Source organism: Hylobates moloch, unplaced genomic scaffold (assembly GCF_009828535.3).
Source record: "Hylobates moloch isolate HMO894 unplaced genomic scaffold, HMol_V3 SCAFFOLD_13, whole genome shotgun sequence".
Classification (NCBI taxonomy): Eukaryota; Metazoa; Chordata; class Mammalia; order Primates; family Hylobatidae; genus Hylobates; species Hylobates moloch.
In genome coordinates this window covers 76,689,049-76,761,137 of record NW_026652288.1, presented here as the reverse complement: position 1 = coordinate 76,761,137, position 72,089 = coordinate 76,689,049, and positions in this window count along the sequence as shown.

Here is a 72,089-nt window from a genome sequence, read left to right as displayed (position 1 = left end):
TATTCAACATATCTAAGAAAAAGAAGAGCTAATAAACTATTTGTTTCCTTTGGTGACTTTAAAAAGTACTTGCATAATAGCCTTCATTCATACTTACTACAAAGAAAAGGTTCCAATACAGAGTAAGAGTTCTCTTGGGATGATTTATATAATCTTTAAAATTTAATTTATCATTTAAAAATGTCAGCATAATATTTGGTTTATTCAAGATTAGAATTAAATATCTCATGATTTAGGGTTAAGCTACCTGCATTTCCAGCATTGTGTTTGTGAATTAAGAAAATTAATAGGTGTTGTTAATAGGTGTTTATATATATATAATTAATAGTTGCATATATACATATATACACATACTAAATAGAATGGCAATGTCTGATATCTCTTTATAGAGTTCATTTTATACAAAATGATTATGTTCACAGTTACATAATCTTTAGATGGTAGGACAATTTTTAAGTGGAAATAGAAGCAAAACAATGGTCAGCAATCGTAATTCATCTTATGTATTTGAATGGCTAAAGTTAAGAAAACATGGCTGGGCACGGTGGCTTACGCCTGTAATCCCAGCACTTTGGGAGGCCGAGGCGGGTAGATTACCTGAGATCAGGAGTTTGAGAGCAGCGTGACCAACATAGTGAAATCCCGTCTCTACTAAAAAAAAAAAAAAATTAGCCGGGCATGGTGGTGGGCACCTGTAATCTCAGCTACTTGAGAGGCTGAGGCAGGAGGATCACTTGAACCCGGGAAGCGGAAGATACAGTGAGACAAGATTGTGCCACTACACTCCAGCCTGGGCGCAACAGAGTGAGACTCCTTCAAAAAAAAAAAAAAAAAAAAAGAAAGGAGAAAACATGCAAATGCCTTTGCTAATATTATATGTATACACTTATTATTTTTCATTTCAAAATTGTTAAAATAAGTTCTCATTAAGAAAAAATAGCTAAACAGTTTTCACTGTTTATTGATTTTTATTTGAAGGTTATTATTGGTATTTTTTTCCTCATGTCTGAAAAAATATTAATTAATTACAATAGTCCCCATTACTGAAGGGGATACATTCCAAGACAGTGTATGACTGAATTATTGACAGTACCGAACTGTATATGCACTATGTTTTTCTGTTATACATACTCATGATAAAGTTTAATTTATCAGTGACGTCAGTAAGAAATTTACAACAATAAGATAAAGTAGAACAATTACAACAGTATACTGTAATAAAAGTTATGGTAAATGTGGTCTAGCTTTCTTTCTTTCTCTGTTTCTTAAGATAGCAATACTTTCAGATCATGGTTAACCACAGATAAGAAGAAACCATTATGTTTGATAAAATTAATTTAAGTAACCATTATTGGGTTTAAATCACTATTTTAAAATTGATGATTAATATAATGTACAACCAGAATAAGTATAATAATTATGGGAAGTATACATATGTGTAGAAGATAATGGCTATGATTTTCTTTTTGTTTATTAAAAACATTCTTATGGTTTAGCAAAATAAACAATGTAATAGCACATTGTTTTATTTAATACAATGACACGATTTAATAATTTGTTATGAAAATTAATAAGTTATCTTTTAATACTTTTGTTAAAATCTTTACATTTATTTTCTTTTTAAATTTTAATATTTTTAAAAAAATTTTTTGAAGACAGGGTCTGGCTCTGTCTCACAGGCTGGAGGGCAATGGCCTGATCTCAGCTCACTGCAACCTCCACCTCCAGGCTCAAGCAATCCTCTCACCTTGGCCTCCCAAGTATCTGGGACTACAGGCATGTGCCACCACACCTGGCTATATTTTTGTATTTTTAGTAGAGACAGGATTTTGCCATGCTGCCCAGGCTGATCTCAAACTCCTGAGCTCAGGCAATCCACCCACCTCGGCCCCCCAAACTGCTGGGATTACAGACTTAAGCCAGTGTGCCCAGCCCATTTATTGCCTATTTGTGCATTTTTATACATTTATGCCTAAATACAGATATATACATGTGTATTAATAATTAACTTAATGCAGGGGTTTGGAGAAAGACGGCCAAATAGAAGGGTCCACTGATTATCTCCTCTGCAAGGAAACCAAGTTAACAACTATCTACTCATAGACAAAAATAACCTCATCAGAACCAACAATCAGGTAAGCACTCACAGTACCTAGTTTTAACTTCATATTACTGAAAAAGGCACTGGAAGAGGGTAGGAAAGAAAATCTCAAATCACCAACACCACCCCTCCCCAGGCTCCTGTCTGCAGCCACATGGGAGAGGGAAGGCACAGGGATTGTGAGACATTGCATTGTACTCATTGCTGCCCTGTCACAGTAGAAAGCAAAACCAGGCTGAAGTCAGCTTATGCTCAACTATGGAGGGAGTATTTAAACTAGCCCTAGCCAGAGGGGAATGACCCATCTCAGCAGTCAGAACCTGAGTTCTGGAAAGCCTCACAATTGTGGGCTAAAGTGCTCTGGGGCCTTAAATTTGCAAGGCAGTGTAGGAAATCAGGACTACAACCCTGGGTGAGAACTAGTGCTGATATCCTTTAAGAGTCAGTGGTTTGGGGGCACATGACTTACTGAGACACCACAGGGTAGTTAAAGGGAGTGCTTGCACCACCGTTCCCCCAAACCCAGGCTACACAGCTCGCAGTTTCAAAAGAGACTCCTCCTTTCCACTTGAGGAAAAGAGAGGGCAAAGTAAAGAGGACTTTGTCCTACCCCTTGGATACTAGCTAAGCCACAGCACGTTAGGCCACCAGTCAGAGTTGTGAAGCCCCCTTTCCACAACCTAGCTCCTAGACATCATTTCTAGACACATGGTGGTACAGAAGAGAACTCACTGCCTTGAAGGAAAGGATCCAGTCCTGGCAGGACCAAACACCTGCTTTCCCATCACCTTGGGCTCTGGATAACCAGCAGTGATACACAGATAGTATGCAAAGGGCCTTGGGTGAGACTTTTGAGACTTGCTGGCTTCGAGTGAGACGCAGCCCATTCCCAGCTCTAGTGGGCATGGGGAAAGACTCCCACTGCTTGAGAAAAGTGAATAGAAAAGTAACAGGAACTTCACCTTGCACCTGAGGTGTCAGTGCTAAATCACAGGGGGATAGAGCACCAAGTGGGCTCTTGGGATCCCTGATTTCAGGCCTTGGCTCTTGGATGACATTCCTGGACCTAGCCTGGGCCACAAGGAGCCCAGTGCCTTGAAAGGTGAGTCCCAGACCAGGAAGCACTCACAACTTGACTGAAGAAATCTTGGGTCTTAAGGGAACATCAGTGATACTTCCTATGGGCTTGTGGTGGTGGTGACCACAGAGGGACGATCTTCTGCCTGTGGAAAGGGGAGGCAGGAATGAGGACTGTGTTTTGTGGTTTGAGTGCCAGCTCAGCAGGAATACAATAGAGCAACAGGTAGAATGCTAAGGCTTTTGACTCCAGCCCCTGGATCCTAGCTAGCACCTCTGAACCTGCCTGGGGCCTGGGAGAACCCACTGCTCTGAAGGGAAGGACAAAAGCCTAGCTGGTTTTGCCACTTGTTGATTACATAGCCCTAGGGCCTTGAGGGAATGTAGATAGTAGCCAGGTAGCAGTTACAGTGGGCCTTGGGTGAGACCCAGTGTTCTGCCAGCTTCGGGGCTGACCTGCCAGAGTCCCAGTAGTAGTGACCACAGTAGTGCTTGTGTCACCCCACCTCCAGCTCCAGGGGGGTCAGAACAGAGAGAGACATTTTATTTGTCTAGAAGAAAGTATGGGAAGAAAACAAGAGCCTCCACCTGGTAATCCAGAGAATTCTACCAGATCTTGTCTAAGACCATCAAGGCATTACCTCTATGACTCTGCAAGAACCAAAGTACTACTGGACTTGGGGTACCCATTAAAGCAGAAACAGCTTAGATCACACCATCCAAGTCATTTCAAATAGCTGTAAAGCCTTCCCAAGAAGGACAGCTATAAATAAGCTCAGGCAGTCAAAACAACAATACCAAGCTCTTCAATGTCCAGACACCAAAGAACATCTACTCGCATCAACACTATCCAAGAAAACATGACCTCACCAAGTGAACTGGGCTCTAGGGACCAATCCTATAGACATAGATATATGCGACCTTTCACAGAGAAAATTCAAAATGTTGAGGAAACTCAAAAAATTTCAAGATAATACAGAGAAGCAATTTAAAATTCTATCAGATAAATTTAACAGAGAGATTAAAATAATTAGAAAGAATTAACCGAAATTCTGTACCTTAAAATGCTATTTGCTTATGGATAAATGCGTCAGAGTCCTTTAAGCAAATAAAATAAAATAAAAAGAATTAGTGAGCTTGAATACAGGCTATTCGTAGATACACAGTCAGAGGAGACAAAAAAAGAATAAGACAATAAAGCATGTCTACAAGAGCTAGAAAATAATTTCAAAAGGGAAATTCTAGGCATTGTTGGATTTAAAGAGGAGGTAGAGAAAGAGATAGGGGTAGAATGTTTATTCAAAGAGATAATAATAGAGAACTTTCCTAATCTAGAGAAAGACATCAATATCCAAGTACAAGGTTATAGAACACCAAGCAGATTCAACTCAAAGAAAAAACCTCAAGGCATTTAATGATTAAACTCTCAAAGCACAAGGATAAAGAAATAATTCTAAAACCAGCAAGAGAAAAGAAACAAATAAAATACAATGGAGCTCCAATATGTCTGGCAGCAGACTTTTCAGTGGAAATTTCACAGGCCAGGAGAGAGTGGCATATTTAAAGTGCTGAAGGAAAAATAACTGTTACCCTGGAGTAGTGAGTGTATCTGGTCGAAATGTTCTTCAAATACGAAGGAGAAGTAAAGACTTTCCCAGACAAACAAAAGCTGAGAGATTTCATCAATACCAGAATTTTCCTACAAGAAATGCTGAAGGCAATAATTCACTCAGAAAGAAAAGGACATTAATGAGCAATAATCATCAGAATGCACAAAACTTACTGATAATAGTAGGTACATAGAAAAACAGACTATTTTACCACTGTAACTGTGGTGTGTAGTCTTATCCTAATTATAAATACTAAACGATGAACCAGTCAAAAATAATAGCTACAAGAACTTTGCAAGACATAGTCAATACAGTAAGAAATAAAGAGAAAAAACAAAAACTTAAAAACTGGGAACACAAGGTTAAGGTGAGTATCTATTACATTTCTTCTGCTTGTTTTCTTGAGTTTGTGTGGGCAAATAATGTTAGGTTGTGATCAAGTTAAAATAATGGGTTACAAGGGTTATTTGAAAGCCTCATGGTAATCTCAAACTGGAAAACACAGAGTGGATGCAAAAAAAAATCAAAAAGCAAGGAACTAAATTATAGCACCAGAGAAAATTACCTTCCCTAATGGAAGACAAGAAGGAAAGAAAGAAGGAATAGAAAACCAAAAATCAACCAGAAAACAAATAGCAAAATAGCAAGAGTTAAGTCCTTACTTACTTATAATTACATTAAAGGTAAAATAACTAAACTCTCCTATCAAAAGACGTAAACTGACCGAATGGATTGGAAATAAGACCCATTGATCTATTGCCTACAAGAAATGTATTTCAACTATAAAAACATACATAGGCTAAAAATAATGGGATGGGAAAAGATATCCCATGCTAATGGAAACTAAAACAGAGCAGAATTCGCTGTACATATAACAGACAAAATATATTTTGAGACAAAAACTGTAAGAAAAGACCATCACTATTTAATGATAAAGGGGTCAATTCAACAAGAGGATATAACAGTGTTAAATATATATGCACACAACAGGGGAGAATCCAGACATATAAAGAAAATATTATTAGGGCTGAAGAGAAAAATAGGTCCCAATACAGTATTAGCTAGAGACTTCAATAGCCCACTTTCAGCACTGGGCAGATCTTTCAGGCAGAAAAACAACAAAAAAAGTCAGACTTAACCTACACTATAGACCAAAATGGATCTAATAGATATTTACAGAATTTTTCATCCAAGAGCTGCAGAATACACATTTTTTATTCATTCAAGAGCTGCAGAATAGACATTAAACAATATCATCCCGAATGACCAGTGTATCAATGAAGAAATTAAAAATGAAACTGAAAAATATTTTGAAAGAAATGATAATAGAAACACAACATACCAAAACTTACCGGATACAGCAAAAGCAGTACTAAGAGGGAAGTTTATAGCTGTAAGTGTCTACATCAAAAAAGAGAAAAAACTTCAAATAAACAACCTTACGATGCATCTTAAAGAAATAGGAAAGCAAGAGCAAAGCAGACCCAAAATTAGTACAAGAAATTATAAAAATCAGAGCAGAAATAAGTAAAGTTGAAAGGAAAAAAGCAATACAAAAGATCAATGAAACAAAAAGTTATTTTTTGAAAATATAAGAAAATTGACAAACCTTTAGCCAGACTAGGTAAAAAGAGAGATCTACATAAATATAATCAGAAATGAAAAAGGAGACAGTGCAACTGATACTACAGAACTTCAAAGAATCATTAGTGGCTACTATGAGGAACTACATATCAATAAATTGGAAAATCTAGAAGAAATGAACAAATTCCTAGATGGATACAACCTCTAAAAGATTTACCCAGGAAGAAATCCAAAACCTGAACAGACCACTAACAAGTAAGAAGAAACGAGATCAAAGCCATGATAAAAACTTTCCCAGTAATGTAAAGTCCAGGACATGATGGCCCACTGCTGAATTCCCACAAACATTTAAAGAAGAACTAATACCAATCCTACTTAAACTATTCTAAAAAAATAGAGGAGGGAATACTTCCAAACTCATTCTATGTGGCCAGTATTACCGTAATACCAAAACCAGACAAAGACACATACCAAAAAACTACAGGCCAATATCTCTGATGAATATTGATGGTCATCGACAAAATACTAGAAAACCAAATTCAACAATACATTAGAAGGATCGTTCATCATGACCAAGTAGGATGTATCCCTGGGATATAAGCATGGTTCAACATACACAAATCAATTAATTTGATACATCATTACAACATAATGAAAGATAAAGTCCATATGTTTGTTTCAATTGATGCTGAAAAAGCATAATAAAATTCACTAGCCCGTCATTATAAAATCCTTCAATAAACTGGTAAGAGAAGGACCATACTTCAAAATAAGAAAAGCCATATGCAACAGAACCACAACTAGTATTATATTGGATAGGGAAAAATTGAAGGCCTTTTCTCCAAGATCTGGAACACAATAACAATGCGCACCTTCACCACTGTTATTCAACATAGTACTGGAAGAACCACACGGAACAATCAGAAAAGAGAAAGATATAAATGGCATCCAAATTGGAAAAGAAGTCAAATTATCCTTGTTTAGAGATGATATGATCTTATATTTGGAAAAACCTAAAGACTCCACAAGAAAACTATTATAACTGATAAAAAAATCAGTAAATTTGCAGGATACAAAATCAACATATAAAAACTAGTAGCATTTTTCTATTCCAACAGTGAACAATGTGAAAAAGAAACAAAAAGTAATACCATTTACAATAGCTACACAAAATAAATTAAATTATTTAAAGGAGTAAAAGATCTCTATAATGAAAACTCTAAAACACTGATGAAAGAAATTGAAGAGGAGACCAAAAAATGAAAATATATCCCATGTCCATGGAGTGGAAAAATCAATATTGTTAAAATGTCCATATTGCCCAAAGCAATCTACAGATTCAATGCAATCCCTATTAATATACTGACATTCTTCAAAGAAATAGAAAAAAATATATAAAATATATATGGAAGCACAAAAGACCCAGAATGGCCAAAGTTTTCCCAAACAAAAAGAACAAAATTGGAGGAATCACCTTACCTGACTTTAAATTATACTGCAGAATTATAATATCCAAACAGTATGGTACTGGTATAAAAATAGACACATAATCCAGTGAAGCAGAAAAAAAGGAACCGACAAATGAATCCACAGACCTACAGTGAACTCATTTTCACAAAATGTGCCAAGAATATACACTGGAGAAAAGATGATCTTTTCAATAACTGATCCTGGGAAAACTAGATATCCATATGCAGAAAAATGAAACTAGACCCCTATCTCTAGTCATATACAAAAATCAAATCAAGATGAATTCAAGACTTAAATCCAATACCTCAAACCATGAAACTACTACAAGAAAACATTAGTGAAAATCTCCAGGACATTGGTTGGTCTGTTCAAAAATTTCTTGAAAAATTTCTCCACAAGCACAGGCAACCAAAGCAAAAATAGACAAATGATTACGTCAAGTTAAAAAGCTTCTGCCCAGCAAAGGATACAATTGAAAAAGTAAAGAGACAACCCACAGAATGGGAGAAAATATTTGCAAACTACCCCTCTGACAAGGGATTAATAACCAGAATATAAAAGGAGTTCAAATATCTCTGTAAGAAAACGTCTAACAATCCAGTCAAAGAACATGCAAGATATATGAATAGACAGTTCTCAAAAGAAGACATACAAATGGCAAACAGACATATGAAAAGGTGCTCAACATCATTGATCATCAGAGAAATGCAAATCAAAACTACGATGAAATATATTCTAAGCACAGTTAAAATGTTTTCTATACAAAAGATAGGAAATAACAAATGCTGGGGAGCATGTGGAGAAAAGTGAACCTCCTTGTACACTGTTGGTGGTAATGTAAAATAGTAAAACCACTATGGAGAACAATTTGGAGTTTCCTCAAAATACTAAAAATTGAGCTACCAAATAATGCAGCAATACCACTATGGGGTATACACCCCAAAAAAAGAACATCAGTACATTGAAGATATATTTGCACTCCTATGTTTGTTGCAGCACGTTTACAATAGCTAAAATTTGGAAGCAACCTAAGTGTCCATTAGCAGATGAATGGATAGAGAAAATGTGGTACATATGCACAATGGAGTAAATTCAGTTATAAAAAAGAATGAGATCCAGTCATTTGCAACAACAACGTGCATGGAACTGCAGATCATTTTTTATGTTAAGTGAAATAAGCCAGATCAAGAAAGACAAACATCCTATGTTCTCACTTATTTGTGAGATCTAAAAATCAAAGCAATTGAAGTCATAGACATAGAGAGTGGAGGGATGGTTACTATAGGCTGGGTGAAGCAGTGGGGGCCTGGAGAGCAGGGAGTTAAAATTGGTTAATTGGCACAAAAAAAGTTAGAAAGGATGAATAATTCCTACCATTTGATAACACATCAAGGTCACCATAGTCAATAATAACTGAACATTTTTTAAAAAGTTAAATAATGTAATTGGATTGTTTGCAACTCAATAGATAAATGCTTGAGTGGATGGATACCCCAAGTCTTTATGATGCACCTCATTTCACATTACATATCTGAATCAAAACATCTCTTGTATCCCAGGAATATATATATACACACATACACACACACACACACACACACACACATATATATATACATATGTATGTACTATGTACCCATGAAAATTAAAAATTTTTTAAATTCAAAATAAAATAACTAGAAAGTCCACTGTCCTCATCACCACAAAGCTCAGGAACTGTAAAGGTAAATAATGGAATTCTACCATTATAAATATCAAGGATCTTATAAGCCTAACCCTTACATGCCCCAAATTATTGCCTGTATCCTTGATGGTGCTAAGATAACATGCCTAGGCCCCACAAGTCATCTCCTGAGTTAGTAACGGTCTGTTCCAAGCATTTGGAAGTTTTGAGATTTTACTCTATTACTGCTTAATGTGACTAAATAGTGCCAGAGACCCATATAAAATCTTCAGCTTTACTACAAACACATTCAAATTGCGTATTCAAAATTATCACCTGAAAGGCTCCTGCATGATTTGAAACAGGAAAATTTGGTCTTCTGGAAAAGGTATCAAGAAAATATGTTCTTGAATACAATGAAAAAAACTCTACCATTATTGTTAATAACTGACACAAAACCACACAATGCTTATCCTTTGACTTATGATTTCCAACTAAAAATACAAATATAAGATTTTCCTGACTACTGACTAAGTCTATACAGAAATGTCAAACTTAGGATTTTTAGAAATTCACCAGGAAAACACTGTGAAGTAGACTTTCACCATAGACATCAAAGCAAGCTAAAGATTGCAAAAGCAGACAGATTCTGAGCAAGATGAGAAAACAACATTAATTATCTGATTCATCAATACCCTCTTTCTTCTTTTTGTTTGATCAGTAATCTTGCATATCATTATATTTTGACATGATCTTTTGATTAACAAAGCATTTTCTCAGCATGTTCATTCTTACCATAATCTTGTTACTTTTAAACACTAAGATCTTTTCCCATTGCCCTCAATTTAACCAATTGATGGGTCTCTCATCTTTTACCTAACCCTCCTGGAAAAATATCTAAAAGCCATTTCATAAAACATTTATTTTATTTTAACTTATTTTATTTTATTTATTTTTTTGAGACAGAATTTCACCACTCACTGCAAACTCTGCCTCTTGGTTTCAATTGATTCTCTGGCCTCAGCCTCCAAAGTAGCTGAGATTACAGGCATCCACACCACACCTGGCTAATTTTGTATTTTTAGTAGAGATGGAGTTTTACCATGTTGCTCAGGCTGGTCTCAAACTCCTGACCTCAAGTGATGCACCCGCCTCAGCCTCCCAAAGTGCTGGGATTACAGGTGTGAGCCACTGCACCCAGTTCATTAAATATTTTAGAAGATAAAAATCTTTTAAAGTTCTCTTAAGTTTTTAATCACAAAATTGATGCTAAAATTCAGTCTTGTTACATATTGAATTTTTACCCATATCAACAAAATATTTGTGTGGAAGAATTACAACCCTACCAGAAAAATTTAGCTCACCCAGAATGGGAAGTGATGTTGGGTTTATCTTTGGTTCAAGAGTTAGCCTCTATTATTGAGAGACATTCCAGTCTGCTTTGCAGAGACTGTCTCCATTCAAAGAATATGACCTTTGAATATTCTTAAGGGATCAATAACTAATTCACTTCTGATAAGCGGTCAATAACTAATTCACTTCTGATAAGTAATATTACATTCCCAATAGCTACTATGTCCTTCTTATTAGGACACACTTTTTGCTCTGGAACCCAAATGAACCAGTTTAAACTTGAATTTATTAGCCAAAATTGTCATGGATAAAAGCATAGCCTTTTATTTTATCTACCCAAGAAGGAAATAATGCTATAGCAAACACTTCTCATTGCACGTGTATAAATACTGTAGGTCACATAGAATAGCAGTTGTCTTTTGCTGGAGGACATCAACAGGCATTTAGCAGGAAAGACAATAGAAACTTTAATGATGTGACTGACATACTTAATTGCTAAAGTAAACGTGTTTATATTTTGGTTTATAAAAGTATAACATGCCCACTGTGTCAAATCTGAGAAAATTAAAATTCCTTAATCCTACTATAATTCTAAAAAAAAACATTTAACATGCCCAGCTGTATCCATACAGAACATGCCATTATCTACAACAACTGCTACCATTCTTAGAAAAGTCCAAAAGACTGCCTAAATAAAAGGAATTTTTACATTATCCCTTCTTATTTTAATAATAGTTAAATTACATAAAACTTATATATATAAAAATGCATAGTATATATTTTGATATTTAAGAAAACAACTATAGCATTTGTAGAAGGTTGTTCATCAAAATGGGACTCCATTTGATAACAAAATAGTTATATACTCAGTCAATTGCTGAAGGCTCACATACGGCATTATCATATAGCATATGTTTAAAATATTAATAAAATTGTTTTAAAAATAAATACACTACAAATAAATAAACATACAAATAAATATGGTTTGGATCTGTATCCCCACCAAATCTCATGTCGAATTGTAATCTCTAATGTTGGAGGTTGGGCTGGTGGAAGGTGGTTGGATCTTGGGGGCAAATTTCTCATGAATGATTTAGCAACATCTCTCTTGACACTGTACTCGCAATCCTGAGTGAGTTTCCGTGAAATCTGGTAGTTAAAAGTGTGTGGCATCTCTCCCCTCTCTCTCTCTTGCTCCTACTAGTGCCATGTGAGACGTCTTGCTCTCGCTTTGTCTTCCACCATGATTGGAAGCTTCCTGAGGCCTCCCCAGAAGCAGAAGCCCCGTGCTTTCTGTATACCCTGCAGAACCATGCACCAATGAAAACTCTTTTTTTTTCTTTGTGGTGCAGTCTTGCTCTGTCACCCAAGCTGAGTGCAGTGGCGCGATCGCACCTCACTGCCTCATATCTAGTAGCTGGGATTACAGGTGTGCACCACCAGTCCAGGCTTTTTTTTTTTTTAGTAGAGATGGGGTTTTACCATGTTGGCCTGGCTGATCTTCAACTACAAATGATCCACCCACTTTGGCCTCCCAAAGTGCTAGGATTACAGGCATGAGTTATCACGTCCAAACCTCTTCTATTTTTAAATTACTCATTCTCAGGTATTTCTTTATAGCAATGCAAGAACGGACTAATACATAAAATATTCGGAAAAATACAGCTATTTAATGGCAAAGCAAAGGTATGTTATTAAACTATGTCTGACATTATTAATGAACAGAAGTAAAAATCAACATATCTTTGTGTATCTATTATGTGCAAGATATTACTAAGCAATATCTGGAAATTAGTTGAAGATAATGGCAAAAAATATTTAATAGATAAAAATGATCTAAATTTCTTCTTTTTGTAAAAAATTTCCTACTACGGAAATAAAATGCTTTTGTCAATAGTTCTCTGAATTGTAACACAGAAAATACATTTTTCTTGAATTTGTATATTAGTAAATATAAAATACATTATTAAATGAGATAATTATTTTATATAAAACTAGGAAAATGCTTCATTTGAAGAGAAGTGAGATCACATTAATAAATGTAAGAAATCTTCAGAAGCAAATAGTTTGGTTGGTCAAAGTGCTTTAGAGCAGACAAAATTAATAAAAACTCCCATAGCATCTCAGCTGACATAAGTCTGTGGGAATTCTTTTCTTGGATTTATTAAGCTGCTACAGATGGATAAATAGCAACATATATTTGCTAAAATCATTCTTCAAAGCCTTTAATCTCCAGAGTGAGGATGTGATATAAATTGTTGAATTTTCTTGAAAACGACAAGTCATTTTCATCCATTTAGAAAACAGATTCTTAAAAATAAGATAAAGAAGAAACAGGTAATATTAGTTGTCAGGCCTCTGAGCCCAAGCTAAGCCATCATATCCCCTGTGACCTGCACGTACACATCCAGATGGCCGGTTCCTGCCTTAACTGATGACATTCCACCACAAAAGAAGTGAAAATGTCCTGTTCCTGCCTTAACTGATGACATTGTCTTGTGAAATTCCTTCTCCTGACTCACACTGGCTCAAAAAGCTCCCCCACTGAGCACCTTGTGACCCCCACTCTGCCTGCCAGAGAACAACCCTCCTTTGACTGTAATTTTCCTTTACCTACCCAAATCTTATAAAACGGCCCCACCCCTATCTCTCTTGGCTGACTATCTTTTCGGACTCAGCCCACCTGCACACAGGTGAAATAAACAGCTTTATTGCTCACACAAAGCCTGTTTGGTGGTCTCTTCACACGAACACGCATGAAACCAGTAATAAAATCCTTGAAACGTGCTAATTTAAAAGTAGATAAGCATATTGGGCTTTGCTTCTTGGAGATAAGGTAGGCATACTTTTTCCTATTCCTTCCATTAAGCACAATTAGTAACTTTGTACATTACACATAAAGCAAGCATAACAAAACTCTAAAAGGTAAAGAGAAAAAGAGAGACAGGCTAGTAACTTCAGGACCCAAAGAGCAACAAGGTGGTGAGTCCCAAGGGCTTTTCTTTGCCTTCTTATATTTCAAACAGGGAAACAGGCACAGATAAACTAAGACCCCAAAAAAGCATGGTCTCACTAGCTTTTAATGCCAGGAAAAAAGAGAGCCTACCAAGAAATAAACCTTTTAGGCAATAAACACTATTTGTCCAAACACACACACACACACACACACACACACACACACACACACGGTGCCACTGTAGCTCCACCTCTCTCCATGCCAGTAAAGGCCAATTGACGATTCCCGACTTTCTCACCCGCCGGGCTGTAACCAGGCTTCACCAAATCCTCTCCAAGATGGAATCAAAAAATCATAGAGGAAGTTAGGACCTTCACCCCCCACTAGGTGATAAGAAGATTTCTCTTTTCCCTCTGCATTATCATTGGAGACCACTGGGGAGCCTGGTCTTACACAACACCCAGCAGTAAGGTGGTGCTGCGTCCTCTCTTCCTTGGCGATTCAGAAAAGACATAGTGGAGTGTAAGGACATTCGCTACCACTCAGTCTTCATGGGATCACCTCACCTCTTGCTCTGGTTATGTCTGAGAAACGGTCACAGTCAAAAGTCTAAGGAGGTGAAATATAATGTGGTATCCTGGATAAAATAGTGGAACAGACACAAGACATTCTAATGTGATCTATATAAACTATAGGCTGTAGTTACTAATAACTGTCAATATCGGTACATAATTATAATAATGTACACACCAATGTAATATATTAATGATTGGGGAAACTGAGTGCAGAGTATATGTTAAATCTCTGTACTGGCTTCTCAATTTTTCTATAAACCTAAAACTGTTCTAAAAAATAACATCTATAAAACACATACAGGTGGACTTGCATATTAATATGTACACAATCACCTTAAAGTGAAATGGGAAAATTCTGAGTAGAAGATATTTGTAATACACACATTGAATATACGTCCCATATGCAAACATATGAAGAAGTCTTACAAATCAGTAAGAAACAGAGAAATTATGTAATTTATTAAATGGTCCAGAGATATGTCCAAACACTTTTTAAAAACAAGAATAACCAAATGGCGATAAACACGGGAAATAGTACTTAACCTTATTTATCACCAGTAAATGCAAAATAAATCCACAATATGATATTATGATGCTCCAACAAAAATGACAATCAATGATACAGAAGAAATAAAGTGTCGGAAAATGTAACAACTAGTATTTTTATGCACTGCTAGTGCAATGATTAAGTTGTATAAACATTTCGAAAAACAGTTTGACATTATCTACTACAGCTGAACAAATGAATATCCCAAGTCCTCATACGTCTACTCCAACAGAAATGTAAATGTGTGTTGACTGGTGAGGTGACTTATGCCTGTAGGCCTAGCACTTTGGGAGGCCGAGGCTGGCAGATTGCTTGAGGCCAGGAGTTAGAGACCAGCCTGGCAAACATTGTGAAACCCCATTTCTACAAAATATACAAAAATTAGTCAGGGGTTGTGGTGTGTGCCTATAGTCCCATCTACTCAGGAGGCTGAGTTGGGAGGATGGCTTTAGACCAAGAGTTTGAGGTTGCTGTGAACCAAGATCACAGCCACTGGACTCCAGCTTGGGTGACAGAGTGAGACCTTGCCCCAAAAAAAGAAAAAAAGAAGAAAGAAATATAAATGTGTGTATGTATGTATGTATATATGTATACATGCGTATACATACTTATGTGTGTATATATGATATGCATATACTGACATACACAAATGTGTTCATAGTAGCATAGTGTTATTACCAAACAGGAAACTACCCAAATAGCCATTAAAAGTAGATCACATAAATAAATTATGCCACAATCACACAAAAGAGTACTAAACTGTAATCAGAATGTCTACAGTGACACACGATAATGGTAATGAATTACACAAACATAAAATTGAACAAAAGAAGCCTAATGCATAATAATATAAATTTCAAAAGAAGGGGTTTTGCCTGTAGGGCCCAGACTATAAAGAAGCTTGGGCAAGTGAGATTACTGAAGCATTGCTAACTTCCGGAATCACCGCTAACTTTCTGTTTCTTGATCATGGTTCCAGAACTTGCTTTGTGGACATTCATCTAGCTGTGCATCTATATGTTCATGTTTCTATAAACTTTTAGAAACATAAAATGTTTTAGAAACTTTCTGTAAACTTTTAGAAACATAAAATGAGTTAGTTCCGTATATTCTGACACAAGCTTCCATAATACATTATGAACGGAAAAAGTACGTTGTGATATAGTATATTACATGATAAACCATACAGAAGGGAAAATAATACTTTGCTATTGTGTTAGCATTCTCTTAATGAACACACATTTTTGTCGTTAAAAATACTTTTTATTTAATTGTTTTTTTACTTATCTGTGCTCACACGTGTCTACTTTATTATTGCAATATTATATAACTCTGTAAAGCTTTTTGAGGAGGAACCAGAATTACAAGTAAATAATGCATGCATTGTGGAAGAGGAAAACATTCCAGAGAATGCTTACTTTCTACTCAATCAAGCATTTTATCCTGGTGTTATGATGCCTAAAATACACTTTTGAGACTTTGACAACTACTGCTTTTTTGTATTATTCTTTTGGCCAAGTCAAACTGGCTGACTGATTCCTTCCCTACTTTCCTGTCCTACATATTTTCTCTCTCTACTTACTTGGGGAAAAAAATTCCTTCCTTCATCACTTCTACATCCACCTGTTTATATTCTTTCAGTTTAAACTGAAATTGCTTCAGTTTAAAAATTATGAATAACATTCTCTCTGATTGTACTCTTTTCTTATGTAGTATGGGGAAAATAATAATCTTCATTGAAGATATCTTCCAAATAAAGAATAGACAGCCACCTCAAGTTTTAACATAATTCTTGCCTGGGAATGTGATCTTCTCAAGGGAATATATTTGTTCACTGTTGTGATAATTTAATTCAGATAATAGAATTATTGTATTCTTTATGAGTATTTTACTTTTCACTCTTAAAAATGGTTTTATGTACTTTAGAATTTCATTTTCTTGTGGCTTTATTTGATCTATTTATTAGTTTTTTTCTTTTTCTTGTTTTGGCTTATTTTTTGAAAGCTAAACTGGAATTGCGTGTATTTGAGTCAGAGCTTTATGCAATGGTTTTTTATAACCACTGTGAATTCATTATAATTTTCTTGAGAATTTTCTACTTGAATAAAAACATATTGTTCCCCACATACCTTGGATTTTTCCACTGTTTCCTAAGCCTAAAATATCCTTCTAACATGTCTTTTCTGCCTAACAAAACTCTGCAAGTTTCAATTCAGAGGTCATTTCTCCATTAAATTTTGATCTTTCAATCAAAATTGATGACTTCTAGAATGAAGGAATTCTACATGCTCCCCCATAGCAATCTGTCAACTGCTTTTATACAATAGATTGTCAGTCATTGGAAAGTCTCCTGTATGTTCTACCTTAACCCTACCCCCATTCACCACATATATATACATACACAGTTACATACACACACATATACTACAATATTACCGTAATGCTTGGTAAGTCATAACATTCACTCCGTGTTTTTTTATTGTATTTTAGTTGTTCAGATCATCTCATGTACTAAAAATTAAGTACATAAAAATAATGCTCAGCAAAATTTTTCTTGATATACCTATCAAGATAAAATGTTTTTCATAGCATTTCCAGAACAACATGAAATAAGAAATCATTAAGAATTTAAATTAATTTATATTGATTAAAATAGTCTTTTTAAAGGCACAATTAGATATCTACATTTCTTCTGACCCAATTCTATTATTGCCTATTACAATATTTATTGTTATGTAGGAAATCGTTAAGAAAAACTTGAATATTTCCGAATTCATTTTTATTAGACCTCAATTGATGTATAAAATAATAGTGCACAAAAATATTAAATCAATTCAATATGAATCTAAGATTGGTTTATGTTATCCACGATATTACTAATTACATAATTAGGAAAAATCAGTTATAATGTCTCAAAGAAATTCAATCCCACTTTTATCTTCAATCCAATTTTTATTTGGTACAATACCAACTCATAATTATTTTAAATGAATATTATAAGTTCATAGATAAGGGAATATCAAATAACTTCCCTGGAGTGGTAAGTTTAAAAGAAGGCTCATCTGGACTTCTTTTAAACTTTTGTAAGTGACTGTATATATAAAGTGATTTAACAAATAATTTAAAGGTATAACAAATTAAAAGCAAACTTTTCTTATGTACATGCATTATTGGGCAGTTTGAGTAATTTTTATGTATAGCAACACTTTCTATCAAGTCTTCTATGTAATATTGTCAATATTAATGAAAATATGTCCTAAAAAAAAAAAATGCAATATGAAAAAGCAAACCCATGGATAGAAAATAGCACATTTTAACAATATTAGCCATATATATATGTAGCTAGGTATTTGAACAAAACAAGAGAGATTTTGTATATTAATTATGTGCTGAATTACTCTATCATCTGATTTCTAAAGGAAAGTAACTTTCTGTATTTTAGAATTTGTTGCGTCGAAATTAATAACTATACAAAAAATTTGTACTTTGCTTTTTAAGTAAACCATCGCTGACCAATACATGGCAAAATAGAGAATACAAAAGAAAGAATGAATGGTAATCCCCCTGAGTAGAAATTATTATTTTTGCAATGTGGTTAATGATCTGTATAGAAGAAAAAAGATTTACCTTTTCATCCAAATGGAAATTTTAATGGCTTATAGCTGCAATTACATGTATAGTGTATGATACTTTTATATTCTTGGGTCACCATACCAAATGTTAAATAAATAAAAGTTTCTGAACTTTCACTAAATGCAGAAAATTTTTTGCCTGAGTTAGTGAGCTCCTTCTGATTTCTAGTAAACTATTTTTCTTCAGTTTCACAAGTTTATTCAATGTATCATTTTCAAGCAAATTCACCTCCATTGGAATAGAGTATCTTCTCTTTTATCAAAATCCTTCTTTCAAAGTTTTCCATGTTTTCAGATTTTGGGGGGAACAGAAAATTATCTCATTAATAAATAAGTGATAATGTTTATAATTGTATAATAGATATATATCTAAACTCAAATATTATATTAAGTGGCTATCTCTGTATCTTAACCCTTAGAAATGACTAATAATGGAAATTTAGTGAGAGAATGAAGATGAAAAGATTTGGTAGAGTGCCTATTCAAACCTAGGCTTAATTAATATAGCTAGGCAAATGACTCGCCTTATCACTCCAAGGAAGTTATTTGACTGTTTCCTTATCTATTAAACTGTAATAGTCATTTAAAAATAATTGTTAATTGGTATTGTACTAAACAAAAATTGGGTTTATTTAAATGTAAAAGTGCCAGTGAAAAATCTCAGATTTAGATTTGAAGTGAAATAATTGAGTTGAAGATAAAGACTTGCAAATATATTTTTTTCTTTTTGTCCTTTCCATCATTTGTGATCAATGCTCTGCTAAGCTGAGTTAATCTCTGTTTTGCACTTTGCATTTTATGTGTAAACAGTAACAGCTGATGCCCAGACTAACTCACATGAGGGTATTTGACCTATTCACAAATAACACAACAACATTTTAGTACACATAAAACACTCTCCCATCGCATTTATAAAATGGTATAGAAAAGTTGAGATTGCATGACAAACACATATATACAGGCACACCTCAGTTCCAGAAAGCCAAGATTATAAAGCAAGTTACAAAAATTATTTGTTTTCCCAGTACATATAAAAGTTATGTTTATACTGTACTGTAATCCATTAAGTGTACAGTAGCATTATGTCTAATAAAAGTGCATACCTTAATTAATTAATACTTTGTTGCTAAAAAATGCTAATGATCATCTGGGCCTTCAGTAAAACACAGCATTTGTTTTGGTGGGGGCATCTTGCCTTAATGTTGATGGCTGGTTTTTTGACTGATTAGGGTAGTAGTTACTGAAGGCTGTGGTGGCTATGGCAGTTTCTTAAAATAAGACAATAGTGATGTTTGCTCCATTGAGTGATTCTTTTTCACAAAAGGTTTTCTGTAAAATGCTCTTTGATAGCATTTTACTCACAGTAGAACTTCTTTCTAAATTGTAGTCAACCCTCTGAAACCTTGGCACTTCTTCATTAACTAAGTTTATGTAATGCTCTAAATCATTTCCACAATGTATGCAGTCTCTTCACAAAGAATAGATTCCATTTCAAGAAACTGCTCTATTTGTTATATTTCTTAAACTATGAGAAACCACTCTTTATCCTCTTTATCTGTTAGATCATGATATTGCAGCAATTCGGTCACATCTTCAGGCTCCACTTCCAATTTGAGTTCTCTTGCTATTTTTGCCACACCTACAATTACTTCCTCCATTGAATTCTTGAAGCATTCAGTCATCCAGGAGGGCTAATATTAATTTCTTTCAAACTCCTGCTATGTTGATGCTATCTGCTAGGAATCACAGTTTTTTAAATGGCATCTAGAATGATAAATCCTTCCAGGTTTTCTATTTACTTTACTCAGATCCATCAGTGGGATTACTATCTATGGCAGCTATAGCCTTACAAAATGTATTTCTTAAAAAACAAGACTTAAAAGTCAACATGACTCCCTGATCCATGGACAGAATAGATGCTGTGTTATCAGGCATGAAAACAAATTAATTACCTTGTACATCTTCATCAATATTCTTCAGTCACCAGATGCATTTCCAATGAATGGTAGTATTTTGAGAGAAATATTTTTGTTTGAGTCTCAATAGTGGGCTTAAAATATTCGGTAAACAATGCTGTAAACAGAGGTGCTGTCATCCAGGCTTTGTTCTTCCATTTATAGAGTACAGACAGGACAGATACTTTTATACTCTTGAGTCACCACACCAAATATGAAATGAATAAAATAATTAGCATAATTCTTAATCATGCTAGAATTTTTAAATACTAAATGAGCATTGGCTTCAACTCAAACTCACCAGTCCATTAGACCCTAAAAAGAGAGTCAGCCTGAAATTTCATGCTTTGAAACAAGGCATTGATTTCATCTCTAGAGCTCTGAAAGTTCTAAATGGCATCTTCTAATATAAAGCAGTTTAGTCTACATTGAAAATCTGAGATTTTTTTAGTGTAGTAGCTGCCTTCTTTCATTATCTTAGCTAGATCTTCTGCATAACTTGTTACAGCTTCTCCTTCAGTACCTGCTGCTTTATCTTGCACTTTTATGTAATGTAGGTAGGTAGCTGCTTTCCTTTAGCCTCATGAACCAACCTTTGTTAGATCCATACGTTTCTTCTGCAGCTTCCTCACCTTTCTCTGCCTTCATAGAAGTGATGAGAGTTAGAACCTTGCTCTAGATTCGTCTTTGGCCAAAGGGAATGTCATGGCTAGTTTGATCTTTTATCCAGAACACTCAAATTTTCTCCATATCAGCAATTTCAGTGTTTTGCTTCCTTATCATTTGGGTGTTCACGGGAGCAGCACTTTTAATTTCCTCCAAGAACTTTTCCTTTGTATTCACAGTTGGCTAATTGTTTGGTGTAAGAGGCTTACCTTTTGGCTATCTCAGCTTTCAACATGTCTTCCTCATTAACCTTAATATTTCAAACTTCTGAATTAAAGTGAGAGACATACAAGTCTTCTCTTCACTTGGACACTTAGAGGGCATCGTGGGTTTATTAATTTGCCTAATTGTAACATTGTTGTGTCTCAGGGAATACAGAGGCCCAAGAAGAGCATGAGAGGCTGAGAAATGCTTGTTGGTAGAGCAATCAGGGCATATACAACATTTGTATTAAGTTTTCCCTCTTACATGAGCACACTTCTTGCAGCCCCAAAACAATTATAATAGTAATGTCACAAATCACTGATCACAGATCATAACAGATATAATAATAACTTAAACATTTGAAATATTGCAAAAACCACCAAAACATGACAGAGACACAAAGTGAGCATACGCTGTTGGAAAAGTAGCACCAATAGAATTGGTTGACACAAGGTTATTACAAACCTCCATTTTATATAAAGTGCAATAGCTGTGAAATGCAATAAAGCAAAGCACAATAAAACAAGACACATCTGTACTTTTAAACAATGTTTCAGAAAACAGTATGGAAATTCTATAAAATGGTGTATGTTTGCATGCCTGTGTCAAAACATCTCATGTACCACACAAATACACCTACTATGTACCCACAAAAAAAAAATTAAAAATCGATAAACATTTAAACCATAAAGGAGGACAAAAATTTTGCAATAGTTTTATCATTAAAGTGTTTGTTATATGAGTCTAAAAATAAAATTCAAACTGTGATGGAACTATATTCATAAATGTATTACAAAAAGAAATTTTCTATTATTTTTTCATTATTTATGCTTTTTATAAAAGAATATCTATGAAAACATTGAAACAGTTATGTAATATTTAATCTTTCAATCCCATTTATATTCTCTATAACTCTTCGTGATATTATTCAACTACCGTTAACTATGAGAATTTAAATAATCCTTTAGAGGTAGCTTAGGTAACAGAAAGTATCTATAATAAACTCTAAGAAGTAATATATTGGATTTCTAAATTATAACTTTAAGGAATCTAGTGGTGCACTAAGAATAAAATAATTATAGATTATACATTATCTACTAAATTTGTTATAAAAATGTTATGTGCCTTGGAGAATGGCGTGAACCCGGGAGGTGGAGCTTGCAGTGAGCCAAGATCGTGCCACTGCACTCCAGCCTGGGCGACAGAGCAAGACTCCATCTCAAAAAAAAAAAAAAAAAAAAAAAATGTTATGTGCCTTTATCTGTCATTTGCCACTGGCTCTTCTTTTGTCACTTACAATATTTCAAGGAAATTTATCACTAATTCTGTATGATCTAAGCACAGTACTTTATTTACATAAAATACTTATCACAAAACTATAAACTAAAACATATATTTTAATGTGAAAAATGAAAAACTGACTTCCAAATTTTCGAAGTAAAAAAAATGTATTTTACTTTACAGAAAAATGAATTTGCTTTAACGTGCTTATAAAACTAAAACAATAGTGACAGAGAGAAAGAGAGAGAGACAGATGAAAAAGAAAAACCAAAACCAAAGTAAAAAATTCTGCTGGTTATTTACATTTCATTACACTAACTATAAAATTGAGAAGTGTGTGAGCATGACCACCAAAATCAAACTTTGTTATCATTCCCAATAAATCCCTGTGCATCTTTATAGACATCCCTATCTCCTGGTAACTACAGATGTTTTGTGACCTTATTTTATTACCTTTTCTAGAATGTTATAGGAATGAAATCATACTATATGTAGCCTTTCAAATATGGCTGCTTTCATTTAATATAAGGCATTTGATAGTAACTGATGTTATTGCATTCATTAGTAGCTTATTCGTTTTCATTCCATTATATGAATGCAATTATTTGCTTATCCATTTGTCAACTAAAAGACATTTGAGTAGTTTATAGTTTTGTAAATTTTAAATAAAACCATTACAAACACTTGCATAAAGTTATTTTTTTGTTTTCATATCACTTGCATACTTTACTAAAAATAAAATTGTTAAATGGTATGTGAATGTTTATAAGAACCTTCCAGACTGTTTTAAAATGTTGTTCTATTTTTATAATTACTATTTATAATAAGCAATACTTGATATTGTCAGTACTTCTATCTTGTTTTTTTGTATTACTATTTTAATGAGGGCTTTAGTGGTAACTCCTAGTGGTTTTAATTTGAATCCGTAAGTCTTGTATGCTATAGTGTCTGTTCAAATAATTCTGCCATCTTTTAAGGGGATTGCTGTTACCTTTAAGTCATTTTTTTTTACGTTCAGAATAAAAGTTCTGGATGAGATTTTTAATTTGTAATCATTTTTCTCATTTTCTCACTTGTATTAATAGTACATTTAACTAACAGAAGCCTTTAAATCTGAGAAATTCCAATTTGTCATTTTCTAATTTTATGGAATGTGCTTTGGGTTATACCTGAGGAATTTTTGTCTTGCCCATGGAAAAAATCGGTTTTCTTCTTTTTTTTTTTGCTTTCTAAAAATTTTATAGTATCATATTTTACATTTAGGTCGGTAATACACGTTCAGTTAATTTTTGTAAATGATGACATGTATAAAATGATATTATTTTTGTATGTGTATATTAAACTGATTTATTACAATTTGTGGAAAAGACTATCTTTTTTTCATTGAATTACATTTGAATATTTGTTGAAAATCAATTTCAACTTGTTGAAAAATCATACACTTGTAAGTTTAATGCTGTACTCTTAATTCTGCTTCTTTAATGCCGTAGTTTCATCACTATAGTTTTAGAACAAATATTTGAATTGAGTCATCTGAGTCAAATAACTTTGCTCTTTTCCAATAACCTTTTGTTATTATGTTTTCTTTGTCTATCAATATAAATTTTAGTGTCAGCTTATCAGTTTCTATAAAATGGCTGCTAGAATTTTGGTTGAAATTGCATTGAATCTGTAAGTCTTTCGAAGAACTTTGAGTTTCTCAAACCATGAACTTGGTATCACTCTTCATTTATTTAGATCTTGGACTTTTTCATCAGTGTTTTAAAATCTTAGTTTACACAATCTGCATGTATTTTATTATTATTATTGTTATTTATACCCAGGTGTGGTGGCTCATGCCTGTAATCCCAACACTTTGGGAGGCCAAGGTGGGCAGACTGCTTGAGCTCAGGAGTTGAAGACAAGTGGGCAACACAGGGAAACTCCATCTCTAACTAAAAAGACAAAATGTAGCTATGCATGGTGGCACACACCCGTGGTACCAGCTACTAGGGAGGCTGAGATGGGAGGATCCCTTGAGCCCTGGTGGCACAGGTTTCAGTGAGCCAAGATGAAGCCACTACACAGCAGTCTGGGTAACAGAGTGAGACCCTGTCTCAAAATAAATAAATAAATAATACAATTTAAAAATTGAAAATTAAAAGATAAAGACCCTGGCCGCTTGCTTGAGTCTCTCAATATGTGATATTCCTGCTGTCCCTTTGCCTTCCGTCATGAGTGAAAGCTTCCTGAGACCTCATCAGAAGCCACGCGGGTATAAGTGCCATGCTTGAGAAACCTGCAGGACTATGAGTCATATAAACCTCTTTTCTTTATAAAGTATTCAGTCTCAGGAATTCCTTTATAGTAACACAAAACAGACTAACACGAGGTATAAACAGTGCAGCTATATTGGAAGCTAGAAAAATGCAACTCCTTCATTTCTTTTCCTGTGATTTTTTTAATGGACATATAAAGACTTTTTTTTTCAACTTTCTTTTAAATGCAGGGGTATATGTGCATGTTTGTTATCTAGGTAAATTGTGTTATGGGGTTTGGTGTACAGATTATTTTGCCACCCACGTAATAACCATAGTACTTGATAGGTAGATTTTAGATCGTCATCCTCCTTCTATTATTAATTTTGATGCAACTATAAATGTTCCTTTTTGGTAAATTTTATTTCCAATTGGTCACAGATATTTAGAAATGTGATGAACTTTCAAATATTGACCTGGTATGTTTCTACCTTCCTAAGTCATTTATTAGTTCTGATATCCTTGGTTATTTAGAATTCTCTGTGTAGCAAACATGTTGTCTGCAAATAGTTATAGTTTATTTCTTTTTTTTTTCTCATTTTGTGCTAGCTTGGCTTTTGGCACAATGTAGAATAAGAGTGGTAAGAAAGGCTATCTTTCTTTGTTTCTGATAGTAGAGGGTAAATATTTAGACTTTCAGCATGGCTAAATATAGGATTTTGTATACACCTTTATCTGGTAAAGGAAGTTCCCCTATTGCCCTAGTATTTTGAATGTAGTTATTATAAATAACTATTGAATTTTATTAAATGTTTTGCTTCTTCCGTTGAGATGATAATGAGTCTTCATCTTTAATTTGTTGATGTTGTGAATTGCATTGATTGAATTTGAATGCTGAACCATTCCTAAGATAATGATATTCCTAGGATAATTTCCATTTGCATTATATTTTGGATAAATAATTTCCATTTGCATTTTACGTTGGACACATGATTATATTCAAAATCTACTATATGTTGTATGTTTGAGAATTGTACCCCAATGCTCATGGGGCATATTGGTTTGTAATTATAGTTTCGTGAATGGTCTTTACTTTGTTGTCAAGTCAGATTAATTGCTTGTTCCTTAAAATGAGTTTGGAAGTTTTGTCACTTCTGTATTATGGAAGAATTTGTGTACAATCAGTGTAACTTTTTCACTAAATGTTTGGTAGTGTTTGTAAGTAAACACAATGTAGTTTCAAATTTTCCTTCTTTAAACGTTTTAACTACAAATTTTATTTAATTTCTGAAACATGTATGAAGTATTTATGTTTTCTGTTTTTTCTTTGTCTTTCAACAATGCCACCATTTTATCTAGGTGGTCAAGTGTATAGTGTATTGCTATAAAACTGTTTGTAGAGTAGTGATCTTTTAGTAACTTTTAAAATATCTGTACCAAATTTGATTTCTGATACTTGTATATCGTATCTTCTCTCTTCCCACTGCCTCTCCCCTCAACAAACTTTGGTCAGTCTGGCTAGTGCTTTATCACATTTATTGATTTTTTCAAAGAACTAACTTTTGGTTCCATTTTTTCATGATTATTTTTCCATTCTTCATTTTATTGCTTGCTGCTCTTATCTTTTTTTACTCTCCTCCTTTTTGTTTATGTTTTGTTTTTTACTATGCTAATGTATAAACTTAGATAACTTATTTGAGACTTTCTTCTTGTCTTCTTTTCACGCATTGCTATAAATTGCAATGTGAGCACCTCCTTAGCTGTTCCTTACAAATTGTGTTCTTATTTTCACTGCATCCAAATATTCTCTAATTTTTCTGTGACTACCTATTTAACCAGAGGGTTATTGCAGCTTACAACTGTAATTGTGTTTTTGTGTATTTGTTAATGTAATTGTATAATTTATGCTTAATATTATAATTTATGCTTAATATCATTTATGATTAATTTTAAAACTCATTTGTGAGGTGTATATATATTTAAATTTGTTATATTTTTGGGAATGGTGTCCTTTATCTATATGTTATATCTTACTTTATCTCTGGCATTATTGCTTCTAAATGTCCTTTGTCTAATACTAACATAACCACTCCAGGTTTCTCTTGATTCATGCTTGCATGTTTTATTCACCTGCAGCCTTTTACTTTTAACTTATCTATGTTGTTCTATTTAAAGTTCATTTTTGTAAATATATAATTGTTTGATTTTGCTTTTTTGATATATTCTTATACCCTCTGTTCTTTATTTGGTATACTTAGGCTGTTTATATATAACTACAGGTACATTGTATTACAACCTGCTATCTATGTAGTTATTTCTTTATTTATCCCATTTGTTTTTTGTTTCTTTTTTCTCTCTCTTTCAGCCATTTTGGGAGTAACGGATTTTTTTCCTCAGTCCATTTTATGTTTATTTTTGGTTGATTTTTATACTTCTTAAAATATTAAATACATAATATATGTTTTTAACTAATGGCAATCTTATTTAAAATATTGTCTCATTTTGTATTTAGTTTAAGGATCTGAAAATTGTGTATTCTCAATTGCCCCACTATCTTTTGTGCAACTTTTGTTATGATTTTACTTTTACAAAGTTATAAACACAAACTTAATTGCTATTATTTCTCCTTTAATCGTTTTTTTTTTATTTAAAATAAAGACAGGCTTGGTGGCACACACCTGTAGTTTCAGTTACTGGGGAGGCTGAAGTGGGACTAAGAGTTCAGCGCTGTAGCATGCCAGGATCCCACTTGTAAATAGCCACTGCACTGTAGGCTGTGCAACAAACATAGCAAGACCCTGTCTCTAAAATAAATAAATAAATAAATCTTAAAAAAAATACTTCACATTTACCTTAATTGATGACATTTTTAGAGCTCTTAGTTTCTTCATATAGATCCAAGTTTTTTTCCGTATCATATTCCTTTTGCCTGAAGTAGTTGTTTTAATATATCTTGTAAGAAGTCTGCTGTCTTCTCACAGCTTTTGTATTTCTGAGAAAATCATTACTTAGTCTTCACTTTTGAAAATGAGTACAGGATTCTTCATTAATCATTTTTTTTTTCTGTTGAATATCCTTGAGAATATCAGTCTTGCCTTGTGGATCATACAGTTTCTGATGATAAATTTGTATTTCTCCTTTTGATCCTCTATATGTGATGAATTTTTTTTTTCTTGATTCTTTAAGATTTTCAACTTCTCATTAATTTTTAGCTCTTTGAATATTATGAGCTAAGGGTGTTTGTTTCTTTGTTTGTTTTATCCTTTTTAATGTTATCTGATTTTGCTGGATCTTTATTTGGATGGCTTTTAATAATTTTTATAAATCCCAAACATTATATCTTCATATTTATTCTTTTTCTCTTCTCAAGTTTCAAATTTAGTTACACCATTTAAAATGCATTTTCCATAGCTCTGTTTTTTTTTCTCACTTTTAATTTCATTTTGTTTCAGTTGAGTACTTTCCATTGGTCTATCCGTCAGTGTCCCTGTTTCCTCAATTGTGTTGATTTGAGAGTCAACTCAAAGGCATTTTTCATCCTTTTTACTGTGTTTACATTTATATCATATTCATGTCCTTCTTATTATCCTCAAGTCTCAGCTGACAGTAGTCATTTCTTTATGCATGTTGTTCATCTTCACTGTAACATTTAACACAAAAATTATATCTATATTGAATCCCCGGTTTAATAATTCCAACACCTGGATCATTTCTGAATCTGATTCTTTTGATCGCTCTATTTCTTGATAGAGTATGGTTTCATTCTTGATTCTCCACAGTTTAATTATTATTAGCTGACTGTCAGATTTCTTTTGTTTGACAGCAGAAATTACAGTATATATTATTTATTCCTGAAAATAGACATTCATTTTTTTTTCTAGTGTGGGATGTTTATTCAAGGAAACCTGATCTACGTTTCAGATTTTTTGTTGCTGCAGTTACTCTTAGGGAACAATGAATGGGCTTTAAATTTCTCTACTGTTACCTGGTGGTTGGATTACAGCAGATTTTCTATTGGGTTTTCCTCAATGTTTTCTCCACGCTCAGTTTAGTATTCTCTTTACACCTATGATTACAAAATTATCTCTCTGCTTGCTCCTCTCCCCTCTTCCAGCAGTCAATTGCAGTTTTCGTTTGTTTCATTTTTCTTAAGTGGTGCTAATCTTTTCTTGGGCATGCTGTTTTGTTGTTATTGTTCAGCATGTTTTGTGTTGTGGGTAAGACTTGCTCATTCATCTTCTTGCTTCTCCTCCCATCAGTAGGTGGTTCTTAATTATCTAAGCCTTTCTCCTGATTGCAATAGGTCTATACCTGTGTTCTGTGGGTGAGGAGGTTTGACACCGTTCCCACTGTGGCTTAAGGCCTTTTTTGTCATATGGGAGGTAGAGGAAAAGGGGCCTGTGTGAAGCTTCATGCTATCTCCACAGCCATTGCTGTTGTTCTCCCTGAGGCTTGAACCACAAGGGTAGATTTTGCTCATCTCTAGCATTGACCCTCATCTTTCTGGCATGCTCCTAGAGATATTTTTAGAGAAAAGCCTGAGTAGGTGTATGAACACCCCTTTGTTATGCAGCTAGTAAAATGTTCCACTCTCATACTAATCCAAATAAACACTGTGTTCAGCAATTGGCTAGAAATTTTAGCTGAATTCTTCTAACTGATTTTGTTGGTATCTGGCATAAATAGCTTGTACATACCTTCTTATGGTTGAAATAAACTAAAAGTTATCTGTTTCCACCTTGTCATTTAGTAATCAGGGTTCTGAAGTTTACAATGATACATTGATGTAATTCTAAAATATAGGTCTAGCTATTGTTACCTATGTCCAATATTCTTTCCATTTTTTCCATGTTAGAGATGTTTCCTAAGGAAAATGTGTCTGTCTTTTTTCATCATTTTACCTTTAGTCTCTCGAAGTATGTCATGCATAAAGTGGATGCTCAGTTAACATTTATTTAATGAATGCTTGATTCTGCCAAATACTCTTATCTCATCATTAAATTTAAATCCCTTTAATAATGATTTATGAGGGCAGGTGCGGTGGCCTATGCCTGTAATCCCAGCACTTTGGGAGGCTGAGGAGGGTGGATCACGAGGTCTGGAGATTGAGACCATCCTGGCTAACAGGGTGAAACCCCATCTCCACTAAAAAAAAAAAAAAAAAGCCAGGCATGGTGGCGGACGCCTGTAGTCCCAACTACTCCAGAGGCTGAGGCAGAAGAATGGCTTGAACCTGGGAGGTGGAGTTTGCAGTGAGCCGAGATTGGGCCACTGCACTGCAGCCTGGGCAACAGAGCGAGACTCCGTTTCCAAAAAAAAAAAAAAGATTTATGAATCTCAGTGAATAAAGTATAACAAATTAAAACAAAAGGGGAAACACAATAGATATCATTATCTTACTTATAGGCAGAGCAAGATAATTTTCTACATGTGTGAATGGTTGAAGTACTTTTGCCCCATCTACAAAGCATCTGCTAATATCTCCATTGCATGAATGGACATTTATTTTTTGTTTGTTTTAATATATTTCTTCAAACATATTAAACAAAAACATCCCCTAGAGCAGAATAAATCATAAAAACTAAGTTACATTAATTGAGTTTATGTATCCAGTAGAAAAAAACAAAGTGAAGGATCTTAGGAAATTTCCCCCATAATATGGCACCCTGGTATGCTATTTTTAAATTAAATATCCTTGAACGTCATCTGATACTGAGCAAGGCTCTACTCTGATATTATGTTATCTACCTTAAGACTAGTGCCTGCCAAGAAGAATACAATTGCCTTCCATACACTCTCTAAAATCTTATCTATCTCTCTGTCTGTCTGTCTGTCTGTCTGTCTGTCTGTGTGTGTCTGTCTATCTATCTATCTCTATCTAGGAAAAGAAGACTAAGGAATGGAACTACACCTGGGCAGACATTTTCACAAGATAATATCTGCCCCTTGGATTCATTCAAATTCCAAAGGGAATCATTTAAAAGTTAATTTCTGTCTCTGGGTCCATTTCTTCTTCAGAATAATCACTATTTTTCAAAATAATTACTTACATTCCCCATCTCCCTCCTCCCTTATGAAGAAGGGTATATAAGCATCTGTACCTCATTGGGTTATTGGATAATCATCCTTATGCAATTACCCCATTCTTTTGCATATTAAATCAATCTGTATGCCTTTTCCCCTCTTTATCTATTGTCAGTTTGTTTTTAATAAACTTTGAGAGGGCAGAGGGGATGCTTTTCTTTGGTTCCCACAAAATCGATAGTAATAGAAGAGTATTGTCAGTTATTGGGATTGAGGATTGGAGTGAAACATGAATGAACTTTTATTGACTATGTAGGACATATAATTGCAACTTTTAATGTATTTCTTTAATATTTAAAAAAACTAAATTAATTCCATAGTCATGCTTTTTATAAATGAAAGAAATTCGTCCTCAGAAATGTTTGGCAATTTGCCCTAGTTACTACATGGAGTGAATGAGTAAACCAAAATTCATAGCTGCTTCAAGCATCTTGTACATTTCCACTAGCCTAAAATGTCTGAGATTAGCAAAATAAAAATGTAGAATAGAAAGTAAACAGATGAGATTTAGAATATTGCTCTCTGTCACTGGGCTACAAGAAAAATGATGATATAAGGATACACGTTTAGATACTGACATGTTGAGGGTTTTTTTCATTCTCTTTAAACCCATTTGAAGTAGAACAGTGAGAAGCAGGTTATCATCACTTTATTTAAGCTTCATGATGTACTTTAAAAAGAAAACTTACTGAAAAATGGCTTCAACAAATAAGCAATCACTTCCATTTTTATGTGTTAGTTCCTTGTGGCTACAAAATAATTTTGACTGGGCATTTGGAGGTTTTGGAGACCTTTGTCTAGCACCAATTAAATTTTTAAGAAATTAAATTCTTCTTTCCTTCATACACAGTCATAGAAAAAGAAGAAACGACTTAGAAAAGGGATTTTAAAAAATATATCTGAGAATAATAGACTTTTCTTTTGATCTTTTGAATAAATAAGCTTGCTACCCTCTTCCCTTTCACATAAAAAAGGTGAAGTACAGTATTGTTAATCATTTCATGGACAGTGACTACTAATATTCTTTAATTACCTTGTTAATCAGTGTAAATGTCACCGGCTAAAATATTCATACACTGAATCTATGTCATCCATTAGTCCTATTAATTAAACATTTGAAGTTATTTATTGATTCATAAAATAAGTGGATACAGTTCATATACTTCTATAAAATTTACTGAATTAAAATTTTGTATATGAGCTATATTTATCTTGCCTTCACTTTTTCACCTTCAAATCAGAATATTTCAAATTTTTTGATTTTTCCATTCCCTTTATTTTACCTTACTAGTCATCATTATAAAAACTGAAATCAATTTCTACTTTTTTTTTTTTTTTTTGAGACAGAGTTTTGCTCTTGTTGCCCAGGCTAGAGTGCAATGGCACCATCTTGGCTCACTGCAACCTTCGCCGCCAGGGTTCAAGTGATTCTCCTGCCTCAGCCTCCCAAGTAACTGGGATTACAAGCTCCTACCACCATGCCCAGCAAATTTTTGTATTTTTTCTTCTTTTTTTAGTAGAGGCAGGATTTCACCATGTTGGCCAGGCTGGTCTGGAACTCCTGATCTCAGGTGATGCACCTGCCTCGGCCTCCCAAAGTGCTGGGATTACAGGCATGAGACACCGCTTTTAGTTTTGAAGTTAAACAAAACAGGAGCAACTGGGAAAAAAAAAAAAAAAAAAAAAAAAAGTCTTACCTTTACAGAACTTGCCTTTTAATGAAGGAAGGCAAACTGTACATTATAAAGGGAGCAAATAAGTAGGTTATACAGTATGTTAGAAGTTAGTAAGTGACATGGGAAAATAGAGATCAGGATGAGGAGGAAAACAATTTAAGTAATTTAAATGAAATGGTCAGGAAAGACGTCATTAAGAAATAGGAAAGGGACCAAAATCTGCTATTGCCTTCACAGATTTCCTTGGAACTGAACTCCTTTCAGTTTCCAAACACTCCTCAGTATCTCCTGAATCCTTGCTGAACAGAATTTCTTCCATACTTTCAGGCTTTTAGAAAGGATATATAGAGGCTCAACTCTAGGATGCTTGTTTTAAGATTGGCCAAAATCCACAAGGCAAACAATTGTAATCTCTTGTAAGTGAACTAATGAAAGAGGGAGAATTATGGAGAGAAAACACAGAGTAATATTTCAACTAATAATTGGAATTCAAAGTTTTTTACTCCCCAAAGCGAATAAATTTAACTTAAGAAATAAACACATACAGTGATAGTTATCATTGACACAATTATTCATTAATGTGGAAGAAATCTGTAGGCTTTAGCATGTCATTTTACATAGTAAGTATTGGGCCAGCAATAAATTGTCAATTATTCTGATTTTATATACTTTTCAATTTCAAACAATCAAGAAGAAATAGTGTACATTAATATCCTGTGGAGTCCTCCAAAGATTCAATTTTAAAGTTGTCTCTGCAAACTAGTGTCCTGCCCTAAATAATAGACAGACCATTTAAATAATTTGAACTTCAGCTTTTTAAAAATAGTTATAAACTACTTTCTCATATTTTACCTGATATTGAAAATAATGTAATTTACAAAGTCATATTTTATTTTCAAAACACACCCTATCGCTCAGAATACAATTTTAAAACTTCTTTCAAATGTACAAAACAAATGCATTTTTATTTGTAAAATAATATATCAAATACGACATCATACAATTTCATCCAAACCCTAGTATTCAAATAAGCAAATGTCTTTACTATGATAATTTATTAACTATTTCCCCTTAAATTCATCCAAGGAACAGTTTTATTTTTAAGAAATTAAGAGAGAAATAATTATATATTAGCTCTATTTTTATATTGATAATATTTTCAGTTATTTGAAAAACTTTGAATTGCATGAATCCATATTATATCATTTTAATAGTTTCATAGCTAAAACTAATAGAATTTTATATTTCCAGAATATGAATAAAATAGAAATTTTGACTGTTTAAGTTTGTTCTAGTAGTCCATCATTACTAAAATAGAACTTCATTTAAAAATATGTATTTATATATCACCAGTACTATAAAACTTAATCCAAATTATGCCGCAGCTATGTAAACAAGTTAGACATCAATTGTATCTTTTATTTTTTGTGAGGAAGGACAGTGTGTGAGTACTAAAACTCTTCTTTGGACTTCTTGTTTTTCTATATTTCTTGCTGAGTATGCTAAGAATACAAGGCCCTGACCACTTTTCACCTCTGCCATTTTGTAGGGTGTGTGTGCAGCAACCTTGACAGATGACGTATTACCGGACAAAGAGTACATTTGCTTACTGCTTGATATGAAAGGAGTAGATCCTCTAGGTCAGTGTTTTTCCTCAGCTGTGAAGCAAACCCATTGTAAATGCAATATCCACCCAGGCTGCTTCACATGGCCCTTGTGAGACTTGGGGACAAAGAGAATGGACAGAAATATATTCATGATGACTATAGGTGCTTTGTGTTCTGGAATCAATAAAATCCCTTGACTCTAACTCAGGAGTCTCTTGTCTTCTTCCAGCATATGTAACAGCTGCAGGTTAACATATTAAGTTGTAAGTAGGATCAAACTAAATCCCAGATCCAACAAAAAGCAAAGTATTAGATTGGTGCAAAAGTAATCTTCATTACAAAAAACTGCAATTACTTAAATAACTGAGTTATTAGAAAAAAATTAGATAGAAAATATAGTCCTTTTCCAAAATTCATTCATTCACATAACACATATATTCACAAATACAAATATACTGAGGAGATGCCAGAATTCTGTCTAACATAAAAATGTCTCTTTAATTTAGAATTTCATAAAATGTTTTATTTTTCAGATACATTATATCATGTTTTTATACAAAATGAATAAGTCACAGTTTTAGAAATCTGTTTTCTTGGCCGGGCGCAGTGGCTCACGCTTGTAATCCCAGCACTTTGGGAGGCCGAGGCGGGCGGATCACGAGGTCAGGAGATCGAGACCACGGTGAAACCCCGTCTCTACTAAAAATACAAAAAATTAGCCGGGCGCGGTGGCGGGCGCCTGTAGTCCCAGCTACTCGGAGAGGCTGAGGCAGGAGAATGGCGTGAACCCAGGAGGCGGAGCTTGCAGTGAGCCGAGATTGCGCCACTGCACTCCAGCCTGGGCGACGGAGCGAGACTCCGTCTCAAAAAAAAAAAAAAAAAAAAAAAAGAAATCTGTTTTCTTGTATAAAATAGAATTCAATTCAGTAATTCCATAGCATCTGAGAAATCATTCTGTATAAAGAAAGCAGTGTTTGGCAGTATGAATTTATGATAATTCACATGGTCAACTAATGTAAATTCTTAGTCAATATATTTTTTTAATAACAGTGTCTTACTTCCAAGGCAGAAAAAAAAATGAAGTCCAGTTCTTTACTTCAAAATAATTACAATGAATTGTTGTCAAAATAAATCGAAATAATCACTTTGGTCTGCTGTTTGATATATGTGAGATAAGGCAGGCCTTTAGTTTAAAAAAGAGGAAAATTAAGTTTATTTTTACAAAAGGTATCTTAAAACAATTAATTTTTTTCTTAATCCTTTATTATATTCTTTCTAAGATGCACTGAGATGTTTCAAATGGAAGACAGCACACAGAGGGAGCTTGTGTAAATTCCAGCTTTTTCATTCAGCTGAATTGATTTTGGTTTTTATAACAAGGACCCATAATATTAGCCACCATGAACTGGCTTTTATGATTTTTAAAGTTACTATGGTATTTTCATTTTCTTTAATAATGATAAATATGGCAAAACCCACTTTTAACACTTTATGGGACAGAGGGAACTGTTACAAAAATAGGAAAGAATAAAAAGAAATAAACAAGAATGTTGCCTAAGAACTTAAGTAGCCTGCTAATAATAACATGTATTAAAACTGCAACTCATATTTTTAATGAGCAAAAGTATAAACTCTTAAACTGTAAAACTACCACAAGAGTAAGCAGGCATCGTCCAGCAAGGATATTTATACTTTTATGCCCTGATACTGCAGCTAGAGGACAACTGAGTAACAAAAATCAACTATAGAAGAAAATGCTCTTGCTCAATAAAATAAGTAATTGAGTAATAATGGAGTAACAAAGTTAACCATAGAAGAAAATACTCTTGCTCAATAAAAATAATCAGGGGGACAACATTCAGCCAGAAAATGTTCATACTGCCCACATAAATTGCAAGAGGCCTATGAAATCATACTCCACCTGTCATTTAGAACTCAGCACTTAGCATGTTTTACTGGAATTTTCTCTGCTAAATGATAGAGGCATAAATAAATTCTGAGTACAAGTCTAGGTCATTAAGTAGCAAAAGCAGAAATGATAAGTTGATATAGAACTTAGATGAGAGCCAGAAGCATTTAAAATAAATCAGATAGCCTGGAATTCCAGTTATAATGAACAGTTTATATATTGACATTTTAATACCAGAGACAAAAATGCCCAATAACCAAATCACTTCTGATATTTCCATCAAAGTATGAAAGAGTGTGTATGGGGTGTGAATGTTCACATAAGTAACTGGTGAGAAGTGGGACCAGGAGAGAAATGGTAGGGCTGGTAGTAAATAGTGAGTGAGAAAACAAAGAAGGGTTATGGCAATAATGATCGAACACTCTTTTGGAATGCCGTGTTAGATTCTTAACCAGCTAATATTTTCTTAAAATCGTGACAAGCTCCTCATATTTTTGGTGAATTTCTGAAGACATCTGAAAGCAGAGGTAACTTTCTAGAGTGACTTTATATTTGAGACAAATTATATTTGTTACAATTCAAGCATATCTCAAGATATACCTAAAGCAATATAAATGCAATTAATAAAGTATGCATAATAAATACACAAATTATAAGTATTTATGACTACACTTGCCAGCTAAATAATTTCTGCAACTGTTGAATCACTTAGATTACAAGTATGATATTTCATTTTGGTGTGTGTCACTCTTACTACAGTTGTAAATTTAAAAAGATATTGTTTTAGGCCAGGCGTGGTGGCTCACACCTGTAATCCCAGCACTTTGGGAGGCCAAGGCGGGCAGATCACGAGGTCAGGAGATGGAGACCATCTTGGCTAACACGATGAAACCCCGTCTCTACTAAAAATACAAAAAGTTAGCTGGGCATGGTGGCGGGCGCCTGTAGTCCCAGCTATTGAGGAGGCTGAGGCAGGAGAATAGCATTAACTTAGGAGGCAGAGGTTGCAGTGAGCTGAGATCATGCCACTGCACTCCACCCTGGACGACAAAGTGAGACTGTCTCAAAAAAAAAAAAAATTGTTTTAATGTATGTTAAAAATACATATAGACTCACTGACTCTGTGATAACACTGTTGCTCTTACATAGAAAGTTCAATAAGTATTTGTAAAATGAACGTTGAGAAATGGATCTGCGTAGAGTGATAAAATGTATAGGGAACCACTGTGAGAGAGCATTCGCAGAACTAGAAAATAAAGACCTAGCTGTGGGCCACACCAGTCCGAGTGGCTATCAATACCTTAGTATGGAAAGCATATGAAAATTCTCCAAGGAGCTTATTGCTTTATGTGGCAGTAACTCATTTTATTTCTACATCTTAGATTTTTTTTTTAACAAATTGTGCTAGTTTCTATTGCTTCATTCATTTTGTTCTATAGTTCTTTTCACTAAAGCATCATTGACTTGTTAATAGAACTCCCACTGGAATTTTAGGAATTAACTTTGTTGAAGTTTGGTAAAATTTCATATGGACAGTATAGTGTTAGTAGTTAAGAACATCAGTTTTGAAGCTACATTGTCTGGGTTCAAATGCCTTTCTGGTTTTTTCCTAAGTATGTGAATATGCATATTAAAATAGCAGCTACCATATAGGATTATATTGAGGATTATATAAGTTAATAAATGCAAACATTTGGCAGATTCTAAAAAATCAGCGAAGATAAAAGTTCCTTATAATTGCCATTATTTAATAATGTTATAAGAGGGTATATTGGCTTAAGTCCAGTACAAAATATTTTCATACCTAACATATGCTTAATAGCTCAAAATTTGTTGAGCTATTAAGCATATGCTTTAATAGTTGCTTTCCATTTAATCTCAACATATTCATTATATAATAAAAAAGAAACCAAATTATTATGAATTTAGTTCTACAGCTGAAATCTAGGAACTTCTCATGAACTTTATAATTCTACGGTAATTGAAACCCTCCAATATTCCAGAGGAAAGAATCTTTGATATTACCAAATAGAGGTAGCCGAGCAGTTGAGCTCTCCTAAGGTCCATAATGACATTCTAACCACATCAACAGTTTCCCAAACTGCCTGACCAGACATCATATGGCTACCAATGTTGTACTTGAATAAACAAACAAATTAAATGAGTCTTGGGTCATGGCAGCTTTCTAATAACTGTAAATTCCAATATTTAAAAATAAACACAACTTTTGAATAAGATCAACAGCTCTCCACTCATGGCCATGAAAATTGTCCATAAAATTGCACAGCATTATATTTTCCCCTTCAGCTTACCTAAGCAGCTAGCTACTTGCTGAGTTTCCAAGCATTATCCCTATAAGAATTTTTCCTTGTTGGGGACTCTTCAGTCTTCAAATAGTGACTCCCAAACTTATGAAGTTGAACATCGGTACTTGTGATAGGCTGAAGAAATACCTCCCAAAGATATCCATTTCCTAATCCTTAGAACATTTGACTGATACCTTATACGGTAAAAAGGACTTTGCAGATAAGATGAAATTAATGATACTGAGATGGAAATATTACCTGAGTGGGCCTGATATAATCATCATGGTCCTTTTAAGAAATAGGTTGAATATCAGAGAGGAAAAAAGATACTGTGATAATAAACAGATCTGAGTCATATAGCCAGAAGCCAAGGATTGCTGGTAGCCTCAAGAATCTGTAAGAAGCAAGGAACTCTTTCTGATAAAACCTTAATTCTAACTCCATGAGATACACACTGGACAACTGATCTACAGAAGAGTAAGAGAGTAAGTTTGTGTGCTTTAAGCCACTAAATTTGCGGTAATTTTTCATGTTAGCAATTGAAAACAAATACAATATTTTTCTTTATATATATTTGAAGAGAGCAAATGGAGTAAATTGAAGAAGGAAAATGAAGTGCCTCAAATGTTTGTGAGATTAGACTTGTATTTCTAAGTCTGTGAACTTTAGGAAGGGCTTCCAAATATAAATTTCAATTCTCCAAAAAGGCTTTGTCTAGAACATAAGTGATTTTCATAATTTTTCACATTCTGTAGTCCTGTAGTCCCACATTCTATAATGCATTATGAGGATGTGCTAGAACAACATCTTTTTACCTTTGAATATCTTTACAGAGGTAATTATCATAGTTGTTAACATAGAATCACCTAATTTTGAATGACTCACAAAATCTTTCAAATTGACATAGTAGTTACTGCAGTAGCTCAATATCCTACAGATATTTTGTACAGAAGAGATTTCTGCAGGGAGTAAAGGCAGTATTGCTATGTGTATGCTGTAAATACCTTAAAAACCACAATGTACTCAGCGTATGTAAGGATCTTTTTTAATTTCAGGGTTAACTTCCCATCTGAAACAGAAAATTTATCAAACATGAAAAGTGAGTATAAATTGTGTGAAGCATAATGCAAAATTTAGGAATTGAGCATGTATGTGTGCAGGTATAATCTTTTAGAAAAATAAGTATTTGTAATATTTTGGTAAATAATATTAAATATTGCCAAATAAACTAACTGCCTCAGTACATAGAATATGGGGCTTATGACCACATTAAAGTATGGTTCAAATATTTTCTTGTTTCTTTATAAATTTTAGAGAGGAAGAATCTTTCCAACATAGAACTTCGTAATAATCTAGTTTCAGATCTGAAACTGAATACAGAATCAACCTTTTTACCTTAGAAAGAACTACTATTGCAAGATATGTCAGTTTTAAGTTGAAACATAAAATATGTCATGGCTTGGGTCATCTTAATAGTATTAACATTTATTGTGCTAATACTATTGTGTAAAACTAGCACAATTTATAAAACTACTAAGCATACTTGTATATACTTATTCCAATCATGCATGTTTATCTACCTTTACATTAAAATGTTTTTCTTCCTCATTTCCCCTAAAGTGTAATTTTATGGTAAGCAGTATCATAAATCAAATGAAAGTTGGATTCTAAGTTAATAAGAAATCATTACTAAGATGGGTTAGAAGAAGGAAACTGTAGGAGAATGTCTGTCTAATCTCTCAAAAGACCTAGGTTCTAGGCTTTGATGTGTTAGTTTTGCACCATGTCATCTTGGGTTAATCAAGTTTGTTGTACAGATGCTATTGTCTCTACTCATAAGTGTATTTAATAATAACTACATTAGGTCAAAAGATACATCAATTGATGTATATTAAAAGATATTTTAACATTTCACTTACTATATCAATTTTCAAAGTTAAATAAATCCATTTGAAATCCCCATCAAAAGAATATTCATCCTGGGCCATATTATAAACCATGATTATTTGTATTCCTTCACTTTCCACCATATATATTTTTCTATAGTACTTCTTTCTTGTCAGTGGTAGCACAGTAAGCTTTAATGATCAGATCAGGCATTGAATGTGTCAAATATTACAAATTTAAATAAAAATGTTGTGCTCAGCATGTAGCAATTTGTTACGTATGTGTAACAGATTGTTTCAAATTTACCATCTTAAAAACATCCATTTATTATCTCACAGTTTCTATAAGTCAGAAGTATAGGCATAGTTTAGCTGTGTTCCCTTCTCTGGTCCTACTGTAATCAAGGTGTCAGCTGGAGCTGCAATTCTCATCTGAGGCTCAAAGTACTCCTCCATACTTATGTGGATGTTGGCAGAATTTATTTCCTGATGTTATAAAACCCAGATCCTCAGCTCATGAAGTCACCTCGCTCTATATGCAGTTCACAAATGGTTGTCTACTTTCCTCAAGGTCACGAGTGTAATGTCTCCTATGCTTCATCCTCTTTTAAAAGACTTCACCCAGTTATGGGAGGCACACCAAGAATTCTACCTCTTTTGATTAACTTAATGTCAACTCATTAGGGCCTTTAATTACATCTGAAAAATGTCTTTATTCTTGCCATGTAATCTAATCATGAAAATAATATTCATCATATTATCAGATCCCATCTACACTCAAGGATATTGCATTATACAGCGAATGTACACCAGCCATGTATACATGGCTCTTGGGAGCTGTCTTAGAATTCTGGCTACCACAATTATGCAAATGCAATAAATTTCAAGCAAAAACTTGTAATTTTTCTCTGCAACCGCTTCTCAAATCACTTTCATTTCCAACAATATTGTCTTTTGGAACCCCCAATCCCAATATAGAAATTCTGGAATTGCAACTGCTATCACCCTGATGATAACTATCCTCCAAGTCAGGGTTTCTCAACCTTCTTTTTTCATTATCACCACTCTGTGGAGTCTCTTTAGTCATTTATTTTCCCTAATTGCTCCTGTATAAAATTTTAATACTATAATACATAGCTAGGTAAAGAATGTACAGGGTTCTCCCTGAAGTGAGAAAATATAGATAAACCTTCATATCACCATACATAAAACTTTAATATTATATATGTACATGTATATCTGTAAATAAGCATATCTGCATTTTATACATAAAAAGAGTAAACTTTTTTTTTCTATTTACGAACCAATTTGTACTCCTGTCATCTTTTTTTTTATTTCTTTTTTTTTTGCAGGTACATAGGTGTATAAATTTATGATGCACATGAGATATTTTGATACAGGTATACAATGTGTAATAATTATGTCAGGTGAAATGGGGTATGCATCACCTGAAGAATTTATCCATTCTTTGTTAAATAGAATTCAAATATAATATTTTAGCTATTTTAAAATGTTCTATAAATTATTGTTGACTGTACTAATCCTGCTGTGCTATCAAATACTAGATTTTATTCATTCTATGTAAGTATATTTTTGTACTCATTAACCATCTCTTCTTAACGCCCCCCACTACCATTCCAAGGCACTGGCAATCAATGTTTTACACTCTGTCTACATTAGTCTCATCGTTTTAATTGTTAGCTTTCATAAGTAAGTGAGAACGTGCAAGGTTTGTCTTTCTCTGACTGGTTTATTTCACTTAATGTCCTCCAGTTCCATCTATGTTATTGCAAATGACAGGATCTCAAAGTTTTCTAGGGCTCAATAGTACTGCATTGTGTATATTGTGAATAGTGCTGCAATAAACATGAGAATGCAGATAGATATCTTTTCTATATACTGATTTTCTTTATTTTAGATGTGTAGCCAGCAGCAGGCTTGCCTGATCATATGGTGGCTCTAATTTTAGTCTTTTGAGGAATCTCCAAACTTTTCCCTATAGTGATTGCACTAATTTACATTCCCACCAACAGTGTATGAGGGTTCCCTTTTCTCCAGTCCTCACTAGCATGTTAATACCTTTTAGACATAAACTATCTTAACTGGGGTAAGGCTATATCTGATGAGTTTTGATTTACTTTTTCTGATGATCATTGATTTTGAGCACCTTTTCATATATCTGTTTGCTATATCTACATCTTCTGAGAAATATCCATTTAGATATGCCCTATTTTAGTGGGATTATTATTTTTTTCTGTAGAGTTGTTTGAGCTTCTCATATATACTGGTTATTAATTATTTGTCAGATGAATAGCTTGCAAATATTTCTTCTCATCCAGTGGGCTTTCACTTCACTTTGTTGAAGATTTCTTTATTGTGGAGAAGCTTTTCAACTTGATGTGATCCCTTTCATCTATTTTTGTTTTGGTTTCCTGTACTTATGCTCAATAAATTGCTAAAGAAATCTCGGCCCAGTCAGATTTCTTGGAGAGTTTCCCCAGTGGTTTTTCTTTTGGTAGTTTCATAGTTTGAGATCTTAGATTTGTTGTTTGTCTATTTGGATTTGATTTTGTGTATGGCAAGAGAGAGAAGTGTAGTTTCATTCTTCTGTATATTTTCTATCTAGTTTTGCCAGCACCACTTACTGAAGAAACTGTCCTTTCTTCAACGTATGGTCTTGGCATCTTTGTGGAAAATAAGTTCACTGTAGATGAATGGATTTATTTCTGGGTTCTCTATTATTTTCTATTAGGCTATGTATCTGTTTTTATACTAGTCTGGTAATGGTTTGATTACTATAGCTTTGTGGAATAATTCCAAGTCAGGTAATGTGATTTTTTCTAGTTTTGTTCTTTTTGCTCAGAATAGCTTTGGCTATTCTGCATTTTTTGTGGTTCCATATAAAGTTATGCCCTATGCTTCATGGTGTCAATTTACTGTATTAGTTTATTTTCACACTACTACAAAGATACTACATGAGACCGGGTAATTTATAAAGGAAAGTAGTTTAATTGACTCACAGTTCCATATGGCTGGGAAAGCTTCAGGAAACTTACAATCATGGCAGAAGGGGAAGCAAGCACCTTCTTTACAAGGCAGCAAAAGGGAGAACAAATGAAGAGGGAAGATCCCTTTATAAAACCAACCAATCTCATGAGAACTCACTCACTGTCACAGGAACAGCATGCCAGAAACTACCCCTATGATCCAATCACCTCTCCCTGGGTTCCTCCCTTGACACATGGGGATTACATTTTGAGATGAGATTTGAGTGGGGACCCAGAGCCAAACCATATCACCAACTTTTTGTTTTGTTGATCTTTTTCATTATTTTCTTTGTTTTAATTTTATTTATTTATTCTCAGATCTTTACTATTTCGTTGCTTCTACTATTTTGGGTTTTGTTTGCTCTTGCTTTTCTATCTTTCTTTTTGTATCATTAAGTTGTTTATTTGAAGTTTTTCTACTTTTTTTTGAGGTAGGCAATCATACCTATAAACTTTTCTGTTAGTACTGATTTTGCTATATCTCATAGGTTTTTATATGTTATGTTTTAATTGTTATTAGTTTCATTTTGGGGGGAATTTTCTTCTTAATCTCTTCATGACCCACTGGTAATTCAGGAGCATACTGTTTAATTTGCATGTATGGAAATTATGGAAATCCATGTATGGAAACTATACATATGTGTATACTATACACATATGTATAGTTTCCAGAATTCGTTTTATTTACTTCTAGTTTTATTTACTTCTAGTTTTATTCTATTGCAGTCAGAGAAGATACATGCTATACTTTCAATTTTTTTGAATTTTTAACACTTGGTATGTGGTCTCACATATCATCTATTCTTGAGCGTGATCCATATGCTGAGGAGATAAATGTATATGCTGCAGTCATTGAATGAAACATTCGATAAATACCTATTAGGTCCATTTAATCTAAAGTGCAGATAAAATGTCATCTTTCTTAGCCTTATTAGGGCCTATCTTAGCTCTAATAATAATTTCTTTACATATGTGGGTGCTCCAGGGTTGGGTACATATGTGTTTAAAATTATTATATCCTCTTGATGAACTTACCCTTTACCATTATATAAAGACTATCTTTGTCATCTTGTATACAATTTGTGTTAATGTCTTATATACATATACACTCTTTCTCTTTTTTGATTTCCATTTGCATGAAATATCATTTTCCATTCCTTTATTTTCAATGTATGTGTTTTTATACATAAAATGTTTTTCTTATAAACAACATATAATTGGGTCTTTTTAAAAAACATTTATTCATCCACTTTATTTATTTTGATTGGAGAATTTAGTGTATTTAAATTCAATGTTATTGATAAGTGGAGATTTCTTATTTCTGCCATTTTGTTATTACTTTTCTGATTACTTTGTTGTCTTCTCTTGCTTCTTTCCTTTCTGTCTTTCTTGTAGTGAAGATGATTTTCTCTGGTGCGTTTTAATTTCTCGCTTTTCATTTTTTTTTGTAAATTTGTCTCATATTCTTTAATTTGACATTACCATATGGCTTGTAAATAATATCTATGACCCATTATTTTAACCTAATGGCAACTTAACACTTGTTGCATAAACAAACTAATAAGCAAAGAAAAATCTAATTAAAAGTCTGTAACTTCATTCCCTCACTTCTTATTTTTTTAATCTTTTATTTTAGGTTCAGGTATACATGTGCATTTTTTCTTGTTTCTGTTTGTATGTTATTATACTATGTCTTGAAAAGTTGTTGTAGTTATTATTTTTTATTGGTTCAAACTGTAGTCTTTCTACTCCCGATATGAGTAGTTTATACAACACAATTAAAGTGTTATTATTTTTAAGGGGTACTTACTGTTACCAATGATATTGCTCCTTCCAATGATTTCTTAGTCCTTTTCTTTCAGATTAAAAAGCTTCCTTTATCATTTTCTGTAAGACAGATCTGGTATTAATGAAATCCCTCAGCTTTTGCTTATCTGGGAAAGTCTATATTTCTCCTTTATGTTTGGAAGATATTTTCAACAGATATACTATTCTAGGGCAAGAATTTTTTTCCCTCAACGTTAAAAATTTTATGCCACTATCTCCTGGCCTGTAAGATTTCTACTGAAAAGCCTGCTGCCTGGCATATTGAAGCTGTCTTGTATGTTGTTTTTATGTTGTTGTTGGTGGTGGTGGTGGTGGTGGTGTTTTTCTTTTGCTGCTTTTAGGATCCTTTCTTTATCCTTGACCGCAGGAAGATTGATGATTAAATGTCTTGAAGTAGCCTTCTTTCTTTTAAATCTGCAAGGTGTTTTATACCCTTGTTGTATTTGATATTGATATATTTCTCTAGGTTTGGGGATTTCTGTTATTATTACTTTGAATAAATTTTCTGCCCCCAATCTCTCCCTCTGCCTCCTTTAAAGGCCAATAACTGTTAGATTTTCTCTTTTGAGGATATTTTATAAATCTTGTAGACATGCTTTATTCTTTTTCATTCTTTTTGTCTCTTTTCTCCTCTGACTGTGTATTTTCTGTAGCCTCTTTTTAAGCTCACTAATTCCTAGGCTTGTTTGAATTCATTTCCGGGCCTCTATTTTTTTCCACTTGTCTACATGTCTCTTTTTGTGCTAGTATAATATGGTTTTGATTACCATAACTTTGTAATATAATTTTAAATCACAAAGTGTGATGTTTCCAACTTTTTTTTGCTCAGAATTGTTTTGGCAATTTGGGTTTCTTTATGGTTCCTTATGAATTTTAGTATTTTTTTCTATTTTTGTGGTGAACACTATTTAAATTTTGATAATGGCTATATTGAATCTGTATATTGTTTGGGTAACAGATATTTTAACAATATTAATTCCTTCAATCCATGAAAATAAAACATTTTTCCATTAATTTTGTCTTTCTCAGTTTAACAAACTTCCTTGACAAAAACTATCAACAATTTCAATACAGAAAGTTACTAAGGATAATAAAGGCCATTTATGATAAAAACACAGCTAACATTATAATCAATGGAGAAAAAAATGAAAACCTTTCCACTAAGATTTGGTACAAGGCAAAGATGCCCACTCTGGCCATATCTATTCAACATAGTACCAGAAATATTAGCAAGAGCAATCAGACAAGAAAAATAAATAACTAAAAGAAATCCAAATTGGAAATGAAAATGTATAATTATCTCTGTTTGCAAATGTCATGATCCTATATGTAACAAAACTCAAAAATTCTGTTTAAGAAACTGTGAATTAATATACAAATACAGTAAAGTTGAATAATACAAAAATAATCTACAAAACTCAGTAGCATTTTTACACGCAAATACTGACCTAATTGAATAAGAAATCAAGAAAACAATTCCATTTAAAACAGTATTAAATAAATAAAATACCTAGCTATAAATTTAGCCAATGAGTTGAAAGAACTATACAATGAAACTTATAAAACCTTATGTTCTTTCTTTTAGGAGGGACTCTTCTAGGTGTTGGATAGAAAATGATGAATAACCTTGATATGTTTAGAATCTTTCACAATACTTCTAAAAACTTAGTATATATATATATGAATCTTCTTGAAAGCTTATTAAAACACAGATTCCTGGACACATCAGAGCTTCTATTTCTGTAAGTTTGGGAATGAGGCCCAAGATTCTATATTTCTAACAAGTGTCCAGAGCTGATGTGGCTGGTCTGCACACCACAATTTTATGAGAATTTATTGATACTGTTGCATAAGCCATTTTTTTGTAGCAAGTTTACATTCTGCTGAATAGATTCTAGGCATACTTCTTCATTCTACTCAGATTCCTCATATATCCCATTATTTCTACTACTTCTCCTTTCCTTACAATTGCTTCTAGAATGTTTGCTTTTAAATACCCAAATCCTGGGATGGCTTGAAATAAAAACATATCTTTCCTCAACAGGAATTCCCTTTCTCTGACAGCTTTTAAAATACCTTATTTTCTTTAATATGCTTATTACCAAAAAGAAAAGGCAGTATTCTTAAGTGAAAATGTTGGAAAATAAATCATGCAAGATTCATTTATATGGAAAGTGATATAATTTGGCTCTGTGTCTCCACAGAGTAAGTCAATTAAACCTCTTTCCTTTATAAATTACCCAGTCACAGGTTGTATCTTTATAGCAGTGTGAGAACGAACTAATACAGTAAATTGACACAGCAGAGAGTGGGGTACTGCTGCAAGATAACCTGAAAATGTGGAAGCAACTTTGGAACTGGGTAACAGGCAGAAGTTGAAACAGTTTGGAGGGCTCAAAAGAAGACAGGGAGATGTGGGAAAGTTTGGCACTACCTAGAGACCTGTCGAATGGTTTTGGCCAGAATGCTGATAATGATTTAAATGTTTTGGACAATGAAGTCCAGGCTGAGGTGGTCTCAGATGGAGATGAAGAACATATTGGGAACTGGAGCAAAGGTCACTCTTTCTTGCTTTAACAAAGAGGCTGGCAGCATTTTGCCCCTGCCCTAGAGATCTGCAGAAATTTGAACTTGAGAGAGATGATTTAGGGTATCTGGCAGAAGAAATTTATAAGCAGCAAAGCAGTTAAGATATAATCTGGTTGTTCCTAAAAGTGTAAGCTCATATGTGTGAAGAAAGAGATATTTTTAAATTGGAACTTATATTTAAAAGGAAACCAGAGCATAAAAGTTAAAAAAATTTTCAATCTGACCATGAGGTAGAATAGAAAAATCAATTTTCCAGGGAGAAATTCAAGCTGGCTGCAGAAATTTGCATAACTAATGAGGATTTGAATGTTAATTGCCAAGACAATGGGGAAAGTGTCTCCAGGGCATTTTAGAGATCTTCACGGCAGCCCCTTCCATCACAGGTCCAGAGAGGCCTAGGGTTGAAAAATGAATTCATGGGCCAGGCCCAGGGCCCTGCTGTTTTGTGCAGCCTTGGAATATGGCATCTTTCATCCTAGCTGCTACAGCTATAGCTGTGGCTAAAAGGGGTCAAGATACAGCTTGGGCAGTGGCTACAGAGGGTGCAAACCCCAAGCCCTGGCAGCTTCCATGAGGTGTTGGGCCTGCATGTACACAAAAGGCAAGAATTGAGGTTTGGGAACCTCCACCTAGATTTCAGAGGATGTATGGAAACTCCTGGATGTCCAGGCAGATGTCTGCTTCAGGGGCAGACCCCTCAAGGAGAACCTCTTCTAGGGCAGTACAGAAGGGAAATGTGGGATTGGAACCCCCACACAGAGTTCCCAATGGGATACTGCCTAGTAGAGCTATAAGAGGATCACTGTACTCCAGACCGCAGAATGGTAGATCCACTTATAGCTTGCACCTGGAAAAGGCACAGGCACTCAGTGCAAGCCAGTGAAAGCAGCCCTGGGGGCTGTACCCTGTAAAGCCATAGGGGTAGAGCTGCCCAAGGCCCTCAGAGCCCTCCTCTTGCATCAGTGTGCCGTGGATGTGAGACATGGGGTCAAAGGAGATTATTTTGGCACATTAAGATTTAATGACTGCCTTGCTGGATTTCAGACTTGCATAGGGCCTGTAGCCTCTTCGGTTTGTCCGGTTTCTCCCATTTGGAGCAGGAGCATTTACCCAATGCCTGTACCCCATTATATCTTGGAAGTACTAACTTTTAATTTTTTTTTTACAGGCTCATAGGCTGAAGGGACTTGCCTTATCTCAGATAAGACTTTGGACTTGGACTTTTGAGTTAATGCTAAAACGTGTTAAGACTTTGGTGGGGGACCTGTTGGGATGGCATGATTGATTTTGCAATGTGAGACAGACATGAGATTTGGGAGGGGCCAGGAGTGGAGTGATATGGTTTGGTTCTGTGTCTCCACACAAATTGCATGTCAAATTGTAATACTCACATGTCAGAGGAGGGATCTGGTGATAGGTGATCTGATCATGGGGATGGATTGCCCCCATGCTGTTCTCATGATAGTGAGTCAGTTCTCACAATATCTAATGGTTTAAAAGTGTGGCACTTACCCCTTCGCTCTCCATTTCCTGCCATCATGTGAGACATGTCTTGCTTCCCCTTTACCTTCCTCCATGATTATAAGTTTCCTGAGGCCTCCCAGCCATGAAGAACTGTGAGTCCATTGAACCTCTTTTCTTTATTAACACCTCAGTCTCAGGTAGTTCTTTATAGCAGTGTGAAAATGGACTCATACAGAGAGCAAAATTTAGTCAGAACAAGAATCCATTATTTACATTCTATTTATGTGAATAGCAGCAACTTTTTCTTGTGAATACCTAACTGAGTACTGTAAGTAAGCAAAATTTGTATCCTAAATAATCTGACTTACTGATATATTTAATTATTTTCATGACATATAATGTTTACACATGGATACAAGGTATTATGTTTGTAATGATAAAGCTAGGCCAGTATTTTTTTCTTCCCTAATCAACGTGTTAGTTCCCTACAATCTATAAGTAACATCAATTCAATGCGTTTTCTAACAATGTGCATAACTTAATATTTCTCTCTTACTCATGCATTAGAGAGGGACACATTCATGCATAACACATTTATATGTCTGGGCTTCCTTCTGCTAGTCATCTTTGATAGAACACATCTCATTTTTTTTCAGAGCATGTATTATATCTGTTTGTGTTTGTGTCTAAGAAAGAGGCATGGGGATGACAACAGTATGCTGAAAGGCATGAACCTAATCTTTTTTGATATAATATGCAGGGACCAGAATGGAAAAAGAAAGCAAAAAGAGAACAATTTTTAAATGAAGCCATGTATTTTGCTCACAAAGTAGCAGATCTCCATTCATTCAGTAAATCAGAATTAAATGTGTGAGCAATTCACTTCTTTATGTAATTTTTAAATGTCTAATGGCCCTTGCTTACCACACACATAGTCATTGTAGGTATACTTTTTTGGGTTAAGGGTCATAATACAGGTAGAATTCATTTTTTTACATATATTTCTGTTGATACAAGTATTTATGAATCATTCAAAACCTATGGTCAATTGTCATTAATGAGTGCATAATGAAATGCATAATTAATGGATTTTCATGATAGGTGGCAGTGAGTAAACAATCCATAATAATAATTATGCCTCTTGTATCTCTACTGAATAGATTACATGATGCATTTTAACTACTATAATAAACAGTGATCAGGTATTTTTAAAACAAATTTATACCACAATTTAGATTTAAGAAAAGAGAAATTAATCATGCATTGAAATTAGCACTGAACAGGTTCATGTAATACCCAAATATTTAAAATATTTTTTCTTTTTGAGGACTGAACACACACACAAACACACAATAACTTGAAATTATCAAAGTTTACTTTTTTTTTCTTTTAGTCCAAAGTCCCTCAATCTAAAGCTAATTGTTACTACTGTTTGAGTTTCATATATCTCTAAGAAAATCAAAGCATTGACAAGGTCTTCGGCACTGACTTCAAATCTTCAAAAGCCCCATATAAATATATTTAGAAATAATAACCCATTGTACAATCCTTTATTATACTTTTATTTTACCTACCATAAAAGACATCAAAATTGTTCATTCTTTATACAGATAAAAATGGTAACTACTAATCCATTAAATGCAACTTTGAATTTAATGCAGCAGTTTACAGGTGAGCAGATATTTCAACTTCAACTAAATGCATTAGCTCTTTCTAATGCTAGGCCTCTCTTTTATCTCATTTGGCCATGTATTCAAAAAATTAGCACCAAAATCAGGTGTTTAGCTTCTCACAGGATTTGTTATAACAGAGTGTGATTTATTAAATAATGACCACAGTAACCCCTGATATTGAATAAAAGACTTAGAAGCCTGTCCCTTTCTTTAGCAGGGAATGAGGTAGGGTTTACCGCTAGGTACCTGGGTGATCAGTTCTCAGCGTTTGCTTCCAAAACTCCCTCCTGTACAGAGCCAAATCAAGATTTTGTATGTCTTCAAAAACTAAAATAGACTCAAGCCATATTTTCAATAAACCTAATCTCCCGAATTATGTCCAATAGACTTGACATTATTTTTGACATCATCTGAATCATAGTTCCAAACTCATAAAAAACAAGAACAAATGTACATACTTTTAATTGACATTTCAGAATGTTCAATACATGATTGGAAAATAAAAAAACGTGAACAAACATCTATTATTTCCTATTCCCCAAAAGGACTAGGAAATAATAGAACATGCACAAGAAGTTTATTAAGCGCAGTAAATACTTTCAATTCAATTCATTATAATAAAATAATTGCAGAGATGCTTTGATTTGGTATTATTTTATTATTTTCTGTAAATGTTTTTGTAATCTACTGGATGGTTTGAATAACCAAGCCAAGGATAATTATATGCAAATGATTAAGAGGTCAGTGGCAGATAAACTTGGAAAATAAAATAAAATCAAACACATTTTAAAAGTGAGCATAAAACAATATATAATTTATTTCTAAGGAGTTTTTGGAGTGTCAAATTATGCATAAAATAAAAAAAATTATATGTCAGTGAGATGAAAATATTAAAAGTCTCCCAAATAAGTGGAAATATTTAATTGGTTCTAAAGAATTATTTTATTATACTATTCACATTTCTAGATGTGATTCAAGAAAGTAACTAAAATGTTGAGTCAGGGCTAGAGCTATATATATAGAGGTAAAATAAAAATCAGTCACCAAAAGAATAAAGTATATTATTTCTCCTTTTCCCAGGAGAAAAAAAAATAGCCTTACCTGGGGAGAGGCCTGACTACTCAAAAGAAATTTTACATAACACATTATCCACAAGAGAACTAATGCAGATGATTCATGAAGCCTGCGAGAGTTACAAAGGACACTGAGACATAAATATATGAGCAGGTAGAAGATAGTCATGAATATGAAAACAGGAGAAGGTGAATGGGAGAATGCCTTTCGTTATGTACCACCAGTTATAATTTAATAAAAATCCAGTGCAAGACATTTTTTAGATCAAAGTAGTTAAAAACACAACTTAAGACTTATAAAAAATAACTACTTAGGTTCAGAAGAGAAGGATTCCTGAGAGGCCATTGCTAGTGCATAACTTCAGATTTTATTTTATGGTCATTAGAATATAAATTTGTAATTACAGGAGGAGACACAAGCCAATAGCAAGATGTCATGTTTAATTTAGAACTTTTATATTACACAGCCTTACTCTAACTATAAGCTGTTTTTTAGGAATTGTTTTATTTCTTCACATACGAATTCTTTGTATTTGTTGTAATATTTGACAATTTTTCAAAAATAAAGAAACACTGCTGCTACCACTAAGTGGCTAAAGATAAAACGGTTTAACTTATCTTTTTAAGTAGGTAAATAAATAACATTGAAACATAATTCAAATGATAAACAAGGATTAGATTTGAAAAATATGAAAAGATATCCAGAAAATCTGACTAGTAGATTCATTTATAATACATGCCTTAGTTAATTGATGAATATGCTTATGTAACATGAAGGACCATGAATTACACAAAGAAAATGTGCATTTCCAAATGTTCTAATTTTTCTTAACATTTCCAACGTACTTTATTTTTATTTTTTACCCTGATTTCTCAGGCCATTTAAAGTGACAAAGTAACTCTTCGAAAATATTACCATCTAACTTCTACACATCACACCATAGTGGAAATCATCCATTCTATGATCACTAGCAGGTCATATGAAATGCTGATGCCTGAGTTTCTGCTAGCTCCCAGGTGAAAGCTACAAAGTACCCCAGCTCAGAGACTTCCAGAAGAGCTGCTGAGATGTCTCTTCCAAACATTATAGAGAACAGTGCAGATGTGATGGCTGCTAACTACAAAGAAACTCAGCCACATGTTGCCCTTGTATAGGACTAATCAAAGTCTCAGGGAGGTTTGCATGAGGCTCTGACAGTGGTGAGGCAGCAGCAGTAGTCTCTCAGTCACCAAAACCCCAAAACAAGAGGCAATTTGAAAGAGTGGAGGAAACTTGTAGCAACCAATGTTCCCAAAACACATAGATCTTTGAAAGAAAGGTAGGTTTGCTACCAAAGTAAAACTCTAGTTAGTAAGACCAGTAGCAGAGGAAAGAAGGCCAGATTGTTGGAGCTCAGAAAATTCCTGCAAGAATACATGTGCTTTATGGATGACAGTTAGGGGACTGATAAAATCAAATGGACCAGCAGAGCTCACAGAGATGTAGAAGAAAAGCACAACCAAACAGATGATACAATACAAAAACCCAGATTGGGCTTGTCTGTTCTGTCTAGCAAATATTACAAAAGTCAATTTCTGGACTTCGAAGAATTAACATGATAAACAAGTCAGGGACAAGAACAAGAACAAAGTAAGAGAACATGTCACTTCTCTTTTCCTGGGAGGTGCTTTAAACATTCCAGAACAAGCTAGAGTTTGGAGCTAACATTTCTCTTCAGTTATTTTTGTATCTTGCTTATCCTTTTTTTCTGTTAAGCTGTAAAATTGTATAAATGTTCTAAGTGATGAATTGCACAGACATGTTGCTTGGCTATTGGCATTACAGTCTCTGCTTTTGGCTACTATGGAAGTTGGAATTCATGATATCAAATTATCTATACTCATAAATTCTTTTAAAATTGCACAATTCTAATAATGTCTCATCCCAGAAGAAAAAAAAGTAGTAAGTCTTGTTATGGCTTGAATTGTGTCTCACCCAAATTTATATTTTGAAGTCCTAAACCCCAGTGACTCAGAATGTCTGAAAATGGGATCTTTACAGAAGTAGTAAAGTTGAAATGAGATCATCAGCATGGGCCCTAATCTAATATAATCAATGTCCTTTCAAAAGGGAGAAATTTGGGCATATTAATAGATAAAAACATAGAAAGAATATCATGTGAAGATGAATTTGCAGTGCTTCCATAAGCCAAGGGATGCCAAAGATTACCAGCAACCACCAGTAACTAGACAATAGGCTGAAACAGATGCTTTCTCACAGTCTTCAGAAGGAACCAACCCTGCCAGCACCTGAATGTTTGTCTTCTAGCCTTCACAATTGTGAGACAATACATTTCTGTTAAATTTAAGTGACCACCTGTTGTACTTTCGTGCAGCAGCCTTAGCAGACAAATATAGATCTTCACACATAAAGTGTATTATAGGAAGAATCTATATGACTATATGCAATTCTGTTTCCAGTTTTTAGAGCTCTGCCTGACCAGTAAAAATCCCATTGTGGACTACAAAGTTTAAACAAGAGAGTAGCCTCCACAGTTCCCTTGCAATTGGACAACAAAATAGTATTACTACCATGTCTGGCTTTTGGCAAGTAGCCATGGATATTGGTAATCCTTTGTTTCTTATATTACTCTGTGATGAAAACTGAAACCAATTTGCCTTCATCCAACAAGGAATATTATATAACTCTACTATCCTGAACTCATCAGTAATATAACATCAAAATAATGGATAAACTCAAGTATAATGTGAAATGCTCATGGGTAGTCAGGCAATCTTGTAAAGTGATGTCTTTATTTGAGGAAAGAGTGGTATTCTTTCCTAATATAAGCATATGAAGAAACAAATGTAAATACTTTAGAGACTCCCACAAAATTCAGCATGTTTTGGTTTTAGAAAATTTTAGTTCTGAAGAATTTCCTTTGTATTTTCTTCTATGATCCATGAATTAATTAAAGGTCTGTTGCTTAATTATTTGGAGATTTTCTAGATACCTCGTTGTTATAGTTTACAAAATTCCATTGATTGTGGTAAAGAAACATACTCTGCACGATTTCAATAAGTGGAAATTTGATGAAAAAGTTCAATGGCCCAGCATACGATGTATCTTGGAAAATGTTCCAGGTGAATTTGAAAAAAAAAAAAAAATGTATCATTTGAATGTCAAGTGAAGGACTCTGTAATGTCAGTTGGGTTAAATAGATTAATAGTGTTCACGTTTCTGTCAAAATGTCTGAAGTTTCTATTTCTCTTAATTTTAATCATTGGTGCTTTCTATATTTTGAAACTCTGTTATTAAATCCATACACATTTAGGCTTATTATGCCTTTTTGATGTATTGATCATTTTATAAACATGATATGTTCCTCTTTATCTTTTAACATATTCCTCATCTCAAACTCTACATTATCTGATATCAATACAGCCACTCTAGCCTTTTTATGATGTGTTGAGCATTTTATCTTTACATCTTCTCATTTTCAACTCACCTGTGTCCTTATATTTGAAGTTCATATTTTGTCATTAGCATAATATTTCATTTATCTCAAAATGTCTTCTCTCACTTTAATTTTTAAGTATATGTTCGCTGACTAGGGTATTCTTCATTGATAGTTTTTGTTTTTATTTTTTCTTTCAGCACTTTATGCTATTTTATTTTGGCTTCCATTGTTTCTGATTAGTCTGCTCTTTGTCATGATATTCTATACTTAATACGACTTTTTATCTTGGGTTATTTTTGAGATTTCTATTATTTATAGTTTTTAGAAGTTTGAGCAAAGTGTGACTAGGTATGGTTTTCTTTGTATTTAATCTATTTTGTGTTTTGTGAGATTCCTGAATCTGTGGATTGTTTCTGAGCACTTACAGCTGTCCTGTTACTGCACCATAATAGAGGAGAAATCAACTTATTGAAAGAAAAGTCATGACTCAATCGTTCTCATTCTGCAGTAGGTCCTTGCAAAACTAAGTGGACAAGATTCAGATAGTTCTATTGTAAAATCAAAATAATAGTCCCAATTAAAGATGAACATGCACCCAAGACCATAAACCAATAATTGCTTCCAGTTAGACACAGGGAAGGCTTTTCTATAGTAATAATAACGTTTAAAAAAGACTTAATGAGGCATTGCTTATAATACTTGGCACGTAAATTGATAGCATACTCGACTCTAAAACAGCCCACCTCTGGACTGTGATAAAACAAATAGAATATTATAGCTATCCATTATAATGATGATAAATTGCTGCTGTCTCAATCTATTAAGTGTATTTTTTCTTATAGTATTCATAATTATAGTGTAAGATTTCCTGAGCGGGCACTGTTGATATTTTGGAACAAATAATTGTTTCATTGGGGAACTATTATGGGCACTGTAGAATGTTTAGTATGATCCCTGGCCTCTACTTATGAGGTGCCAATAACATCCCTTTTCATTGCCAATCGTGACTATCAACAACGTTTCCAGACGTTGCCACCTATCCCTTACAGGTAAAATAACCCCCAGTTGAGAACCACAGCTATAGAGCAGGGGTCCCTAACCTCCGGGCCACTGACCGATACCGGCCTTTGGCCTGTTAGGAAATGGGCTGCACAGCAGGAGGTGAGCGGCCTGTGAATGAGCATTACCACCTGAGCTCTGCCTTCTGTCAATTCAGTGGCAGCACTAGATCCTCATAGGAGCACAAACCCTATTGGGAACTGTGCACTTGAGGGATCTGGGTTGCACAGTCTTTATGAGAATCTAACTAATGTGCGATAATCTGAGGTTTAACAGTTCATTCCAAAACCCTGTCCCACCCTGTCCACGGAAAAATTTTCTTCCACAAAACCTGTCCCTGGTTCCAATAAGGTTGGGGACTGCTGCTATAGAGCATACCTCCTTGAAAGTCACTAAAAAATGTGCATCATTTACTACTTTTTCAGTTTTGTTTCTGCAGGTGTTGGGTGATACCTGCTACTAATCACTTATCTGGGTAAGATTATTGGTCTACCCAAGCTGATATGGCACAGTACTTGGTTTCTTTCCTTTGGGTACACATGGAAGAATATATTCATGAATTTGATCTTCATATTATACTTGCAAATGCCTATATGAAGTAATATGGCTAGAGAAAAAATATTAGACTTAGAAAGCCAGTAAAGCATGTTACCCATCATGTCCTACTAAAGCCATGTTGTAACCCATCATGATAATGGAACCACCAAAAGGACTGAAATGACTAACATAATTTTTTTCTGACTTATGTAATTGCCAACTCTGCCAACCTTCCCAATATTCACCTCTATGGAACCACTTGTCACATTTTAGTTAGCTATTTGAAGATACCTATGAACATACATGCTTAGCTAATTTTTTATGCACCCAGGAATGGAAGGAAACAGATACTGTGAAAGCAAATAGAAAGTACCAAAGCAACTTTTTAGTGCCTCTGTTTTAACTTCAGTAGATAGGTAGCTAATATTGCTCACATGGTGGACACTAGGATAAACCTCAAGAAAAATATAAACTTTGCCTTAGGTGATTCTACAGCCACCATACTCTGCCTTTAGATGTTATGCATGGTGAAAAAATGATAATTGGATTTACATGGAACTCATTACTCCAGAATAGGAAAAGGGGCAGTCTTGCTCATGCATGAGAGGACATGACATCCAATCCTGAGAAACAAATTAGGAAAGCAGAGGAAGGTAAGCAATAGTTCTCTTGTTTTCTTAGCGATGGGAACAAGAAGCTCCAATCAACTTTCTATGGTTTTCTCAGGTGGAAGCTCATCAAATTACTTTTTTGCAATGTTGTCTATGTCCCTTCTCATCTGATCCACCTGCACGAGATCTTATTGATTCTCACATTCCAGGAAATGTTTCAAATACCTCTATGGCCTGAAATGACGCAGAATCGAAGGGGAGACATGTAATAATCCTGTAAAAACGGACATTTACACTAAAGAGAGATGGTTCTGCATTGTCCTGGAGGCTCATTTTGTCTCTTCTTTTGGTAGACTAGTAAAGAGTTGACTAGCAGGTCAGAGATGGCCCCATGGAAGAACAGAATGATATCAACCACTGATCATGGGACTTGCCACCTTCTATCAGTCCACCTTTTTAAGCCAGAGAACTATTTTTACAGGTTTGCATAACTGTCCCTACCTTTTGATCTAAATCATCATATATTATATAAATCATGTATAATGGAGTGGGAATTTCGCTACCAAGAAGTTGGCCATAGTGGGTGCAGTTCATCTATATTAGCCTAACTTTGAGCTCAGGAATAACTTTTTGAGAATGTGATATACGTCTATATAAACTTCATGTATGTTTTTCCCCAACAAAGCTTATTTTATGTATCTACAATATGCGTGATTAGTGTTACCTGTCTATAACCCCCTCATACCACAGTTTTATCCTAAAATATCCTGCAATGCTCATAATTCTTATCAAATAATATATTTTAAAAAGTATTTATTATGCTACCACTATTTTATATAGTTAATGTGTTGAAACTCTCTAAAATGTCATTAAGACAATCAATGGAACCTTAAAATCTCTTCTATAATGACATTTATGCTAATGAGAAATCTATATCATGATATTTCAATTAACTCTCAAAATACTCATGAACCTTAATACTGCCATTATTATTAAAAGCTTTTAGCTTTGGAGAAAAGTAAGATTGATTTTATAATATATTATTGATAAGATTCTGCACAATAAAAAAACTTTGGAAAATTAAATTTCATCAACACGAGTTTAAATTCAAATTCTGAAAAATTTACGTATATTTTTTAATGTAATAATATTATTCCCCAAATTATTTTTGTAACTAGCATAATTTAGTCTATCTTGTTTTGAAACAGTTTTAAACATCTTTTTTTTGATATGAAGTGTCTTGGTAATGGAATATAATGAATTTCAATGAAATTTCTATGTATTTATTATCATAGTGAAAGTCATAGAGTGTAATTAAAATGCAACAAATGATGACATGGATAAAAAGCCTTATTCAAAAGGATCATATTGTATTATTTCATGAATATAAAGTTTTAGAATGGTCAAAAATATCAGAACAGTGGCTGCCACTGGAAGGTTGGAATTGGGATTGATTAGAAAGGAATACAAATTTGCTTTATAAGATAATGGTAATATTTTATATGTGAATAGAGGATTTGGTTATACAAGTAAAATCATTTGTCAAAAGTTAGGTAATATGCACTTAATATTTATGGATTTTTATATTATTTGAAAAGAAGAAAAGGAAATGTTGAGTTCTAATTAATAACATGAATGCTTTAGTATTTAGAGGAAAATTTGCTGATGTCTGCAGTTTACCTTAAAACGCATCCAAAAATAAGATGAATTGATAGACGGGCATATTAATGATAGAATCTAGAAGGTGGGTATATAGATGTTCACTTCAAAATTCTTTTGAGTTTGCTATATTTGTGAGAGTTTTTATTATAAAAATGTTACGAAGTAACTGTAATACACTTTTAGAAGTATAAATTATAACAAAATAATATAAATGTGAAGTAATATAAATATAACAACGTAATTAAATAAGACAAGTAACATATGAATTAGAATTGCCAGCTAAGTACAAAACATATTGACAATTAAAAATAATATGTAACAATAAAAAAATCCCCACTTGGACCATATAAGTCAAGAAAATATTGTTAATGCATTACAGGATGAGTAGATAGGGTGTAATTGTTATAAATAATACGGAAAATGTTATAATAATGAGAAAAATCTAAGATGAAAAGAGCTAAGTTTGGCATTATATATAAATTTTTCTTGTACAAAACTTTCTTCAAAGGTAATATATAGGAAGGCAATTTTTTTTTACATTCTTCTAAGTTTTTTAATTATTATTATACTTTAAGTTTTAGCAATTTTAAAGCATTGTGCAGAATACTACTAATTAGTAATGTGAAATATAAAAGGACATAGAATAAATGTAAAATTAACTTTCTAAAAGCCAGATTTACCTCTTTTCCAATTTTCTTTTTTTTTTTTTTTTTTTTTTTTTTGAGACGGAGTCTCGCTCTGTCGCCCAGTCTGGAGTGCAGTAGCGCGATCTCGGCTCACTGCAAGCTCCGCCTCCCGGGTTCACGCCATTCTCCTGCCTCAGTCTCCCAAGTAGCTGGGACTACAGGCGCCTGCAACCACGCCTGGCTAATTTTTTTGTATTTTTTAGTAGAGACGGGGTTTCACCGTGTTAGCCAGGATGATCTCGATCTCCTGACCTCGTGATCTGCCCGCCTGGGCCTCCCAAAGTGCTGGAATTACAGGCGTGAGCCACTGCCCCCGGCCCTCCAATTTTCCTTAAAAGTATTCAGAAGATCCTTGAAAAATTTCAGCAATATAATGAAATGGCTATTTCAACACAAAATACAATGTTGAACAAGATACATTCTCAAGATTCTAAAGACTTCTCATTTCAATTCACGTTTATTCCTTTCTCTAAAATGACAATGTTGTATTGTTTAGGAGTTACACTTTCTATTTAACAAAATAATCAAAATATCTCATATATTCTTTACAAATCCCTTCACGTTCAGCTTTTTTATCCCTGTGATAAACTAAAGTAACCAACTTTTATGCATTAATTTCAGTCTGTGTCCAAAGTATTTATTTGGGACCGCAGAATATATACTTACCTAATTTTTAAAATTGAGACTAAAACTCTACCAATATACTTGTCTTCTTTTATAGACTCTTTTCCTTCTAGTTCTTTATAAATTGAATGATCTTTATTCAACTCTAATTTCTTTATACATGTTGATCTTTTTATGTATAAAAATACTGAATCAACACAAATTTTGATAAACAGCAATAGGTTATCACTTGGAAACAAAATCTGATCAATGAGTCATTCATTGAGCTTATCTTTTAATAATTTTGATTTGAGGGACCAATTTATTTATTTATTTATTTTGATTTTTCACACAATTTTATTTTTAAATTATTTGAACTTTAAATCTGATATATGCTTATTATTAGAAAGTAATCCAGTAATATAGAAGTCTGTGTAAGATAAAAAGTATTAGCCTCTCCTTATAATTCTTTCATAGTTCTATTTTTCTATTGACTTCTTTAATCCATTTGTTTCTTTTTTTCACGTTTTCATGTAGTGTGAGGCAGCATTTCATTTATAGCATTCCAAATGGATCCTCTATCTGGAAATCCTGTTGTTTTTGGATTGTGGGTCATTTCCTGGATATGACTCATCCCTTCTGATTATCAGTAAACTGAATCCACCTGCTCACATGGAGCCTTACCTCCAGGTTCCAAGCGCTGCATAGTACACCATGCTTGGCTATCTTCTTCCTCAGTATTATTTAGGTCAAAATTCCACAGCTAGAGGCTACAATTCACAGGCTATTTCTTGTACTTGCTTGGTTTGCAATAGCTCCACATCAGCTCACTGTTCTGCCACGTCTTGGTTTTGTGGCTGCCATAGCATTTCTTTTTCTTAATTTTTTTTATTATACTTTAAGTTCTAGGGTACATGTGCACAACAGGCAGGTTTGTTACATATGTATACATGTGCCATGTTGGTGTGCTGCACCCATTAACTTGTCATATACATTAGGTATATCTCCTAATGCTATCCCTCCCCCCACCCCATGACAGGCCCCGGTGTGTGATGTTCCCCTTCTTGTGTCCAAATGTTCTCATGGTTCAGTTCCCACCTATAAGTGAGAATATGCACTGTTTGGTTTTCTGTCCTTGTGATAGTTTGCTCAGAATGATGGTTTCCAGCTTCATCCATGTCCCTACAAAGGACATTAACTCATTCTTTTTTATGGCTTCATAGTATTCCATGGGGTCTATGTGCTACATTTTCTTAATCCAGTCTATCACTGTTGGACATTTGGGTTTGTTCCAAGTCTTTGCTATTGTGAATAGTGCCACAGTAAACATACATGTACATGTGTCTTTATAGCAGCATGATTTATAATCCTTTGGGTATATACCCAGTAATGGGATGGCTGGGTCAAATGGTATTTCTAGTTCTAGATCCCTGAGGAATCGCCACACTGACTTCCACAATGGCTGAACCAGTTTACAGTCCCACCAACAGTGTAAAAGTGTTACTATTTCTCCACATCCTCTCCAGCACCTGTTGTTTCCTGACTTTTTAATGATCATCATTCTAACTGGTGTGAGATGGTATCTCATTGTGGTTTTGATTTGCATTTCTCTGATGGCCAGTGATGATGAGGATTTTTTCATGTGTCTGTTGGCTTCATAAATGTCTTCTTTTGAGAAGTGTCTGTTTATATCCTTCGCCCACTTGTTAATGGGGTTGTTTTTTTCTTGTAAATTTGTTTGAGTTCTTTATATTTTAAACATGCATTCTGGGTAATTCTAAAATTTGATAAATATTGCTTTAAATAAGTGTTCCAAAGCAATTTCATCCTAGTTTTCTTATCTAATAGTTCTTGAAAATTCTTGTAGTGATAGCCTCATTGGCTCAGTAATACATAATTTTCAATACCTTAATTTAGAAAAGATCGTCAACTAAATAATTTTTATATTATGGTTTCATTTGTTGAAATGATTGGAAACAGATCAAATGGATGTTATTGTCTCCCAAAGATTTACAGACTACAGACATTAGCATCCTGCATTTTCTTAAGTCAAACAGTCTCAAAATTCTTAGATAATACTGAAGCTAAATAGGTGTTTGTGCCAGGAGTGACTAGGAAAGAGGCTAGAATTTATTAAGCAATGATGACAGAGATTTGGAGTCACATTAACTTGGATAATCACTCCAGCTAAAAGATATCTATACTCCGGGTAGATAAAAGAAGTCATTATACAAAAAAGATACTTGCACACACGTTTATAGCAGCACACTGCCCAACTGCAAAATCGTGGAACCAACACAAATGCCCATCAATCAATGAGTGGATAAAAAAACTGTGGTATATACATATGATGCAATACTTCTCAGCCATAACAAGGAATGAATTAATGGCATTCGCAGCAACCTGGATGAGATTGGAGACTATTATTCTAAGTGAAGTAACTCAGGAATGGAAAACCAAACATCATATGTTCTCACTGACAGGTGGGAGCTAAGCTATGAGGATGCAAAGGCATAAGAAGGATACAATGGACTCTGGGGACTTGAGGGAAAGGATGGGAGGGGGCAAGGGATGAAAGACTACGAATAGGTGCAGTGCAGTGTGTACTGCTCAGGTGATGGGTGGACCAAAATCTCATAAATTGCCACTAAAGAATTTACACATGTAACCAACACCACCTGTACCCCAATAACCTAAGGAAAAATAATAAAAAGATACCTTTACTAATCACTGCCTGAAATATCAAAAATTCTGATATTGTACCTGTTGATATGTGTTTGATTTAGTATTTTAAAACTACCTTCAAAATATATCAAAATAAGAATTCCAATGCACCACATGTAGTTACAACTACATAGGGTTAGATTTCCTCAAGAACAAGCATAGGAAGAGGTTAGGAGAATCAAGAAAGGGGACCTAATTTTGTGGCTGGAGTCAATCCAAAAGATAGAGTTTTACTACAAGAATATCGTGAAAGACAAATCATGAAACTAGATTTTGGGGCATGATCAAAGAGCCAAAGGTAGGAAGAAAACAAAATGGATAATTTGGGGGTTGAGGAGTCAGACAGTGGATTAAGTAAGGTTAATCATGCAAAGTATCAAGAACCATAGTAGAACAAGAGTGCATTAAATTACAGTCAGGTCTGGAAAAAAATTTGAAGAAATCAGTTTATCTAACATAATGTCTCTTTTTGTCTTTCCCCACCCCCCTTAAACCCTAAAATCTTTTCATTGCTGTAATTCTCTCCACCTTAGGGAAGATTAGTTTTATGGTCTCAAAAGTTTCTTGCAGATTTCTGGAAAAATAACAGTTTTGTTGTATCTTGAGTTCAGTAGGTCATTGGACACAATTTCGCATGTTATCTTTTTGAAAATAATTGGGTAATAAAAATTTGACAATAAATAGATGCAATTAGAACTCTCTATGTAACTACATTTTTAAAAGTTGATTATTCAAGTAAGGTCAATCTAATTGGAAGATGCTATATTGGAATTAGTCAACAAATGGGATGAAAGAATTAATACAGCCAATATCTTTATTAAACAGAAAACTAATATGAAATGAGTAATAAAATTATGAATACAAACTTAAATATAATATCTTTCATCATGCCTTTCATCTAGTATGAAATAATGAGTTGACCAATTTTACAATTCATTAGCCATGTTGGAAAATAGTTTATGTAAAAAAGTTATCTTAATTATTATCTCACCATAAGACAACTATATTCACATGACCTCAAGTAGACAATCTGAATCATTCTCTTTGTATGAAACTTACCATAACTGTGTGTGTGAGTAGCACAATTTAATGAGTTTGCTAAAATATTGTACTAAATGCTGAAATAAAACAGGTGGTGCAGAATCGTGAAAAAATTATAAACTCTGTCATATAAATAAAGATTGTTGGAATTAGATATCTTTAGCAAAGAGAAAAGAAGACCTGGAGGGTGAGATAGGGACATCATCAGTCTTAATGTTTTCCTACTGCTTAAGTTCATTGCTATTCAGTGCAACAATAACCACTTCTTTAATTATTTGACAACACATGCAGTGTTTCTGTTCAAGTTGTCTAAGAATCATTGATCCCAACATCAAAGTGTAGATGGCTTTGAAGGGCTGTCATGTGAAAGAAGAAGATTTCTCATTTTATGCTGGAGGCCAAAAGTAGAATAAATGGTTAGATTAATCAATGAGATAAATTTTAACTTATATATTAAATAAATATCTAACAATTTAGTCCATTATCTGTAATATTTAGCCAAAGGTTATCTACATAACTACTTTCAATCACACAATATAAAGTAGAATTTTGTTTAGGTAGAAGTAGTTTCACTAATATCCGTTAGTGCTCATTTAAAATCTTAAGGCTGTAATATTTTAATTTTTAAGGAAAAACAATTTGTCAAAGGTTTTGTCTACATTAAAATATCCCATTAATTATATGATTACTTTAATGGGCTTTTTATCAAATCTGAGATGCAGATTAAACAGAAAATAAAGAAACTTCAATTAATCAATTGATGTCCATTGATTTCTATTTCCTTATATTTTGTTTAATCTGTATATCATTCAGTGGGCAGTTATCATTAAAATTTATATTATTACTCTGAGTTATCAATACTTGTTTCATAGAATTCACTGGCTCAAATTACTCTATTAAATTAGAGATGACAAAAGAAACTTCACACCCTCAAAAGTAACTTGTAATTCTGGAATTCTTACCACTAACATTATTTTAAATAAAGTACTTCTTAAACAATAATGATAAAGTGCCTATTTGATCCAGAAAGAGAAGTACATAAACTCATCATTCATTAATTAATTCATCATCTAGCAGGAATTAGGGCCTGGAGGAAGTTAAATTTGAGGAGTCTAAAGTAGGATGCACTATCTCACAGTGCAGATTCAGACATGGCGATGATGTTGGGGCTGTCAAACTGGCTAGGCTGTTGTTAAAGATACAGATGAAGTAGTGAAAATTGAGGTAAACTTAGTTTTCTCCACAATTTTGCTTGAGACATGTTTGTAAACAATTTTTTAATAATTTTTTTCTATAGTAATAACACTTAACATGAGATCTACCCTCTTACTGAATTTTTAGGTGTACCATAACTGTATGGTTAACTGTAGTTAACCATATGTAGTTAACTGTATTGTTAACTACACGCACAATTTTGTACAAAACATCTCTAAAATAAAGAGATTAATCTTGTATAACTAAAACTTTATACCCACTGAACATGAATTCTTTCTGATATGGTTTGGATATCTGTCCCTTCTCCAGATCTCATATTGAAATGTGACTTCCAGTGTTGGAGGTGAACTTAATGGGAGGTGTTTAGGCCTAGTGGGAGGGTGGGTTCCCTAATAAATGGTTTAATGTCCTCCCTGTGGTAATGAATGAGTTCTTGCTCTGTTGGTTCACAAGAGACCTAGTTGTTTAAAAAGCCTGGAACCTCTTTCCCCATGGCCCCATACTCCCTCTCTCTTATCCCTCTTTTGACTTGTGACATGTCTGCTCCTGCTTTAACTTCCACCACTAGTAAAAGCTTCCTGAAGCCTCAACAGAAGGCAAGCAGATGCCAGTGCTATGCCTCCTGTATAGCCTGTGCAATTAAACCTCTTTTGTTTATAAATTACCTAGTCTCAAGTATTTCTTTATAGCAGTGTAAAAATGGACTAACACAGAAAATTGGTATAGAGGAGTGGTGAATTGCTATAAAGGTACCTGAAGATATGGAAGAGGTTTTGGAACTGGGTAACAGGCAGATGTTGGAAGACTGGAGGGCTCAGAAGAAAATAGGAAGATGAGGGAAAGCTTGGAACTTCATAGATACTGGTAAGATGGTTGTGACAAAAACGCTGATAGAAGTATGTACAGTGAAGTTCATGCCAATGAAGTGTAATAGTCCATTTTCTCATTTCTATGAAGAAACACCTGAGACTGAGTAACTTACAAGGAAAATAAATGTAATTGGCTCGAGGTTCACAGGCTGTAGAGAAAGCACAGTGGTTGCTGCTTCTGTGGAGGCCTCAGGAGGCTTCCTTTCATGGCAGAAGGCAAAGGTGTGAGGAGGTGTCTCACAGGGTGGGAGCAGGAGCAAGAGAGACAGAACCCATGAAGTGTCACACACTTGTAAACAACCAGAGCTTGCAAGAATTCATGCACTATCATGAGGACAGCACCAAGGGGATGGTGTTAAACCACTCATGAGAAATTCACCCTATGATCCAATAACTTTCCACCAGGCCCCACTTCCCAACACTAAAGATTACAAATTAACAGGAGATTTGGGTGGGACATGTCATTCCACCCCTGGCCCCCCAAATCTCATGTCCTTCTCACATTGCAAGATACAATCATGCCTTCTCAATAGTCCCCCGAAGACTTAACTCATTTCAGCATTAGCTCAAAGTCCCAAATCCCAAATCACATCTGGAGATGAATTCCTTCTGCCTATGAGCCTATACAATCAAAACAAGTTATTTACTTTCAACATACAATGAGGGTACCAGCATTGGGTAAATATTCTCATTAAAAAAGAGAGAAATGAGCCAAAAGAAAGGGGCAACAGGCCCTATGCAAGTTCAAAACCCAGCACAGCAGTTATTAAAAGAGCTCCAAAATAACCTCATGGGACTCCATGTTCCAAACCCAGGGCACACTGGTGTGAGGGGTGGGCTCCCAACACCTGGGCAGATCCATCCCTGTGAGTTTGCAGCGTTCAGTCTCCAAGGCTTCTCTCACATGCTCGTATTGAGTGCCTGTGGCTTTTCCAAGTGTAGGGTGCAAGCTGTTGTTGGATCTACCATTCTGAGATCTAGATAATGGTGGCCTTCTTCTCACAGCTTCACTAGGCAGTGCCCCTGTAGGCACTCTGTATGGGAGCTACAACTCCATATATCACGTCTGCACCGGCCTAATAGAGGTGTTCCTTGAGGGCTCTGCCCCTGTAACTGGCTTCTACCTGGACATCCAGGCTTTTCATACATCCTCTAAAATCTAGGTGGAGGCTCACAAGCCTCAACTCTTGTACACTGTATATCTGCAAGTTTAAAATCACATGGAGTTGCCAAGGCTTAGGGATTGTACCCTCTGAAGCAGTGGCTTGAGCTGTATCTGAGCCCCTTTGAGCCATAGCTAGAACTGGAGTAGCCAGGTTGCAGGGAGCAGTGTCCCAAAGCTGCACAAGGTAGCTGGGCCCTGCACCTGACCCAGGAAATAATTCTGCCCTCCTAGGCCTCTGGGTCTGTAATGGGAAGAGCTGTATCTTAGGTCTCTGAACAGGCCTTTTTCCCATTGTCTTGGCTGTGGTTACTTGTCTCCTTTTTAGCTATGCAAATTTATTCAGCCTGCTCGAATTTCTCCTCTGGAAATGGGCTTTTCTTTTCTTTCACATGGACAGGGTACAAGTTTTCCAAACATTTATGCTCTGCTTCCCTTTTTAATATAAGTTCCAACTTATTATTTGCTCCTGCATCTGAGCATAGGTTATTAGAAATAGCCATATCACTTCTTGAACATTTTGCTGCTTTGAAATGTTTTTTACTCTTTGGAAGATCTATCATTCTGGAGTCTGGAGTGCAGTGTCCCCCTTCTCACGAGTGTTCCCCATATCCCACCTACTCCAGCTACAGCCACTGCTCAAAGGGCTCCAGGTACAGCTAGGGGACGCAAGCTGTAAGCCTTGGTGGCTTCCACATGTGCTAACTCTGAAGGCACACAGAATACAAACATAAAAAAGGCTGGCAGCTTCCCCCTAGATTTCAGAGGATGCACTGGAAAACCTGGTGCACAGGTAGAAACTTGGTGCAAGGGCAGAGGCCCAAAGAGAGAGACTCTACTAGGGTAGTGCTGAGGGGAAATGTGGGGATGGACCCCACACACAAAGCCCTACCCAAGGCACTGCCTAGTAGAGCTGTGAGAAGTGGGCTGCTGCTCTCTAGATCTGAGGATAGTAGACCCACTGGAAGCTTATGCCCTGCACCTGAAAAAGCCACAGGCACTAAACTCCAACCCTTGAGAGCACCACAGGGGTACACCCTGCAAAGACATAGGGAGGGGCTACCAGAGGCTTTGGGGATCCACTCTTTTCACCAGTGTGCCCTGGATGCAGGATATGGAGTCAAGGAAGATGATTTTGGAGCTTTAAAATGTTAATGTCTTCCCTGTTGGGTTTCAGACTTGTTTGGGGCCTGTAGTCCCTTCCTTTTAGTTGATTTCTTGCTTCTTAAATGGCAATATTTACACAATGCCTGTACCACCATTGTATCTTAGAATAACTTGTTTTTTTTTTCCAGGCTTATAGGTTGAAGAAACTTGTCTTGAGTCACAGAGACATAACTGGACTTTGGATTTTTGAGTTGATTCTGGAAGGAGTGAAAACTTTAAGGGACTATTGGGAAGGGATAATTGCATTTTGCAATGTGAGAAGAACACGAGATTTGGAGAGTCTGGGAAAGAATGATATGGTTTGGATGTTTGTCACCTTTCCAAATCTTTTGTTGAAACATGACCTCCAGTGTTGGAAGTGGACCTAGTGTGGGGTGTGTTGGTCAAGGAGCAGAACCCTCAAGAACAGCTTGGTGCCTGCCTCATGGTAATGAGTAAGTTCTTACTCTGTTGTTTCACATGAGAGCTGGTTTGTTCAAAGAGCCTGGGACCTCCCTCCTCATCTTTTGCTCCCTCTCTTGCTATGTGACAAGTCTGCTCCTGCTTCACCTTCTACCATGAGTAAAAAATCCCTGACACCTTAACAGAAACTGAGCAGACACTGATGCCATGCCTCCTCTATAGCCTGCAGAACAATGAGACAATTAAACCTCTTATCTTTATAAATTATTCAGTCTCAGGTATTCCTTCATAGCAATGCAAAAGCGAACTAACACAGCCCCATTTCCCTCTCCTACCATCATCCTACCTTCTATTTCTTTTTTTCTTTTCTTTTATTCTTTTTTTTTTTTTTTTGAGACAGAGTTTCGCTCTTGTTGCCCAGGCTGGAGTGCAATGGCGCGATCTCGGCTCACCGCAAACTCCACTTCCCAGGTTCAAGCGATTCTCCTGCCTCACCCTCCCTTGTAGCTCGGATTACCGGCATGTGCCACCATGCCTGGCTAATTTTGTATTTTTAGTAGAGATGGGGTTTCTCCATATTGGTCAGGCTGGTCTTGAACTCCCGACCTCACATGATCCACCTGCCTCGGCCTCCCAAAGTTCTGGGATTACAGGCGTGAGCCACCATGCCCAGCCTCTACCTTCTATTTCTATAAATTTGACTATTTTAGATATAATGTATGAGTGTAATCATGCATTATTTTTCTCCTATGAGTGTAATCATGCATTATTTGTTCTAGAATAGTGTCCTCCATGTTCATACATGTTGTTGCATATGGCAGGATGTCTTTATTTTTTAAATCTTCATAATATACTATTCATGTATATACCACATTTTCTTTATTCATTCATCCGCTGATAGACATTTAGGTTGTTTCCATATCTTGGCTACTATGACTGATTCAATGAACAGGGCATATATCTTTTTCAAATATTGACTTTAATATTTTGGGATATTCCCAGAGTAGGGATTCTTAGATCTTACGGTATTCTTTTTTTAACTTTGAGGAAGCTCCGTACTGTTTTCCATAGTGCTGCAATATTTTACATTCCTATCAATAGTGTACAAGTTCCAATTTCTCCACATATTTGCTAGTACAGTGGTGTGTTTTGAAATAAACTCATGTATATTCAGTCAACTAATCTTTGGCAAAGGTGAATACACAAGAGGAAAATGATAGTCTTTTCAACAAACGGTGTTTGGAAAACTGGATATCTACATGCAAAAATGAAATTGGATCCTTATATTATGCCATGCACAAAAATAAACTCAAAATGCATTAAATATTTACTGGTTATGCCTGAAACTATAAAACTCCTTGAGGAAAATTCTAGGGAAAAGCTTAATGCTATTGTTCTGGGCAATTATTTCTTGGATATGACATCAAAAACGCAAGCAACACAGGGAAAAATACATAAGTGGGACTGCATCAAACTGAAGAGTTTCTGCACAGCAAACAATCAATATAGAGAAAAGGCAACCTAAAGAATAGGAAAAAAAGGTTTGCACACTATGGATCTTTTTTTTTAATTTTGTTTATTATTTATTTATTTTTATTTTTTGAGACAAAGTCTCACTCTGTCGCCCAGGCTGGAGTGCAGTGGCACGATCTTGGCTCACTGCAAGCTCCGCCTCCTGGCTTCACGCCATTCTCCTGCTTTAGGCTTCTGAGTAGCTGGGACTACAGGCGCCCGCCACCACACCTGGCTAATTTCTTTTTTTTCTTTTTTTCTTTTTTTTTTCTTTTCTGTAGAAATGAGGTTTCACCGTGTTAGCCAGGATGGTCTCAAAATCCTGACCTTGTGATTCGCCCACCTCGGCCTCCCAAATTGCTGGGATTACACGCATGAGCCACCGCACCAGGCTTCACTATGGATCTTTTAAGGGTTCCATAAAAATATATATAAATTACTCCTACAACTCAATTGCAATGTAAGAGCCCAATTTAAAAACTAGGCAGAGGCCTTGAATAGACATTTCTTCAATTGAGGGAGCTCAACACGTGCTTTTAAAATAAAATTAAAACATATGTTTTAATATCACTGGACAAATGATTCTCATGACAAAAAGTATTCTTGGCATTTATATAAAACTATACATGAGTAAAAAGAAGCAACACAATACTTCACCCATGGTTTTATTTTCAAATGGGTTAAAAATAATTGCTAACCTGTACTATGCATTTTATGCAAGATGCTATTTGAAAAATTTTACATCTTTCAATATAACATGGATAATATGTAATGTAACAAGATAGACATAATATAACAAAAGAAAAATATCATTAGCTTATGGTTAAAGAGAGACACATGGTAAGTGGAGGCACCAGGATGCAAAACCATGTAGACTGTCTTAATAAACCTTGCCCCTCATCACAAACTACACAAAACAATACAGCTGCTTTTTGGTACATGGGCCTCTGAAAACTACTCCAAAGTCAGCTTTGCATATCAATGCCTTAAAATACTCCATAGAATGAAAGGTTCTGTGGTCAAGCATATTTGGGATCCTTCAGATTTTATTTCCCACAGAACCTTGGAATGTCAAAGAAACCAGCATATGAACAGGACTCTAAAAAATCCTTAAGTAAAGGAATACCTTTGCATGTGCTTATATCTACATTTTCCAAATGTTGGTCAACAGAACCCCTGGAATAGTAACTATCAATCTTCTGGAAAATTTGCCACAATTTCCATGAATGCACATTGGGATATTCTTATGTATAAAGTCCTGAGAAAATATTCTGGTGAAAAATGCAATTTGAATAGTGGTTTATAATTTGGATGATCTTCAAAAAAATTATCCTCATTCCAAACCTG